The sequence below is a fragment of the Strongylocentrotus purpuratus genome, unplaced genomic scaffold (genome assembly GCF_000002235.5).
Source record: "Strongylocentrotus purpuratus isolate Spur 01 unplaced genomic scaffold, Spur_5.0 spur5_scaffold_1, whole genome shotgun sequence".
Lineage (NCBI taxonomy): Eukaryota > Metazoa > Echinodermata > Echinoidea > Camarodonta > Strongylocentrotidae > Strongylocentrotus > Strongylocentrotus purpuratus.
Window position 1 is genome coordinate 36196732 of NW_022145594.1, and position 72089 is coordinate 36268820.

Consider the following 72089-nt stretch of genomic DNA (forward strand, 5'->3'; position numbering starts at 1 on the left):
TATTTTAAGGTCATTGTTTATCAATGTAAAATCTGAGATGCATGGCCCTACGTGTTATCAGTGTCTGTGATATGGTGTAAAATTGAAGCCCTGAAAAAATTGCGCTTCAAAATGATCATGATGTGCCTCAAAAAAGTACAAATCTTTGAGTGACCGGTTTTACCATATCGGTATTCATTTTCCCCAATAGACTGTAGTGTTATAAAAAACGTTGAGAAAACGGTTTTAGAAATTTCAAATTCCAATCATAAATATCTTGATAATCAGAAGGGCGATCGGCTTGTAAAAGTCCTGGGATTCCTGACTGACCTAAGGGTTTAGAATTATGATTGCAGCATGAGCTAAATCCAGGATTTTGTTTCAGAATCTGAGACAAAGATACCCAATCCCTTTAAGGTCATCCCTTATTATGTTGTCTTTCCCGTAGGGATGAGTGGATTATTCACATTTCAGTAACTGGTAATGTATCTTGAATTTGGGTAATCAATTTAGAACTTGAGACATCTGTGCAAAATTTTGAAGAAAATTTTTTGGGCAAAGCTTCTCTTACTGAAGATACTGTGAACTGTTGTGAAGCAGAATTTTCCAGGTGCGTGAAATTTTGCAATTCCCCGACATTTATTTCATCAAAAAATGAAAATATTTGTTATTTGACTGTCGACTTATAGTTGTTTCTTCTATCACTAAAATTATTTAATGGTCATATCAAGATATTTCCATTTTTGGAGGAAATAAAATGGGGAAAAGATTATCCGCTTTACAGAGCTATTCAATGTTATTACATGTAGTGATTTGTCTGTAAATGTAACATGTTGCCACATGTATTCCATGTATATGATTATGTTAACAAATTAAATACCCTTGCAAACTATAGATTTCAGTCATGCCTTCCATTTTATTTGGTGTAAAACTCCAATCATTCTTTGCAAAAACATTTGATGTTGTTTATTTCTTTTCCATTCCTTAAAAGCTTTTTAACTTAACTCAACATGATGGCGATCTCTTTCTATTTTTCTTCTCTAGCCTTTTAATCTATCTCTCCTCCCTCTCTCTCTCTCTCTCTCATCTTTCTAATATCCATCAATCCACTGGCCTCTCCTCTCTTTCTTTCTCTCTGTCTCTCTCCTTTTTAACAGAACCAGGTACCAGTATTTAGAACAGGGTTCCCACCCTGGGAAAGTTGTTTACTGTTTTCTTTTTCTTTTCTTTCTGCAAAGTAATGGAAACTGTGAGGGAAGGTGGAGGCCGCCACCACAAACATGAAAATATATATATCACTGCTCTTTTTTGATAACGGTTCTTGGAAATTGGTTCTCATTTCTGTGGGAACCCTGTTAGTGTTGAAACACTTGTATCTCCATTACTACCCTATATTCTTCAACACCTGCACTCTGCAAGCCGATGACTTGCCAATGTTCAACATCATTCGCATCCCACAAACTACAAAGCATCCGAAAACAGAGCCTTCATCAAATGTACAAAACATGATCATGTTTATTAAATGATATACACTTGAGCATCAAGACAAGTACAAGTACCTATGTACACAATATACAGAGAAGATAACAATCATGAGTTGATGAAGCAGCCATTACAATGCTTACATGTACTTTGTTGTTTTGTTGAAAAAAGTGTCTTATCAGCCTTAAACTCAATGGTCCAAAAATGCCCAGAAAAGTCAATTACTAGAAGCAAAAGCATGATAAGTACCCCAGTTACATTGCCGAACCGACTCCAAACAGACTGTTCCTTGGTCAATTGTTGTGTAAATTATAACGTTTTGGGGTTATAATTTACATCGCTGTGATTGAGGTATATGTACAAGGTTCTATGACATATTAAACAAGTCGATAAGCAATGGGAACTGTGTGACTTATCCAAGGACTTGCGATCGTTCACAACTCATAAGCCTAGACTAATGAGCCATTCGGTGGGATCATGTCATTTGGGCTGATGAAGAGTATGAATAAACAAACATAAACAACTCAATGAACAAACATAAACAACTCACTGAACAAACATAAACAACTCAGAGACTTTTGGATTCTTCCAAAACACAACAATAATGATACAATAATAATAGTAACAATATTAATAAGATCAATTTTTGTTTACCTGTTCTTTCTGAGGGTACCCATTTTCACCTGGGTGGTAGTGCCGGACTGAGATGCGAACCCTCAACCCTTGGATTTAGAGTGGAGAGCATGAACCACTATACCACAACACCTCCACACAATTATACAACGCTGTTCAGGTATTCTATTCACAGCTTAAAGTGTGTACCTGTAGTCTCAAGCACCCTGTACAGCTATCAAATGGCAAGAAAATAACTCTTAAGTGTCGTGCGGGGCTCTACATCAATGATGGGCGCTTGGTCAGCATGGGCACGTCAATTTTTCAGCGTCATGCCCCCCAACCCCCTCCAAGTTTCTAAAACGTTTTTTGGGGACGGGGCATACATGTACAGACTCTACAAATGTCAATGCAGACCCCAGCCCTGCAAAAGAAAAAGGAGGTACGGAGCCCTGTCGTAATGAACATCAGTTTTCTACTTACATCCAGCGGTAACAACAACTAATTCATTTTAAAAATAAATACAAGAAAACATGCCTAGCAAGAAAATACAAAATAGACATAACTGTATTAGTCTTTTTTCAAGTACCTGTCATTAATGCCGTTGCTTTTTCTTGAATCATTATTTTTGTAAGACATAATAAAAATGTACACTGTAGCACCTAAACTTTACCACTATATTACAAGGAATTGCATTATTCAGTAAGAAGATGTGTGCCAATACTTGAAACTCATAACTTCTAAATGAAGTATAGAATACAAATTCAAATGCCATACGCATAATGACATAAAGAGCACAAACTCATTGTTATTTAACATTTGTTTTAAATCTGAAAGAATAACATTTTGTTCAGAACTCAAACTCCAACGTTTGAATATGCAGCATTTGTAACATGACACATAATGGCATATTACCGGTACCTTTAAAGGGAAAGTCTACCCTGATATCAAATTGGTTTTTATAGAAGCAGAAAAATGAGAGAAACGGGTCAGTGAATGTTTAGCAAAAATTGTTGAAAATTAGAAAGTCACGAGTTTTTTTTTAGGTGAGATCAATTAAACACAAATTGACAACTCTGTGACGTATCTTGTGAGCTCCCTTCCAATTTGACCTGTACTAAAAAACTTTCAAAACCTAATATTTCCCCTAAGAAAATTTTAAATCATACATTCACCCAGAATATAATTGCATGTTTTTATATGACCCCTGTTTGAAACAAATCTATTGTCATCAATAAGTAAGAAAATGAAAGTTTATGACATTTCTGTTTTGTTTAGACGGTATATCACGGAAATCAATGTCTTGTCAATCTGTTCCATAAAATAACTTTTAAAATCCCATTGAAAACTGAAAAAAACAGGGGAGCTAGACGCCTTCTGAATTTCTCGAACGTAAAATTGTCCATCTCTTTGCAAATCATCATCTGCCAATTGAAGATCAATTCAAGCTTCTCTTTTTCATCTCTGTAAACACTTACTTTCTTTGTTCAATTGAATGGAGATCATTACCATCAAACGTGTACACATACAACAGAAACAAATCCTAAGTTTATCACAGGCTAGATAAATACACATACCAATGGAACAGACGACTTTTCTCTTGTAACTCCTACAAATATTTCCAGACTTAGTTGCACGTTTATGATTTTGGCAAATATCTACAACCAATGTACATTTGCGTCACAAAAAGACTACTGCATACACAACATTCAATGTTGTTCACTTTTCTGAACAAGCAACACCATAAATGCCAATGATTGCAGTCACAGGATTGACACACGAACATTAAAACAAAAATGACAGGCATTCTAATGCCAATGGCCTTCTGCTTACCACAATAGTGTGTAGCAAAACAGTGAAACGGGCAGCACAACGAATTATAGTCATATACATGTAAACAATAATCTGTGAACACGGCATTGTCTGTATTCAGAAGTTTAAATGACACAGACACGTTGTGGAAGCTATATAAGTTGACGTGATTGAGCAGTAAATCATTCACTGGCAGTACATTCATTTTCCACTGACTATACATGAACAGTTTGCATCAAATTTTTTTTCTCAACTTTAACTCGTGTAAGACATTAATAAATCTAGGTAGTCGTAGTAAAATTAGCTGCATAGCATGTAAGGTAGTCTACATCATTTACAATACAAATACTGTATAATTCTAAGTGGAAGTCGTTGCATTTTCTGCAGGAATACTAAAACAAGCTGATTTAACCTGAAGTAATCAAGTTTAATAAGTAATCTTCAGTCCTTGGAAGCAGGCTAGGCCTGTGCATTTCATTTCGCCAACGATTAACTCTCAAACTGCCATGAAAGTTGGAAGAATTTTTTTATTGTACATGGGTCAGAGCATCGCCAACATAGAAGCCTGGATGTGCTATTAAACAGGAAACAAAATGAGTGGAGACTTAAACAAGACATTAATAATTGAAAACAAGAAAAAACGGTTTCTTGTCTTATTAAACCGTGAGTATTTTGACCGGGGCTCAACACTACAATGTAACAGGGGCCTGGTACATATGGGCACCCACAATCTATGGCTGGACCCGCCCCTCCCCCTATTTGGACATTTTTAAAAGGGCCCATCTACTCATTAAACGTTCAAACAGGAACCCCTACCAAAACAGTTAGTGCCAAGCCATGATTTGGAGCACCGCGGGATGTCACTTTAAACCAACATGGAAAGTATATTTTATAGTACAGTACAAAGTTTAACAAACTATTTACAATACACATAATACTGAAATAGGGAGTCATGAAACCATTAGGTCAAAAACTCTTTTCTTTTTAATAAACAGGACTTTTTTGAGTTTCCAAGACATACATTGCATTGATACCCCAATGCTGTTTTGTTGTGATTCATTCTGGGGCAATTCATCATGTTTTCATTCACTTTTTTGGCCCCAAATTTAGAAATCCCATACAGCCTTAACCATGTAAGCAGGGCACGATGCTAACAGGTGCCAGGGACATACGGCCATCCAATATCTGAAACGTGTGTTAATCTTATTACACATCATTCATTGCGATGTCCGAGAAGTTTTGACTTAAACCTGCATCTTCCTAGCGGGTGAAAACTTAGAATCCTTGTTTAATTCATTTTCAAATATTTCTCAACTAGAATGCTTCTAACTGAAGAAGTTAAAAAAGAAAAAAAAATTGTCTGTATTATATTAGTGTATTAAAACAAAACAGTGGTCTACAAATGGCCAAAAATGCAAATTGATATTTTGCAAGAATATGAAACTTTCAATTGAAAATTCACAAATACCATTGGGGAAATAGTAATAGTCAGAACTCTCCATATTAAGTAGTTACAGTGGTATCACATGAATAAATTCAAATACCGGTAAGGATAAATGCTACCAACAATGACAAATACCAGTCATCTGAACATAATAACGATCAAAACACAACCCAGGTGTAAATCTAGGTAAATAAAATGAAACGATGAAGACGTGTTCTTCATTTTTGCCTGTACTCTATTTGTTTTTGTTACTGATAATGTTGATCCTTTCGGCCACCCATAATCTTGTTGTTTTGACAACGGGCCCAATGGCACACAACAGGGCCACCTCCATGTACTGTACATGTATAAATACAGGTAACGGTCAAGCTAACTTCGGGGACCTGTTTCACAAAGCCTTTTTTCAATGACAAATGACAAATGACAAAAATCAGTGACAAATCTGTTGATAACCAATCAGATGCAAGGATTTCAGTAGCTTATAACAAAAACTGTCATTTGTCACTGATGACGAGTTTTGTGAAACACCCCCCAGCACTACGCCAAACTCGGCAATACAAGGTGATAAGGAGTCACACCTGGAAGTGGATACTACACAAACCGACCAATGAAATAGCCATAAATTTCATGTTTTATAGCATTTCACCCCCTAAAATTGTCAACCTAACCTTTCTAAGAATAGATTTTACACATGTTTATATATTTCCATCAATCATCCGTTTAGGGCCAGAAGGGTGTCAACTCTGTGTGAAATGATTCAAGTTAATGCCCTTCTGGTTCTAATCAGATAGAACGATCTTGAATTTCTCTGTTCTAAATACGTACTTCATGCACAAATATAGGCATGCGTTCGTGATCAATTCAGTTTTCTCGCACAATCTGGCCAAAATTCCTCCCAGTCCAAGTTGACCTAGGGACCAAGTTTGCCACGATCGGTGTACAATTTAGTGTGCTATGTGTCATTCTGATAGAGTGCCTTAACATGAGTTCAGAGCCAGAAGGGCGTTAACTCTGTGGTATAGTACATGAGCTACTGCCCTTGTGGCTCCAAACAGAGGTTTATGATCCCTGAGAGTCAAGCATGATGGTATGATCCAAAGAGCTGCTAACACCGCGATAAATCCTTAATGTGCAAAAAGATAATACGTTGTCTGGTGTGAACACATCCACAGTTCCTACAGGTTCACATATGATTTGACATGGTATTGTTCACACCACCCAATCCTGGATGCTCTAAAATGATTCATTGATGTTCACACATGACCTAGCCTGGAAAAGGCTTGTTCATACTCGAGAATACAACATATAGATGTTATCGATGTGCTGTGTTCACCACTGACGTGGCCTTGTGCCGTTCTCACTCATTGCTTCAAAGTGACGAAACATGGCTAGGGGATGTTCACACATGATCTTAAGAAGCCATGTGCTGTTCACACATGATATAACACCACTATGTGTTATTCACACATGAACTTACGAAGCCCACATGCTGTTCACACATGACATAGCACCACTATGTGCTGTTCATACATGATGAAGCGAAGCCATGTGCTGTTCACACTCCTCCTGGCTAATGAAGAGCCGATCGCACGGTGTGCACTCAAAGCTGCTGAGATGCCCCAGATGTTTGGCTTTCATATGAATCAACAAACTCACTCTTGTCCTGTAGCCCATCCCACAGACCTTACACGCAACAATCTCGTGGAAACGCGTCGATCTCCCCGCCCCTGCTTCGCCCGGTGGCGAGTTTGGAGGGTCATCTTGACCCACCGTGGCAGGACTAGGAGTGGCGGTGGCGGCTATGGTATCTTTGGTTTTAGAGGGGGGCAGGAGGATGCCAGCTTGGAGGCACTTCTCGCCTCCTTTCTTGGATTTGTTCACACACAGACGGCAGAGGACGGCGGCGGCGGGGTTTTCTTGGTTTGCTGACTGACTGCCTTCAGTCAGTGGGTCGATGAACTCCTGACCACATGCGCTGCACACTCGGATTAGGAAGCGCCCTGTTCACACAAACAAAAATAAGATATTAGGAATCAAGATATACAGTCAAACCTGCTTTCATGGCTACCTGTCACTAGTAGTCAACCAATTTGCTCCCCTGAAGATAGAAATGCATATTAAAGAACCTGTCTAAAAGGGCCACCTGTCTACAATGGCCACTTTTTGTGTTTCCATTAAGTGGCCTTAACAGAGAGGTCTGACTCTATATGTTCAAGTTCGTTTATTTACACTTATCATTAAAAATACAAGAACATATACAATTAAATACGGAATAGTCACACATAAAATATCATACATTCAACAACAAAAAACAAAAAAACATAACATTATGGGAGTGAAGGGATGAGCTAAAATGGAGTATGGTCCTTATGCTAGAGCCCATCCCTCATTATAATATAAATAAAAGGCAAATTAAATGTTGTACGATTGGAAGCATGAAAAAATGAGGGAAAACAGGGGGGGGGGGGGGGTAACGAGCCTGGTGAGTTATAGCACGTAAGATTCAATTAAATACATTTTATATTTTTGTTTAAAAGTTTGAAGACTTTTGCAATTTCTTATATTTATTGGAATGGAATTCCAAATTTTTGGACCATCAAAAGATATTGATTTTTTCATTAAAGTTGTTTTAATTTGTGGTAGGTGGAAATTAGATGCATTTCTAGTTTCATAATCATGAAAAGTCAAATTTAAATTAAAATGCTTTAGAAGTGCACATAGTAAAGATTCATTTCGACACAAGTACATAAAGACTGCAATATGATATTTACAGATATCAAATACATTAAGAAGCTTTAATTTATAAGATATAGGTTTCGAATGAGCTCTGTAGTGTGAATTTGAAATTACCCGATGCCGGATGGCTTTCTTTTGCATTTTGAGTACCCTATTCAGATTGGTTTGGCTTGTCATGGCCCATACTTCAGAACAGTAATATAAATAGCAGATCGGGATGTTATATAATAATGTGATAATCAGCCTACCTTCTGATACATTCTTCTGTTTGTTGACAGCTTCGGAGCCTTGATCGCCAGAATCTAAAAAGATGGAAAGATGAAGGGTTCACGTCAGTAGTACCAAGGAACCAAAGTGCTAACATCATATTCGCTCGTTGTCTAGGTTACTCGTTCCAAACAACAGAGCCTGCCCACGAGGTTCACCGCAAAATCATTCAAGCAACATCCTGGAGCATGGAAAATTCAGTGTTTGGGGCTGGTGTGATCAACATGCCATTGTTCAGCGCAAGATTGTTTTGAACCAGCAACCTTGACAATTGGCTAGTATGACGTCACACAACATAAACATTTTTTTTATTAAAAAAACAACTTTTATTGGATACATCTTAGACAGATAATATATGTAATAACCATTATGAGTTTCTATTTTGAATTGCTTTGGTACAATACAACTGACCTTAAAGCCTCACTGTACTACTTTTAGCTACTTGCTCCCTCTGTACAGAAAACTATGCCTAATCGGTGACCGTTGGTCCCCCATGATCCTCTTTTTCTTCTGTTAATTGAGAGCTGAGTTGATGATATAACCACCTGTCAGTGACCACGCTGTGTGGTCTAATCCCTCCTAGCCAAACTAGTACTGACGGGCTTTAACTGAACTTTGTTTCACTTACTGGTTGAAACCTTCACCATGTCCTTTTCCCTCCTTGGAGATTCCTTGGTTTGAGCACCCGAACTGTGTCTTCTCTTTTCACCTGAGCTTGTTCTGACCCTCTTGGGGGTGGCTTTAGTTCTCACTGTCTCACCCCTTCTTCCATCCACGTCGTCATCAAACTCCGCCCCATCCTCAAAGTCCAAATCAATCTTTTTATGGCGACTCCTCCGCGAGCGTCTGCTCCGACTCAGCTCATCGTCATCATCTTCATCATCGGACGAGTTAGAATCGACTTCGATGTCGACCTCCTCGGACAAAGCCTCTCTCCATTTGGTTCTCGCCCGCTCCCGGACACGACTCCTGCCATCGTCACCGTGGTCGTGGTCGTGTTCGACGCCTTCCTCGTCGTTGGAAGTGTCATCGGAATCACCGGAGTCGTCACTGGACTCGTCCTCCTTCCAATCCATCGCTTCTTTGGATTCATCGGTGCTTCCATCTCCGCCTTCCCCGTAGATGGAATACTTGATTGGTCGATGCTGCCTTTTCCTTCTTACGTAAGGAATGTTGCTGGGATCTGAAAGCAATGTAAAAATAAATCATATATCTATCTGTGAGATCTAATGTCTCTGTATGAGATACTTCATATCCTATATGATGTTGTGGGTGTCCTGTATGACATACATTGTTATGTACATGAAATACTCCTATGCACAAGATAAAGGGTCACACAGACTAGGTAGCTACTATGCGAGCACCTTCGTATGTGAGGTCCTATCATGAGTACTGTATTATACAAGATCCTGTGTTTCCTAAATAAGGTCCTGTTTGTCTTTTATGAGATCATGTGTCCTATGAAAGGTAGTAAGTGTCCAATACGAGTTCCAGTGTAATAAATGAGGTCCTATGTGTCCTATATGGTGTCTTATGTGGACTTACCCTGCACACTATCCCTGCACAAAATACAGAGCCACTCCGTTTCTGGCGGACTCTTCACGTCCACACAGCGGAAATGATACCACTCCACCGAGCAGTCTCTACCATCGCATGCTATCCTCTGGTATTATTAGATCCTGTGTTTCCCATATAAGGTCCTGTTTGTCTTATGTAAGGTCATGTGTCCTATACGAGTTCCAGTGTAATAAATAAGGTCCTATGTGTCCTATATGGTGTCTTATGTGGACTTACCTTGAACACTATCCCTGCACAAGATACAGAGCCACTCCGTCTCTGGTGGACTCTTCACGTCCACACAACGGAAATGATACCACTCCACCGAGCAGTCTCGACCATCACATGCTATCATCCGGTCCCAGGAGTTGGGCTGGCCACAGGGACATAGACCTGCTTCCTCTTGCTGTGGCTTCTTCATCCTCTTCCTCTTCAATTCTAGTTCTTTCTTCTTCCTTCGCTGTTCTTTCCTTCTCTCCTTCTTCTTTCTCAAGGTTTCAGCTGCTTCTGTTTAAAGAGAATGACTTTGGATTAGAGACTAACATTCTGGAAGAATCGGCATGAGGACATACTAAATGGAATTAAAATCAGGACTGAGGAGGCTAATATATGAATATCCTAATAGTCAAACTTGTCCATAAAGGCCACACGGAGGAAAAAGAAAAAGTGTCCCCTGTAGACAAGTGGCTTTTAAAGACAGGTTCTACAATACACATTCTTTTCTTAAAGCAGCTAAAATAATTTGCCACTATAGACAGGTGGTCTTTATAGAGAGGTGGCTACCAAGGCAGATTTGCCTGCATTCAAGTTGAATAGCCACATTTTGGTGCATAATGGTTGCTATGGTCAGCTTAACTAGATGTCCTATCAAGGACATCCTGGGAGAATAATATGAAAGGGCTTTTGGGCTTCTTAATTTTAGAGCAAACAATACAAAAAAACAATAGGAACTGGGGTGATTACATCCAAAGATAATGTTAAAAATGGAAACTTTCACCTTTTTTTTTGAAATTCTTACTTTTTCAATTGGAATTTTTGATGATAGTTTGTCTTCGTCGACACCAAAGGTAGGATCACATGAAAGGGGCTTCTGTCAAGATTGCCATCTTACCTTTTGAGCAAAAAGGACAGAACCACTCATCCTTTGGCACCTTAGTGACCCCTACACATGTAAAGTGGTACCACTCTATCTCACACTGTGGGTTGTCGCAAGCTATCATCGCATCGTAGGCGTTGGCACGGCCGCAAGGACACACCCCCAGTCGGCTGGACTTGTCCACGACGTTGAAGAAGCAGCCTTGTTCTGCAGCTGTGAGGGGAGACAAGAGAATGGCACATGGTGACAAGGAAGGTAATAAATTGTCTATAGTCCTATATCCTATCGGTTCCGTTTTCCATTGGCCCAATATCCTACCGATCCCGAGTCCTATTGATCCTTACGTCCCATTGCACGTCTGCCCTTGATTTATCTCATATTGATCTTATGCATCATTTGTCTTATGTCCAACTGGTGCTTTGTCCCATTAGCCTTAGTTCTAGTTGGTTTTGTGCCTCATTTTGCTACCATTTAATTTATATTCTATTGGCTTTATGTCCCCAATGACGTTATTGTCTATGACCCATTGGTTCTATGTCCATGTCCAATGTTCTACTAGCTTAATGTCTGATTGATATAATGCTCCAATGATCTTATGTTCGACTGATCATATGCCCCTATGCCAAACTGATTGTAAATTCCTTTGGTCCTATTTTCCATCGACCTTATATCCAATCAGTCCAGTCTTAAATCCAATTTGTCTTCAATTGCTACATCCCATTGGTCCTATGCCCTACAAGTCAGCTATATCCTATCATCACCAAAACCTGGAGGCCAGGTTCACTCAGAGCATTTTAAGAGTTAAGCCCTCCTTATAGGAAGAGACCATCAAAGGTGGAGGGGGGGGGGGCGGACCTAAAAGGGTAGGACTACAGGATATACACTATAGAAGTGGTCATGGTGCCCAGCGGAAATACACCGTCTCAAGCTTTGCCTGGTGACATAGCTGATAGAGATGCATATTTTACACTTCCACAAGGATACTTTTTGGTACCTTAACTGTTCTTCTTAATATATACTTTGGCTCCAGTACAAATCAAGGAAAAGTCAAATGCATCTCCCTCCTTGGCCAACCAAAAAAGAAAAACGCATGCCTTTAATTTACAATATTGAAGCCACGAGGCTGATCTAAATATCTGCAAAAGGGGATCCATTAGGATATCGTTATCCTGTGCAAATAAACACCACCCTAAATTCATTTTCTATTTTGTAATAACTATTATCAAGTGGTAATTTAGTAAAAGAAATGGTGTGTATCAATACTTGTGTAAAGTGAGAAAGTTCACAATATTGGTTAGATGTACACGAATGTGACCATGCATGACTTTGCGAGTCTTGTGCAACAATCAAATATACACTCAAGGCAATACAAAATACTTTGAAGGAGAAAAATAATTTGAATTGTACTTATTTATATATTTAAAGGAAATGAAATTGATGACATCATTAACCAGAGAAAGAAAGACTATTTCAGAAACCAACTTATAGTCTAGAAATAAGATTCAGATAGTAAGCTAAAAACATAGTGCGATGTGTTAAACAAACATGTAGACATAAACAAACTAATGAAAAGGACACGGAATAATTTTCAACAAGAAAATATTACTCATTTCTATGTAACATTCAAGATACTAAAATGGAAATGGGAAGCTTTGAAGCAAAAAATATGAAAGTCTGAAAAACAAAGCATGAATTATTAAAAACTTAAATTAAAAACATTTTGGCAAATTCTAAGGTGATTATTAAACTATGGATGTATCAAGATAAATAATGGCTTAATCAATTTTGTTGGTATAGTTCTACAAAATGCATTTCCCTATGATTATTAAACAGGCACAAATAGTGGAAGAAAGGTTCCAATGTCTGATACTGACATACAGGTACATTGAAACTGTACATGTATTTAGGAAATGTATGCATTGCTTTTGATACTACATGTATTTAGGAATAAGGTCTATTTTGGGAGACTAAATTTTAAATGATAAATGCTACCACTGTTCAACACAAATCACAGAAGCCATTGATACAAAGTGCTTATTTCTTCTTCTTTTTTTTCTTTAAACTGAGAATTCTCAGAGATGTATTTGATTCAAGATTCTGGCCCCTCCAAAAGTCATTGAATGAACTAAGGATAGACGCTTCATCTTCAAGGGATCAACATTAGATCCAGAATCTTTGTTATGCCTCAGTCACACCTTTGCTGCGTATTTATGGCAGGTTGTTTCAACATTTATTCCTATTTCCGGATATCAAGAAATTGAATTCTTGATATTAAGAAATCAAATTCTTGATATCAAGAATTACCTTTGCTTTACAACAGAAAATCACTTCTTGATATCATGAATTCATTTCTTGATATCAAGAAGTAGGAATAAATGTTAAAACGGCTTGCCATAAATACGCAGTAATACCCAAGCCAAGTACGCAAAGGTGTGACCAAGGCATTACAGGGATGAAATATGCATACAGGTCTATTGGGAACCCACCTGAGAAAGAATTCCTACGGGCCTGAACAGAACGCTTTTCTTGGCTTCCTTCTGTAAATAACACAATTGAAGGTTTTGCATCATTATTCAAGTCATTTTTTGCTTACTTTTTATCAGCAAATTGCTTTGTGCTTCATCACTAAGTATTGAAATGTAGCCACTTTGGAAGGTAAATGAATGAATGCAAAACACTTTTACTTTAAAATTTGTTACCGAGTCTGTTAAGTTATTTGAAGCTGCATGGAGGTATTCTAAACTCTATGGGTGGTATTCTTGTAAGGGGACTAACTGTAGTCCATGGTTTAATCCACCAACTAAGTATGGAATGCCAAGTGTCCATATGAATATGTTTTTGAATAATTTAATCTGTCACTAAATTAAAATAAAATGTAATAACATAATAAATAAACAACAATATGACTATGATATAATTATGTTATCAAGGTAATTTAGGGACATATCAAGTTATTCAAAAATATATTCATATGGACACTTGGCATTCGATACTTAGTCAGTAGATTAAACCATGGACTAAAGTTAGTCCGCTTTCAAGAATACCACCCAATGACTTCTGCCATCTAGATCTAAATTCATCTAAACATGCAATATATGGACAGAGGTCAGGGAAGGGGGAGGGAGAGTCGAAGAGAGGGAAATAAAGGATGCTGGGACTGAAGGGAGGGGGGGGGGGGAGGCATGAAAGCAAAAAAGTGAAGGATATACAATAATATGGGGTACACAGAAAGAGGGGAGAGGGGAGAGGGGAGAGAGGGGAGAGGAGAGAGAGAGGGGAGAGATGACAGAAGAGACGGGGATGAAAATAAGAGTGAGAGATGAAATAAGAAAGATATTGGAAAATGAGAGAAAGCAAAGAGAGAGGAAAAAGAAAAAGAGGTAAGGATACAGACAAAAAAGGGAGAGGGAGAGTTTCAATATTGCTGAGTGACTACAATAAATAGAGCACATTTATATTTATGTCTCTGTTTGTATCTCTAGACGTTGACTTATTGACCTCTACTCATTATACAAATGTAATTATACTGCCCAATATTTTAGTCTTCAATGTACATATAAGTACTACATAGAAAGCCTCTAGTACCATCATTGAAAAAAATGTGCTTCTAAATAGTTGAAAACTATTCCACTTCGGTGGTAAGCGCTTTATAAGCACCGTTTTTATTACTACTATTTTTTAAATGGGCTAACATATTACAAGATCTTAACCAAAAAGAAACGTCAAAGACTCTATAGTTTGTTCTAATTTTAATTTCCCCCAATGACCTTTGACCCGAACTAAGACCTGAACCTGACACTCAGAAAACAAATTATCCCCCCCCAAAAAATGTTTTCACTACACCCCACAACATACAGATGAAGACACACACACTCACACACACACACACACACGGACAAATTGTACAGGGAGAGAGAAAAACATCTTGTTATAACCAAGTGAAGGAGACATAAACCGTACATGTGTAGTCATAACAGCTCTGTAAACTGAGATAAGAAGCTAGAATAGAAGTGAAACCATTATGAAGAGAGATCCTTAGATTCAAATTACTACATTCACTCTCAAAATACAAGAACTTATCACCATGTCTGAATCTAAAATACTTATCTGTTTCTTTCACACAGAGAGTGAGAACGCATAGGGTATTTATGGTGTGCAGCTACATTCTGATAACCTTAACATTTCTTGAACTAACACAGAGATAGTGAATACATTTGTATGGTATTTTTGCGCACAGCTGACTTGTCATCTCCACTTGCATGCGACATATGTGAACGACCCATCGGGTGGTATTCTCGAAAACTTTAGTCCATGGTTTAATCCACCGACTAAGTATGGAATGCCAAGTATCCATATGAATATATTTTAGAATAACTTGATATGTCCCTAAATTACCTTGATAACATAATTATATCATAGTCATATTGTTGTATATTTATTATGTTATTACATTTTATTTTAATTTAGTGACAGATTAAATTATTCAAAAACATATTCATATGGACAGTTGGCATTCCATACTTAGTTGGTGGATTAAACCATGGACTACAGTTAGTCCGCTTTCGAGAATACCACCCATTATGACTGCAGTATATAAATGCTTGAAGTATCAAAACAGCTCATTTCATGAATTAAAGGGGGAAATCAATGTAAAAGAATTGAACTAAACTGCACTAATTACCGGCACGATAGAGGTCTTCATTAGTTTTGTTGATTCGCACAACGGCATCAATCTTCTCACATTTGATCTTGAGAAGTGTTGAACATGGGCTAGAGGGTGCTTTCCTCTTCAAGGAAGACAAAACTAAAAAAAAAGATTCAATCAGAAAAAATATAAGTTTATTAAATCTGGAAACAATGCACAGAAATATCTGTAGATAAATCTGGAATGTGTATCGAGCAGCCCAAAAGTTGATATACAGTCAAATCTGTCTACAGCGACCGCCCAAGGGAAACAAAAATGTGCTTGTTGTAGACAGATGGTCTTTGTAGACATGTTCCTCTAGTACATGTTTCAATGAGAAACCATTTTCAAGGGAAACAAAAATTGTGCTTGTTGTAGACAGGTGGTCACTAAAGCAGGTTTGACTGGGTACTACTAACTCAGTTAAACCCAACCATGGGTCTTGGATCACTTTAACAAAGGGAAATTAAACCTCATATCAACTTTCGTTGTAAAACCTTATTTGAGCGAAAGCCTGAATCTAGCGTCGGATTCAAGTTTGAGGGGAATACGGGCCATAGGATCTATCAAATATACAATTCTGTGCAACAGGTAAAAAATAATTCTACATCAAACTAGATGAGAACGAAAGTAATTGTACTTTGGTAGTTAATCGCTTATGAAAGTACCATTAAAAACAAAATACCTTTTAATGATGTAACACAGTACACAAACCATCAACATTAATGATATTTGTGCCTTAAATTCTCCTGACTTAAGCTCTCACCTTCTTTCGTATCTTCTCTTATTTCCACTTCCGATTCGACGACTTCAACTTGCGAGTCTGTCTCATCTTGGGAGGTGGTAATCAGAGTCTCACCAACATCTATCTCCTCTTCATCCCCTTCCGCTCTGGCTCCATCATCAGTAGCAACGGCTAGTGAGGGTTTTGTGGTTGCTTCTGAGGAGTCCTCTAGGGAGGTTAATGTACTGCTGAGGTCTTTCGTAACTGGTGTCTCTGAGGATATCTCTGAAGGTCTGCATCCATGAGGTTCTTCTGGTTTCTGGAGAGGTTCTCCCGATTTTTGAGAGGGGTGTTCTGGTTTCTCAGGGGGCTGTTCTGTTTTCTGAAGGGGCTGCTCTGTTTTTCTACATGGCTGTTCTGGCTGCTTCGCAGGAGACGAGACAGGGGCAACACGCTTGTCGATCGGCGGGGTGAGAATCTGGGACGTCTTCATGATCCGAAAGGTCGGCGATGAGAACGGACTTACACCTAGCGGTTTCGATGGTTGGGCAGCCACTTGCTTCACAAACACCTGCACACGTTGCATTGGAAGCTGTCCGGGTAGCCCCTTAGGCACAACTCTGGACACAGTTTGGGACACGGGCTGCACCACCACTGGCTCGTTTGGCGGGGTGGGGGGCAACACCGTGACAAGCCTGGAATGAGTTGGCGTACGCCTCCCATCCTGCGGGGTGTTAAGAATCTGTAAGACATTTGATGCGCCAGCGCTCTGTTGTGGGTGGACACCCTTGTTCGCAGAAGTTTGCACTCCCGGCTGTAGGGTAGCTACTTGTGCATGTAGGGTTGTACCTTGGGAACCTGCAGTGGTTCCTCCACTAGTCACAACACTGGGTAAAAGTCTCCTTTCCTTGGTCACCCCTGGCTTCTTCAAAGACACAGCTAATGCGATAAGCGGAGAGCTCCGCCCCTCCTTGAGTTTGTCCTTCTTGTCCTCACAGTGACCTTGTTGAGCGACGGGTGTGTTCTTGCCCCTCTGCTCTGTGAGCACAGATGCTTTCTTATCAGTCTTTCTGCTATGTAACACCTTGTGTCTCTTGTGAGATGACTTCTCCTTTTTGGGTGGCAAGGTCGGCTCTGGAGATGGAACGAAGCTGATTTCTGAACAAAGAGAGAACAAAGTTTAATCAGAAAACCTGGGGCCGTATTCAATTCACTAATAGGTACATGAAACCACCTTGGTTAAATAGAATGAAACAACCAAATAAGCATATGAATAAATGAGTAAACAAACAAATAGATTATTAATAAGGAAATACACACTTAACTAAATAAAATAACTACATGTCGAGGGTTCAGTTACACAAAGACGTAAACTCCATATTTCGCCAAAATGAGTATTTGATATCAAAATGTTCAGAACAATGTGGGCTTTCCAGGAAACACAAAGACTTAAATCCATCCAATTGCAGTCAATGGCTAGTGAAACATAGACCTAACTCCTTAAGGCCCAAGCGGACCTCTATCTTTAAACCACTTTTTCTCAAAATAGTCAAAATGGAGTTACGTCTTTGTGTCACTGACCCCCGGATGTAATACTATCATACTACTCTCAGACGGCCGTGCAATTGTATCATTACTTTAGCTTGGCTACCCTGACAAGACACTCATTCCTACCAGATGCTCAATTTTTTTTCACCTGGAAGCAAAGTGGCAATAGTAGATAAGATTAATGTCCTAAACTGAAATGATTATGAGCAGGGAATAATTTTCCTCAAATTTTTTGATTAGCAATTTCAGCTGATGGATAAATATTTGAAATGAAATTCTGTACATTTCTATGGAAGAAAACTGCTACACAAAAGATATTTTGTATAGCAGTCATGCAAAAATGCATAGCAAATTGCGAGGCGATACCAGGAAAATTATTCCCTGATGAGACCGAGATTTATTACATTGTACATGTGACTGGGGGAAAAAATGACATACTATCGTTAATGGCTGTATATCATTGTTGCCTGTGCTACATACCAACAACAAATCAGTGAAGAAAGAAAGTTACCTGGAAATGAAACTAAATACAGCAAAACAAAAAGAAAGAAGGACGCTTGATTACCTGGCAGTTCATCTTCATCATCTTCTTCTTGTATTTTCTCTTCTCTAAATATAACCTCCTTGAAGGCAAAGCTGAAATGTTCATCTGGGGAAAATAAACAAACAAAAAACTTGTCAAGTACCATACACTGTACCCTAGCTGCTAATTTTGCATTTTATTGGCTCCCATGAGAAACATACAATATTTTGTGAGGCAAACTATTAGATTTGTCCATAATTGAGCAGGGCTTGCCTTTTCTCGAGGTTTTAGTTAAAAATCAAAATAGTTAAAAAACGAAATTGCGAAAAAATATATTCAAGAAACTGGACTTCAATTGAAAAGAAAAAGTTACAGATGGGCACAAAATTACTACTAAAGAATAAATAAATCAATAAAAATGGAGTGAGAGACAAACAACAGTGCAGGTATCAAATCAAAGAATCACATCGGCTGGAAATTCATGAAGGAGATTTATCGTAAAACATGATTGAAACTTACTCCTTTTGTGTATGTACATCACTTTAAAGCTTGGTATTTTGTCCAACGAATAAGCGATATACATACGATTATTAGAGTCAAGAATTCAAAGTTTGAACCTAGTTGAATGTGATTCAATTCCAAATTCTCCTTCGCGCTTTTGGGCCACTAAGGCTAACATCGAAATAAATTGAACAAAGCAGTACAGAGTCTCCTTTTACTCATTTATAGAGACATCTATGGATGATCTTTTGATCCACACTTCTACGAAAGAATTGTATATAATCTTGAAAGTTTCTAAATTGGCATTGCCTGTGAAATTTATGAACACTACCCTTTTTTTTAAGGGGGGGGGGGGGGAGGGAGGGGATAAATTTTGACATTTTCTTTAACATTGGTTCATTTAATACATACTTCTATTTTCTCAACTATGGAGAAGTGATTATAAAAATAGCTGATGCCAATTTGAGGTGGTAAGACCGATTTATTTAGATGTTAAAAAAACAACTCTGAACTACTATGGGTTACAGAAATAAAATGTGAAGGATTAAAGATCACATACGTGGAAAACAATTATATGTCACGTCTTGGCCCAACTTCACGGAAACATCAGGCCAGGAATGGCGTATTCTTTTCCGCGTTCTCACTGCAGTCCCATCTATGCATAAATGTGTAAGTGAAAGAGATGAACATAGAAGAAAAAAATCACACAGATGATTTAAGGAGATGAGTTAGCGACCACGAGTGTTAAGAACGTAAACTGTACATAAGAATAAGAGTGGTGTAGCATGTCACACACAAAAACAAAGACAAACCTCCATCAATGAATTAATTAATAGCTCAAATCTAATAGTTTCCTTTCATCACTTGATTAAATTCTTTACATGAACACATCTACCAAGTTGGATGTTCCTCTACCATTAAATCTTTGACAGTAGTTGGATAAAATGCACTTCTATTTCAGTTAGGAGCATTTTTAAAAGAACCATATCAAGTCTTAAAGTGCTTTTTTTTTTTGGTAGAAATTTGTGTTTGGTCTTACCTTACAAGCAATGGCCACAATGTCCCCTTACACAGACAGACGTCATTGATTGTAAGTTATGACCAATCAAATTGTACCAATCACCCAAAAGTCTCTTACTGTGTATGTTTAGCAGTTCCATGTCAGCGTAATACATTCAAAATATGAGCTTGAATATTGCGTCTCTAATGAGATTTTGCAAGTTTAAAGCCCCACTGCACTACTTACAGCTACTTGCGCTCTCTATATAACAAACAGTGCCTAATCGGTGACCATCGGTCCTCCGTGATCCTCTTTTTCTTATGTTAAGTGATAGCTGATTTGATGAGAAAACCACCTGTCCAGTGACATTGCAAGGTGGTCTAATCCCTCCCGTAAACTAGTACAGATGGCCTTTAAGTCAAATAACACTGCACTTTCCAAACGATTTTCTTCTTGAATCATAAAATTCTTTTCCCCCCTCAAAATTGTCATTTGGCGAGTTAACCAAGTATCAAATTCTCCCATCATGTTTAGTTTAGGATGTGTCGTTCATGTCCCATTCACTGTCTCCTTCCCCACCAATTACTCATGTGGACGGGCTGAAAGAGCCAATTCTTTATTCTCCCAAACTCCCTACCTTATTAAAAAGATAGGTATATCTAGGAAATGTAGAATATTTACCCCCCAAAATCACGAAATTAAAAACAGCACTTATTGCTACCACTGCTGTAATGTATATTCAACTGCACCATCTTTCCGGTTCCTGTACCCAAGCATCATCAGTTGGTGATGCACTGTGGGTCATGACTGTTGAAATATCAAGATATTGTGAGCAGCAGATGGCAGTATATATAGATGTGAAGTACTGTCACTAGAATAACCTGCCTTTAAGAATTACAATGTTCAACTTCAGCAGCTGGATAAAATAATTTCCTTACTTGTGTGGACCACACTAGGAATGACACTGGAGTCCGACTGTGGAGTTTTGTGTGGAAGATTTGAAGCGCCGTTTCCTGGAATGTCTCCTGTAAAGTATTAACAAATTAAAAATCAATTATTTGTGAAAAATAATTTCTCTCTCTCTTTCTTTTAACAGTAGGGAAGCAAGGGTAGGAGTGCCATGATAAATTTAAGTGGACTCCTATGGTAGCTAGCATATGACAAACTATTTCTTGTATGGTAGTTGAGACAAGACAAACCAACTTAAAAAAAAAATATATAGTATTAATTAAAACAAAACCAATCACAACATATTTACATAAAAGGATAAAAATTATTACAGTGCAATTTTTTTAGGAGGTGAGATACACAAAAAAGGGGGGAAAAGAGAGAAAAAGAGCAAGGAATATCTTGAAACCATGTATACAGAACAAAGCCATAACAATGCAGCCACGGAGTTAGAAAATATTCGGCCTCCTGACAAGGCATGAACTAGCCAACTGCACAGGAGAACACCCCACCCAGCTCAAGTGTCCATTGAGAGGGAACAACAAACCAACATGTATGGTAGCTGAGAAAAGACAAACAACCTTGTATGGTAGCTGAGACAAGACAAACCAACCTGTTGGACTTGATCTTGCACGTGAATGGTCCTCTGTACTGCTTTCTTGGCTGGACTGGTCAACTAATACAAAAAATAACCAAAAACAAAAAATATGAATGAGAAATACCATCAACAACAGTCTCAATATAACTACAATGTCCAGAATTGGAGATACAAATAATATACTGGCACACACTACATGACTCTCCTGTGATCCTATTTTTGTAGAAAGGGTAGTTACATGTACCTGTAGTCCTGTACAGGTCTGTATAGTAGATATGGAAATCTAAACAAGCATTATCCTCCTGATTTAGGTTCTAAATAATAAGAAAATTACCCGCTACAATTCAATGCATTTTACTCTTCTAGTCAGAGTAAAAGATGGATCAGGGGCCTGTTTCATAAAACTTTTTATCTATAACAAATGCTAAATTTCGATGACAAATTTGCTCTCAGTCAATCACATGCCATGATTTCAGTAGCTTATAACAGCAGCTTGTAACTTGTTATTGATATCAAGTTTTATGAAACAGGGCCCAGTTTCAAATCGTAGACAATCACACTGCTTACCGGTATCTGATTAAGTTTCTATTATTTTTCTGCTTTTATACAAATAAACTTATTACAAAGGTTGGATTGCCAGCATTCTTTATATTTCATAATAATATATTGCATTGTTGCAAAATACTTTAAAAACAGTTAATATATCTGCACAAAAACAGAGGAAAAAAGAAAGGGTATCTGGGTAAATATTGAATGAAAATTGGGAAATGCTTTAAACAAGCACTATGAACATGACAGACAATGAAAGCCGACAAAATATACAGTTCCTCAGGTAGACAAAGGGACATCCCTTCACTGCTATTATGTAAAAATGTGTAGAACAGGTGTCACATGCATATTCACCTGGTCTACACATTTTTACATAATAGCAGTGAAGGGATGTTCCTTTGTCTACCTGAGGAACTGTATATTTTGTCCGCTTTCATTGTCTGTCATGTTCATAGTGAACATCGGGAGCCACATTCAGTATCTGGAAAAGGTCCATAAATTTTTTAGGGAACTGGGAGCTGTTTTTTCCAGGACCCATTTCCAAAATTATTGAAAAAATGTGTTCTTTTATTATTTGTTAACCATTACCTTTTATTTATTCATTAGTCTAACAGTACCCTACACTCAGTACTAGTTTGTGTTACAATTCAATAAGGATGTATTTATTCAACGTAGATCAACAACAGTCTCAATACAATTGCAATGTCCAGAATTGGAAATACAAATAATATCTCTTCCGGTATATCAGTCGATGGTTTAGTCTCTGTAGTCTATTTATCTTATCCCCTTCTCTAGTTGAGAAACTTCACTTACATGTACATCATGAAGTTCTAGGGGCGTTACCACTTGGGAATGAGTAATCTTAACATGCTTTGATTGGTCAATAGTTAACTGTCTACCAGGATTGGTATGGTATAGGGGGTGTGGTGGTGCTCAGTGCAAGTGACTGGGGTTTGGGCCTATGAGTCATAGTTCTTGGAATGTGATTCCTTGAAGTTAACTCTCTGGGGTGGTCATTAATGGTCAATATTTAGAATCAAAGATAGTAGGGTCAGCATCTAGGAATATTGGTTTAAAAATCTCTGGAGCCTGGTTACGGAAAAGCTCGGTTCTAAACATTCCCCCTTTTTTTATTGCCAAGATTCATTATGAATAATAAGTAAAAATGGGCAAAAAACATCAAGGCAAATATTAATGCAAAATTTAGCATCGATACAAAAATACACAACTTTCAAATGCATACCCAGCTGCTTTTAAGCATAAGCTAAGACTCGAATATGTTACTTTACAACAATAACATCACAATTTCTTCCATTTTTTAAACAAGCATGGAAAATGCCGTCCCATACTCCATGCAAGTATACACATTACACATACTGTACTCTATCTAATGAACTTGGATCACAGCTAAAATAAAAAATGCAATTTCGTAATGGTCACGCATGACAAATCATGTTAAATGTAAATAATGTACTGGTATACACTTTTAAACTACACATGCAGCATTATCTCCTCTCTACATATCTTTTCATGTGCAGGCAAATATATGTACTGAATGACTCCGTATACGGCAAACACAATCTCAAGTATTTTCAAAAAAATCAACTCAAGGGCATTTTCAATACAAAAAATGTATGTCCAATAAGCCAGTTCACGTTGCAGTCTGAGCATGGGCAGATAAAGGTCATTGCAGAACAAATTTTAAAATACATGGAGACGAAATACTCATGAAAGTTATGTAACATTATTCATTCATGCACATTCAGTGCACTCCATGGTACACAGGTGGAAGTATTCTTTGAAAAGGGGGAACAAAGGCTATAGCACCTCTTCATGTTTTGAAGATCTGTGGATATTCTGGGTCACACTATGAACATGACTGACAAAGAAAGCGGACAAAATATACAGTTCCTCAGGTAGACAAAGGAACACCCCCTTCACTGCTATTATGTAAAAATGTGTAGAACAGATGTCACATGCATATTCACCTTTTTAAATAATAGCAGTGAAGGGATGTTCCCTTGTCTACCTGGGGAACTGTATATTTTGTCCGCTTTCATTGTCCGTCATGTTCATAGTGTCATTGCAGTATTAGGTGCCACTCGTGAACTGGTCTATTGAAATCATGTTTGATTTACGTAAGACGTCATGATCATGTTCACATATAATTCAGTATGTGATGCTTGAGGCTACTGATAGTACCTCAGGTTGATTTTTTGAAAGCAAATGCTATCATGTTCTGTGTACATACATGTACTTGGTAGTAACAACACTGACATTATAAGCCACTTGAGGGAACAATTCAAAGGAAATTTTTTAGTATGATGGGGAGAAGAATAATATGGGGGAGAGGAGAATAATATGGGGAAGAGGAGATGGCTGTAATGAAATGAAAGCAGGATAACGAGTGAGATTAGCACATCATGTACAAGTACATTCTTCTCTATCTTGTAACGGTACATGTACAGTTACCGGACTACCGATAACTTCATTATTTATTATATTCATACCCTTGCAGATTTGATAGTTTTGTGTTTTACCTAACTCAAGAGTGAAAGATGGACTGATGGAATTAGGGCGTTTGTTGAATACTTCAGGGCGGCCTTTCACAAAACTTGACATCAGTGACAAATGACAGTTTTTGTTATAAGCCACTGATATCCTTGCTTCTGATTGCGTATCAGCAGATTTGTCACTGATTTTTGTCACTTGTCAATGAAAAAAGGCTTTGTGAAACAGGGCCCCTGGTTGTAAGCTTAAATAAAGGCCTATCACATTCTCCAGAAACATAAATCAGGACAAATCAACTTTTCACATACCGTAATTGACGGTGTATAAACCGCACCTTTTTCAAAGTCAGGGGGTGCGGTTTATACAAGGTACACCAAAGATTTATGCCCCTCCACCTGGCGCTATGCCTGGCAATGTCTCCCAGCTCAGTGATCGGTGTGTTGACTCACCACTAGGAAACTAGAACAACACTTAAATTTGTCTGTCATCTTGGTTTGAAAGTAATCTTTCTGATAGACCTCAATATGTAGTTGATAATAATAATTCCTACACACGGTGTACCACAAGGAAACCTATCCTAGGTCCTCTACTCTTTTTTAATTTACATTAATGATCTTACACATTCAGCTGCATCTCGCAGTTAAATGAAAGGCCTTGCCGCGTGGTTTTTTTAACACCAACCTGGCTTGCTGTTTTTTTTTTTTTTTTTAAAGGTCGAAAAAGAGGGGTGCGGTTAATACACGAGGGCGGTTTATACAACATTAATTACGGTACTTGTACCTGCACTATACAATGAATCTTCATATGACGTTTCTTTGTACAATTTTCAAACAAATTTTCTTCATTTTTAACAGACCATATATGTTAGCCCCATGTCAATTACACCAGCTTTATTTCTCTTTCTAATGAACATACATGTACATGTAAATTATCGAAATGTGAACCATGTTTCTTGCAAAATTTAATGACCCTCCTAACATGTGGTTAGGACCATGATCTAAACCAAGCATGTAAAAAAAAATATCTGTACAGACATGCATGGCAGAACTTTGCAACCAGCTCCCTTTTTCAAGGATTCAGGCTTAACCTTTCCCCATACCAGGGGTCACATAATTGCTTTGAGGTACCTGCAGCCTTTTCACACACAGCTAAAATTCATCGTATCTAGAGATGATTAGAATCACTCAAAAGTTTTAAACATGTTTATAGACAAAATTTCCCAGTGTGAACATCGTTTATACGATGTTGGGATAGATACGAAGTCGCGATCCATACGCCCCTAAAAGCAGGCTGCAGATACGAAGTTCGTATCTAGAGAGCTTGACATTTTGTGTGTGAAAGGAAATTCGTGTTTAAACGTGTTTAAACTGGATGGAGCGTGCGCTTTGATTGATATGACATGACCTTCAATGCGCAATAGCACTACTGCGCATTTTACGAGCAGTAGTTAATCACGAAACTATTAACGATCGCAACGAAATTTCTGTGTGTGAAAGGCTCGTAAAACTGTTGAGTTAAACACGATGATTCTAATCATCTCTGGATACGATGAATTTTAGCTGTGTGTGAAAAGGCTGCTAGAATGACCCAAACCTACTAGCTACGCCATAAAAACTGAAATATTACATCACCATTTTAAAGGGCCGAGGGGTGACCACTTTTTAAAAATTACGGTAGAGTAACACTTTGAACATGCTGGATCCAACATTATTAAGGTTGAATCCTGGGCTGCGTCTCACGAAACCGTCATAAGTATAAGTTGGGCGACATCCCATTGAAATGTGTATATTAAGTTTAACACACATTTCAATGGGATGTCGCTCAACTTGTACATGTACTTATGACGGTTTCGTGAGACGCAGCCCAGCATGTTAAAAGTATCAATCAGATGTTTTTTTTAAAGAGTGGTTACTCCTCAGCCCTTTTAAATGGTGATTTAACATTTCAGTTTTTAGAGTGTATGTTCACAAGGTCCTGTAGTTTCAAAACTGTAAAGGGCAATCCAACCTTTGTAATATTCTCATTTGCATGAAAGCAGCAAAATAAGAGATAAAGAATGGCACAAAGTTTGAAATAAACCAGACCAAAAATAAGAGACATTTTTGAAATATGAGATAATGTTTGTAATATACTCATTTGCTTGAAAGCAGCATATTAAGAGGTGCAGAATGGAGAAAGTTTGAAATTAACCGGACCAATATATATTGAATAAGAGAGTTACAAATATTTGAAATATGAGATCCCATACATGTACTCATTGCGAATCTCAAATTGGCAATTTGGTTAGTGGTTAATGGACAACTCTTCCGTTTGTCATGTACAAAAATATTATTCATTTTTGTAGTCCTTTGTTGAATACTTTGAGATGTAAGCTTTAATATGTCACTTTCTCAACACTCATAAATCGGGAAAAATAAAAATAATTCACATACTTGTAAAATTTACAAAACTTAGTATTAGGGTATGAATGATTTAGTTGTTATGTGTGTGCCTACATGTAATTGTACCTTGACAAGGGATTGTGGAACTCCCTGGCAGTTCAGAATTTTCTCAAGATCTAAATAAATTAGCTTTTCCTCCTTACAGTATTTTCCGCTCCTAATAACAATGTTTACATCTAAAAATTATAAATGTTTATTGTTAAATTACCAATTTGACAAAAAATGCCAATTTGTACACAAACATAGCAATAACATGTTTAACACTCGATTGTCAATTGAGAGACTGGGGGTGTGAGGGAAGGGATCGCTTAAACAAGTACGCCAGAATGCATACAGTGTGTTTACTATAAAGCATCTTTTCCGTTCACATAAATACATTCCCCTTTTGCAGCACAAACCAATGCAAGTCGCGTGCGTAACAGAGTGTCTGGAGTCAGTGAGACTATGCCGGGCAGCCCAGTGCACTTTGATCAAACAAACGAGGTACCAATATCTGAGTGTTGGAACATTCACGGAGAAAGCTACATGTAGTGTCTTTATTCAAAATATGGATGTCTGCCGGGGCATCTCTGCTACATGTGGCCCCTGGGGCAGGTTCAAAAGGAGTCCAAAAATGTGTTTGATCAAACGAACAGGGTACCGTGCATTTTGGGGCCCCCATATGCAGCAGAGGGGCTCTGGCAGCAACTATATAAATTTATATACACTATGTTCTAATACTCAGATATATACGTACCTCATTTGTTTGATCATAAATCCATTGTTCCCTTGCCCCTTTGCTATCCAAATGACACTTTTTGAACAATGCACTTGAGCAAAGTCTGCAGGACGCAGTAACCCACCTCAAAATGCAGCTGCACAACTTTGCCAATAAATAGAGAGCCAGAGGAAGGGGCAGGGGGAAGTAAGGGAAAAACCACAAAAAAGCCCCTATGTGTAACCTACTCGTACTGTTTGTCTCTGCATTATATGATAAAGAAGCATGCTCCACTTTAAAAAACTTCATCAATTATGCCCAGGGTAAAAAATATTTAAAGAATTTTTGGGGCTACTTTTCAAGCTTGCTTGCATGAAAATAACACTATTTAATTTGTTTGCGTTGAACTCTATGCACATTTTGGGGGGCACTTTTCTGTCTTTCGGGGGCTATTTTGGGCATTTCGGGTGCAAATTCGCCCTGAGCCCCCGCATATTTTGTCTATGCCACAGCGATTGTTTTTATGCAGATTACTGTCTTGAGTCTGAATGAGGTTTACTGTAATTATGCACATGCTAATGATGGGTACATACAATCTAAATATCATCATCTATTAAGCCCAGCACTCAATACACGATATGACTGCAATCCAATTCTCAACAAAAATGGCAATTATATTAGTTATAGAAAATCTAAACAATGGACGTTTTGCCAATTTAGGTTGTAAATTATGATTAAGAATACTCACAACCAAACTGTTGGTGCCTTTTAAGCCTTCTAGTCAGTATAGGTATTAGAAAGTAGACAATCGTACTACTGATCTGACGTCATTACGATTCTGAGCCGATTTAGCTTTTCCTCTTTGAAGGAAGCTTGAAATCCCCTAAAATTTAAATTTGATTAATCCCAAGACTATTCAGATCCTCGATCAGGAAGATTTTACATGTTTGAATGTTCATGTCAAATGCTACTGCTTTTTTCCATAACAGGATTGCAGTTGGATCGTGTAGTGTATGCTGGGCCTTTGGCAGGATTACATCACAGGCAAGCTGGCATCGGGGTTAGCATCAGGATGGCAATTTAATAGCCAAACTTACCATCATTTCTCTCAGGTACAACCTGCTCGGCATGTTTCTCACAAATGCCTAATTTCAAGAAAAAGTGTTGTCATAAAGGGTGCATTCACACTACCAAGCCTCTTGTCAGAATTGATAGGTGCATCATAGAACACGACAATTCTTCATTTGAAAGGGAAAACTTGTTCAACACGATTCCAATTCTCATCTGTAAAATACATATGTCTACGACTGCAATTAATGATTTAGGGTGTGGTAACGTTGTTAACAAATTATTTTCTGTTCGATTGAACTCTTTGTAAATTTTTATCATGTAAAAGTGCAATTTTCTTAGAGAATTTAAATTTTTTTTTTTTTTTACTAAAGCCTTTTTTTTACAGTTTACCAAAAAATAAATGATAATTAACAAAAAATGACAAAAATATGAGCTTGATTTTGAGTCTTACCTAGTAGGTCCCCCCAATCAGTCAGGTCTTGTAAACTTTCACAGATAACAGGACGGACATCAGGGCTAGCTCCTTCCGATGCTGATGAAGATTCCATCCCAATCCAACTCAATCATGCCCTTTGGCTTTGGCTAGAAAACAGTACAGTGTTATAAAAAATATAAAAAACTAGATTAAAAAAAGATTAATGTGATATAATATCAATATGACTAGCTGACAAATCTGAACTATGACGATGAAAAATAGGGGTGAGAAGGAGAAGAACAACAACAACAAGAAAAAGAAGAAACAGAAAAGGAACAAGAACAAGAAGAAGAAAAAACAAGAACAAGAAGAGGAACAAAACAAAAAATACTTGGCGTCAGTTCAGAACTGTGACCATACTTTGAACTTGCGACTCTGGCGTCGGTATGTACTTGTATTGTGCAGCCGTTTGCCTAACTCCAGGGAGCTCCGACGCCGACGCCAAAGTTGCTAACTGAAGACACGCGCGCGCCCGCACCTCACCATCGTCAGTACGGTACGCAATTGTATTGTGCTGCAGTTTCCTGTGAAACCAGTGAATAGGAAGTCTTCGATTTTAGGAATAATACCCCGAAAAAGATAAGAAAATTGACACGAAACAGGTAACAAACATATCGACTTATAAATCATGACCTTTATTTTGACATTTGATGAATATTTACTTCATTTAGGGTATTTTTTAGGAGGGTATCTCCACGCGGGAGTTACTGGGTCAAAGTTTGGCTAGACTTCTGAACTAACACCGCTAGGTTTACCAGTAAGGGGCGCTGGTCCGAGAATGAGGATCGTCCTCATAAACGAGGATATCCTCATAAACGAGGACAAAATGCGTCCTCATAAACAAAGATCGTCTGCATTTTCGCGGACATTTTTTTTTTATTGGCGCTCTGCAGGTTTTGGGTTACCGAACCGCTCGCTGGCAATGCTAAAAATGGATTCCCCAGGGGAAAATAACCCTAGGGCTAGTAGTTGACCGTCTACTTTTGTGGGTTGTCTGTCTTCCCAAGGATTTATTGCTCATAATGTGAAGGTCTCTGTACAAAGTCCATGTAAAATGCATCAAGAAAATCATCCCGGAATCCTTTTTTTGCATCGCCACTGTGCCGATCAAAAATATGAAACGTCTGCCTTGTTTTTGAGGATACAACTGTTCGCGTTTACAAAGACGATCCTTGTTTATGAAGACGATCCTTATTCTCGGACCAGGGCCCCTACTGTTTACTAGGTAATATTAATATCACATTTTGTGTTACATGTATCACCTAGCTCTTAGGCCAGGACAGGAACCAAGCCTAGGCCGATTCAATATCAACCTAACCCTAGCGTATCTGTCGCTTTACCACGAGCCCGAGCCTGGCCTGCTGAGCCAAGCTGTGACTCTGCCTCTGGCGCGCGGGCCACATGCATGGGCCATGGCCATGTATTGGAAGCTTCATTTCCTCGCGTTTAATTCACTCGCTTCACCTTTATTAAACCGTAATTTCCGAAGCCACACAAACAAAATCGAAGACACAAAGTACTCATAAAACTTGAGATTTATTTGAATGTTAATAATAATCTTACCATTTATCAATACTAGTCTGGAATCTGGATGAGATACGAGGATCTCCGATCTCCGATCTTCTGTTCATCATGGTTTGTACTTGCGCTGTACAGGCACGCTATGCGCAATTTTTATGCTGCACCTGCAATGTGTGTTCAGTTGGATCGTTACAGTACCGTACGTCGCTTTGTGTGTACTTCTTCCCGGATCCTTGCAATCATCTGAACACGCACAAGTACTCGCATTGTTTGTCTCGCGGGCACTAGATGGCGGTGATCACAATGGCATCACAACGGAGGACATACTGTGCATGATCGAATCTATTTGATGGCATTTGCCTCGAAATGAAAAGAAACATATCTAACTTTGATGATTATATTCTCTTTTTATTTTGTAATTACAAATGTCGGAAAGTCATTTGTAGGTCTAGATTTTAATGCAACCCTTTCAGTTTTATTCAAATGTCAGAATTTCATTAAAAGGTCTGGATAATGTACATGTGTATTCTTTTTCGATGTTAATGTTCCGTTTGTGAGGAGATTGAACTCTACTGTCAAAACATTCATTTCGGGCTGGTGAGCAATTTCTTCCCCATAATCAATTGAACATTTTTTTCGGATTCCTCTAAAAGGTAATACCTACGTATAATTGGATCAATCTTATCACTTTGAGTAAGAACAAGTTATGAATAATTATTAAAATCGTGTACATGCAAATACCCTACTTTATTTACTTGCACTTAGAGACTTCGGTGTTAAGCGCTTTATAATTAACGTTTTTATTATTAATGTTTTTTATTATTATTATAATTATTATTATTATTATTATTATGCAGGAAGTAGTCATGAATATTATGTGTTTGCATTTGCATTAAAAAAAAAGATATACAAACTTCACTTCTTGAGTAGCATGACTCATAAAAACTCTAATCGTTAAAAAAATGGTGACGCACCGGTTATTCATAAATTCACATATTTCAATGATGTGTAAATGGGATCTGCAGGGGTATACTTCTATGAGTTGCATGGTAAGTTCATATTAAAAAAAAAACAGAAATACAAAAACAAATAATAAAGATAATAATAAAGATAATGATAATATCGACAGCAACAACAATGATAATAATAATAACAATGATATTTGATAACAACAATGATATACAATAATGACAATAATAATTTAGACAAGTTCTTGAATATTAATTGAAATAGGTACTATGCAACGTACGTGCTTAGGTAAGAGAGGAGTAGAATATACAGAAAAGTCGCAGGAATAATATGAAACAATTAAATAAGTATGTTTTGATAACTAGCAGTTTCCTGAACTTGAGGCGGGTATGGTCGGTCGCTGAATAGCAATATGACATTATATAAACCAATCATTAATTACCGACTTTATGCGTGCAGAGGACTAATCCGGGCATGAATCAGTGCACCAGTGAGTCTATCCAACGTCCCCGGCAAATATTGCACGATTCCCAAGAGGTATTTCAACATCACAAAACTACTTGGCTAAAGTTAGATTAAGGAGTGTTCTCTGAGTAAAATGCAGAGTAATTGATTCGTGTAGTTTTCCAGGTGAAATGAAGGAGTGATATAAATGTAAAAATTATCGAATCAAGTAGTTGAAGAATTTGCTCCGAATGATATGCAAGACTCAATGTTTAGAGCTGAGGAGATATGACATTCTCAATCAATTATCTCGTTGAATACTTTGAGCAGGCGCGTACGCAGGATTTTTTCAAGGGGGGGAGGGGGGGGGGGGGGGTAAGAGGACACTTTTTTTTTTTTTTTGGTCGCGAAATTTGAAAATTTGACCAAAAAAAAAAATTCAAAAGGGGGGAGGGTTTTAGAGAAATTTAGGGGGGGGGGGGGGGGTTTACACACAAACAATTACCAAAGGGGGGGGGGGGTTTAACCCCCCCCCCCCTGTGTACGCGCCTGACTTTGAGAGGTAGTAGTGAGGGAGGAAAACAAAGATCATGTTGTTTTCCTCCATCTTGCAAAGCAGGATGAAGACAAAGAGAGCAGCTGATACCGGGCTGATACCAATTCCGGGAATTAAGATGGAGTCATTAGTGAATGTAGTGCACGGGGCTATTAAAGCTTATCTGCCATAGTTTACAGGAGGGATTAGACCGCCCTACACGGTCACTGAACAGGTGGTTATCTCATCAACTCAGCTCTCAGTTAACATAAGAAAAAGAGGATCATGGGGGACCAATGGTCACCGATTAGGCATTGTTTGTTATAGAGGGTGCAAGTAGCTACACGTAGTGCAGTGTGCCTTTAAGCTAAACACTTGTTGAAAAACAACATATAGGAGCAGTGACTATGTCCTTTCGAATTAGTTTTGAAATGAAGAAGGGTGAAACGAGGAAAATGCTACTAACTTTATCATCTTGTCTTACATTATTTTGTAGGATACTATAGAGTCCACAGTTTCGGGGCACTGCATGCTCAAAACCCCGTTTATATGATAACATTGGCTGATAACAATTTACAGATGAAGAATAAATAATAATGATGAGCTGTGGTAAAGTCTGATGGTGACTACTATTATCTCTCTCTCTTCCTCTCAATCTTTCCATTCTCTCTCCATCGCCCTTATTGTCTTCTCTCTCTCTCTCTCTAGCTCATACGTATACCCATTCCTCCATATTTCTGTTCGGGTATATCTCCCGTATTTCTGATCCGCTCACTTCAATTCCTCAACCCCCCTTTCCCCTTTCCTCCCAGTCTCTCTGTAATCATTAATATTTCTTATCTCTTTTTATCATCCTATGCTCCTTCTCTCTCACTCCCCCTATCATTCCTTTCTACAGGTACCTCTCTCTCTCTATTTTGCCCTACCCCCTCACCCTTCGTCATATCTCTCTTCATCAATATTGATCTCTCTCTCTCTCTCTATCTCTCTCACCCCGCTCCATCTCCTTTGTGCTCCCACTCTCTCTTTTCCCCTTTGCTCTGTCACTGGCTGTTATTTTCTGATGAGTTCCCCTTTTATTGATCTTCTCTCTCACTCAACTATTTTTTAAAATATTTTTTTTTAGCAACTGCCTTTTCTGCTTCTCTATATTTTTAGTTTTTTCTTGCTTCCTCCCTTTGAAGTTTATATTTGTGAGTCCATTTCTCTCATCTCTCCCTCTCCCTCCTTCCCTAACCCCCTCTTTCTCATCTCTCTCTCCCTCTATCTCTCTTTTCGTCTTCCCATGCCTCTCCTTAATTTCACATCAGGCAAAGAGATCAGAGATTCAGATGGTATATTTAAATCTTCCTTTTTTATTCATGTTTATTACAATTGACATCAATAGGCCAGTTCTGTCATGTACACCAAATGTATGCATCCTCCTGTTAAGAATAAATGTATCTCAATAGTCGGAATTCAAATTGTATACATTAGTTGCTGCTAGGTAGGACAAACATTATGACTTGCACAGTTGTGCAAATATAACCGAATATTGAGTGTCACATAAAGCTGAAGGGATAAAAGGATACTCGCTAACAAAAACACTATCATCAAACTACAACTAGCACATTATTTTGTCTCCTTTGTAAATCAAAGTGTTGAAATATCTAAGGCACTGCAAACTTCATTTCAGTAATTAATGATCATCCAAATATACATAGAAAGACCTGGTTTATAGTACAGTGAAACCTGTCTATAAAGACCACCCAAGGGAGACAAGAAATTGGTCTTTAATGGCAGGTGGTCTTTATGTCCAGGTTCCTTTATTACATGTTTAAATGAGAAAATTTTCAAGGGAAACAACAAATGTGGTCTTTGTAGACAGGTGGTTTTTCTATACAGGTGGTCACTAAGGCAGATTTGACTATACATCCTTTTGCATGACATATTTCAGAATAAACTCACAGATCTGAACGATTCGCATTGTCTATTATGACATTCAGAGTTGATTATAAAAATGACATCACTTAATCAGAAGAGGATGGTGATCAAAAGGCAATGTAACGGAATGCTCATAAGAGTACTTTACACGTATTTGTTTGTATCTTATAAGCCAATCAACAATGCTAACTTACTAAAATATATAACATATTTACAAAGCAAGTATGGCAAACATATACAAGCTCAAAATATACATGTATCATACCATTGCATAATCGTAATCATAATGATGCAAAGAAAAACCTGGAATGTTTATGATAAACATTATTGAAATCCAATAACTGAATACAACTAGAATAAACATGTATCGCATAATTATGGCAGCATATTTACATGAACACTGGAATGATGTAACAAAAAAACCTAGGAAATGTTTCCTCTACTGGATTTATTATATAGTACTGGTGAATGTAGTTAATATGTACAAACATGTATCTCACTATTATAGCAACATATTTACATTTACACTGGACTGCATATTGTAAAGAAAATCCTGGAAAATATTTCCTCAAATGGATTTTAAAATCTAGAACTGAATGTAGCTCTAAATTTACAAACAATTATACATGTCCAACAAAATATTACACTGATAACTCAGGCCTATGACATACACCCTTACCAGACAAAGCTAGTTCTCAACTATCATATTGAGTTCTGTCAAGTTCGTTGACAGGATAACAAGAGCAATATGGCTCTTAATATCTGGGTCATTTCTGGTTGCAAAGTCACAAGTTAATTTAGAAATTGACATATACAGTGATATTTTGATAAGATAATTTGAAATATTATGTATATTATCCTTATAACTCACTTTGTGAAAGTTAAGTGGTATTTCATACATTGCAGGCAAACCACCTAAAACAAAATGGTAAAAGTCAACAATACACATAGGTATACAAAGATGAAGAAGAACAAAGCAGCTGGACCAGATGGTGTGGTCACTGAAATGTTTGAAGCATTAGAGGAATATGGTGTTGATAGATTAACAGAAATTATCAACAAAATATATGATGACGGAACATTTCCAGATGAATTGGGCAGATCCATTTTCATTACTCTCCCAAAGAAACCGGGAGCCATGGATTGTAAGCAATATAGGACAATCAGCCTTATTTGCCATATCACTAAGATTATTTTGAGGATTCTGCTTTTGAGAGCAAGAAGTAAAATAACTCCCATGGTCAGAAGGGAACAAATTGGTTTTGTAAAGGATTACGGCACAAGAAATGCAATATTTGTGGTTAGAAATATAACGGAGAGAGCAGTCGAAATGCAAAAGGATGTGTACATGTTTTTTTATTGATTATTCAAAAGCTTTTGATAAAGTAAGACATTAAGAACTTTTTGAAGAGCTGAAAAAGCTTGATATATATAGGAAAGATCTAAGACTGCTACAAAGTCTATATTGGAATCAGTTTGCATGCATCGGGGTAGAAGGAGAGTGGAGTGAATATATCAACATCAGACGGGGAGTCAGGCAGGGTTGTGTTATGTCGCCAGACCTGTTCAATATGTATAGTGAAATCATTCTAAGAGAATTGGAAGATGAAAATGGGATACAAGTGGGTGGTCATTCAATCACAAATATTAGATATGCTGATGACACTGTTTTATTTTCTGAATCAGAGAAAGATCTCGAGAGACTACTGAATGTAGTTGTAAAAGAAAGTGAGAGAATGGGACTAGAGATCAACTATACCAAGACAAAGTGCCTAGTGGTATCCAAGAAGAGCAGTCCAAAATGTAACTTGAAACTAAAAGAACAGATTATTAAACAAGTCTCCTCATTTAACTACCTCGGCAGCATGATTACCAAGGATGACAGATGTGAGACAGAGATCAAGAGAAGGATAGTTCTCACTAAATCTGCATTTTCAAAGTTAGGCAAAATTCTGACAAATCTACCCAGTACTTATGTATGGTAGTGAAACATGGACTTTAGCCTCTGATACTAAAAAGCGTTTGGAAAGTTGCGAAATGAGGTTTCTAAGAAGAATGATGAAAATCCCCTGGACTGACAAAGTTAGTAATGAGGAAGTTCTTACACGAGCTGGAGTGCAAAGGGAAATGATACGTGAGATGTTGATTATAGGCAGTTGAAGTTCATGGGTCACATTATACGTAAAGAAGGCCTAGAGAATCTTGCTTTGACAGGGAAAATTGTGGGAAGAAGGAGTAGGGGAAGGAGGATACTTTGGATGGACAGTCTGCAGATATTGTTGGAAGAGAGAGGAGGGAAAGAACTGGGAGTGGCACTAATACAGAAGGCTAGGAGCCGAGGGTTGTGGAACAGCATGATCGCCAAAGTCAAATGATATGGCACTTAGAGAGAGATACTTGCTACATCACTACATAAATTGTCTAATGCACTCACATCCTTGACAAGGCATTAATCCACATTTGCCACTCTCCACCCAGGTATAAATGGGCACCCGATATTCCAAATCACTACATATTTGGCCGCTGCCTAGGACCAGGGTAATAATGTTTGAGCGCCACTGTCACGGCATAACGGCATGAATACTACATCTAAAGTCACCGTTATCATTATAACTACTAGTCCCTGGTGTTGTCATAGCAGAGTAAAATATGATCCCCTATTTAGAGTATTTTTCAAAAACATTTTCCACATAACATGACCCCTTTCTGCATAAAACAGGTACACAATGGTCTCTTGATACTACTCTGTTTTGGGCTTATTCTACATAGGCCTTTCACATGTTTTCGAACATTGTGACAATATTGTGTTCTCATTCTTGTAAAATGTATAAAATAATACCAGATAGCGGACTGTAGTGGACTGAATTCATTGAAGTGAAAAGGGGAAAAAACAGCCTTTTTACCAATATTTAAACCTTTGCAAACATCGCCAAATTTACCCCAAATTTCTTGCTATCGCAGTCCAAACCACCAGGCACCCGAGACACATGGACACCCAAAATCTAGGTCTGGTCCCCCCCCCCCCGAATTTTCCAAAAAAAGTTAGTGTGAAGCCCTGTAGCATGCATACACAAAGACAGTCAAGATGAAGTGTTACCCCGGGACACTGTCTTACTCTACCGATACCATATAACAACTAGACTTCATACTTTGATTGCTTCTCTGGAATTTTAGGATCATCCTGTGGAGCTCTTGACTGAGTACAAGGAGCTTGCCTCTTATAAGGCCTGGTCCGACTGTTGCTATACCGTCTCTGTGTCTGAGAGAATTGACATAGAATATCTGATGTATTGCCAACATCAAAGTCTCTACCAGTACTGCTTGTAAATTAAAATCTAAATTTCTAGACTTGGAAGGTTAATGATATCCAGAGACTGGATGGTTACACAACAGAGCAGAGCTGGAAGTCATGTGACTTGCCCGAGTGAGCCGAACCATCCAAGTCATTTGAGCTGTCCAAGTCGGCCGAGACATACGAGTCACTTGAGCCGTCCAAGTCGGCCGAGACATACGAGTCACTTGAGCTGTCCAAGTCGGCCGAGTTGTCAGAGTCATTTGAGCCGTCCGATTCATGTAAGCTGTAAAGGACACAGATATAAAAAAAAATAGTTACCGTATCTGTTTGAAAGATGAGAAATAAAATATCAACTACTATTGGTATTATTGAAAGTACCTGTCTCAAGAAACATTTTGATCTGTGAATGAAGAAGAAAATCAATAGAAGAGACTATAGCCTACAGTTTAACAAAAATATCAAGAAAACACAACAAACAAAAAGCAGAGAACACAACAAATCTTCAATACAATATATTAAAGGTTTAAAGTACTTTACAGTTGGGAATTTGATAAATAGTTTTTTTTACGATGGTCCCTGAAGAGTGACATGTTTTCCGGGAGCTCCCTTTTTCGCACGCTTAGCTACGTGGGACTAACGGGATAGATACCCATCAGCTCGCATCTTCCGACACTCAAACCAATCCCGCCCCTTCAGACTTTGAAGTATTTGTTCGGAAAGGAATATCTGACATTCGGTCAATGCTTTCTAATTTTGAGGAATTATAAGCTCTAGCCTTCCAAGATGCACGTACTACAGAGTTAGAGAAAAAGTTTACCCCACTTGAGAATAAGGCGAATGACTTAGAAGCCCGCATTTTGACCCATGAATCCCGTCTGCAGACAGCAGAGCTAGCTGAAAATAAACTGGAACGTTTTTTTCGTGGAGAAACAACTTTAGAATTGTCGGAGTACCTAATTACCCCAATGAGAATGCTATGGATGTCGCAATATAATTAGCGCATATGCTCCCCTGGAAACACCCACAGAGGCTTTAACACGTAAATCATCATGTTTTTAGCACATTTCCCCCACTAAAACACATGTATCTGTAGAACGGGTAATCGCCGCAAAAGAGGTGAACAGATTCTCAAAGTTCATTATTCTAGCTTCATGATCATGTATGTTTTACTAAGTAAAGTCACAAAACCAGTGATCATTTTTTTTTTCAAACTTGGGCATTCAATGGCAATTGTCTATAGAGAGAACAGAAATTTGACCCTAAATTTCCTACCCGCGTTGTTTATCCGGACATGACAGGATAAGTCGATGTCATGTGGCAGAGGGGTGAACGGTTTTGGAAAGAAGATGAAATTCCCTGTCCACTCATATAAGATCCATGGTAATTGGTTAGATATCCAGTGATCATTTTTTCTTCAAGGTTTTCATATAATAAGCAGAATTGTTACAAATGTCACCCGGTATGTGGCCACACGGCCTGTGTGGTATGCTAATTGTTAGGTCTGTTCCATGGCGCACTCACACACGGACCTTATGCGCGTTTAGGGCCAAAAGTTTTCATTATGAAGATATTCTCAAGAGATATTATGGTATGGAACCCACAAGTTGAGCGTTCCCATCGAGACGGCCCCCAAATGAAGGATCTTTCACGTCATCTTTTGGTAGAACCCTTACAAAAAAACCTAATGGTAAATGAATGGTGTTTAAATGGTAGCGTCAATGGTAAATGGTATTTTAATGGTGTCCCAATGGTGGATTCTGTATGGTGAATGGTGTTTCAATGGTGGTGTATGATGGTGAATGGTGTTTCAACGGTAGAGTCTGTATGGTGAATGGTGTTTCGATGGTGGAATTGTATGGTGAATGGTGTTTCAATGGTGGAATTGTATGGTCAACGGTGTTTCAATGGTGGAATTGTATGGTCAATGGTGTTACAATGGTGGAGTGTGTATGATGAATGGTGTTTCAATGGTAGAGTCTGTATGGTGAATGGTGTTTCAATGGTGGCATCTGATGGTGAATGGTGTTTCAATGGTAGAGTGTGTATGATGAATGGTGTTTCAATGGTGGAATTGTATGGTCAATGGTGTTTCAATGGTGGAATTGTATGGTCAATGGTGTTACAATGGTGGAGTGTGTATCATGAATGGTGTTTCAATGGTAGAGTCTGTATGGTGAATGGTGTTTCAATGGTGGCATCTGATGGTGAATGGTGTTTCAATGGTAGAGTCTGTATGGTGAATGGTGTTTCACTGGTAGTGACTTTGAGAAAACTAGGTGTCCCTTATATATTTGCTCTGTGATTTCCCTTTATTTTTCGCAAATTTTTCTTCATGATCAACGTTTTAAAGCTGACAAACTGCAAGGAATAATACCCTAGTCCTCAGGAACAATGATGGATCTTTAGTTTTTTCTTCAATTTGGAGTAATTTCGGATCTGATGTGTCTCTTTACCGTGAGTAACTGATGTTATGTGCCTGTGGTCCAACTCATATTACTCTGTGATGTACATTATTATACATGTGCTTACATGACGAGTTAAACAGCCTGTTATTGCTAATCAAAGCAGCCTATAAATCATTCTATTTTATTACAAAAATTAAAATATTACAGTATTAGGGGCACGCCTTTAGAAATTTTATCAAGTTATTTATCTGATTGTAAAAAATTAACAATTATTAATGAAGCTGAATCCTAAGTTAAAACAATAGGTTGCGAAAAATCCTAAGGATCTATTCTCAGCCCCCTTTTGTTTTAGATTTATATTAATGACATGCCATGTTTACAGTAACCCATAATTTGCGTTATATTTTATTTGCAGACGATACTAGTGTATTTTATAAAGGTCGTGATCATTTCGTAAATACTCAATTAATAAATTTGAGTATGTAAATGGAATCCAATGAGTTAATATTAAATACTAATAAAACTAATTATATTATGTTTGGAACTAAAACCAAAATTCCAATGGATTTAAATTTTGTTCTATTCAAATAAAAAGATAACTCGGGTGTCAAGTACAACATGTTTAGGAGTATTTGTAGATGAAAAACTATCTTGGAACCACCATATATATTGATGTTTGATTCAGATTGAATTTCTTACCTCAGACTGTTTTGAAAATTTGATATCAAGCCCTCATTTCTTCCCATTTTAATTATTGTAATATTGTTTGGGGTTTCACTTCTAAAAGAAATATTGAACAAATTTATAAATTACAGAAACGTGGGATTCGCCTTATTACACACTCTTTTTATCTATCTCACACTCTACCATTATTTCCTAAGATGTATGATTATTTTACTTTGAATTGTTCCATTCATAATTACAAAACTAGAAATGCTCAAAATATCCACCTCCCTTTCTGCCCCCTTTAAACTGCATATCAACTACTCAGAATTCATTTTTTTTTTTTTTACAATGGTCCAATTATTTGGAATAACATCCCAACTCATCTAAAAAATAGTAAGACCGTAAAACAGTTCAAACGATAAGTTAAACAACAACTACTGAACTCATAAATGATAATATTTTGTTGATGTTTCCTATCTTTTCTTCCTTATCTTGTTTTTAAAATTAAATTTTGATGTTTTTGTTATCTTTTTGTAAATTTGTTGATATTTTTCTTACAATGTATAATATGTTATGTATATTCTTGTTATTTGTTAAGGGCTCACTTTCAACAAGCCAATTTAGTGCTTTTTATGACCCTTACAAAAAAAAAAGTTTAATGGTATACCAATGGTATACCATTCGGAAGTACCACTGAAAATACCATATGCATACCATTTCAAACACCATTTAAATACCATTAAGATTACGCTCACAAAGTACCATTGGGTACCATTCATCTACCAGTGAAATACCATTCAACCTAATAATAATTTTTTAGACGCTCATTAGCATAATCACCAATGGTAGATGAATGGTACCATTTACACCATTGAAATTTGAATATGAAATATGCAAATTATGTACCATTAATCTACCATTCACCATTGGCATACCATTCACATACCATTCCCCATTGGCCTACCATTCACCACCCACCATTGGCCTACCATTGACAAATCATTTACCAGCCACCATTGGCCTACCATTGGAGAATGGTGAATGGTATATATGCCAATGGTGAATGGTATTGGCTTATATACCATTCACCATTCTCCAATGGTAGGCCAATGGTGTTCAGTGAGTGGTGTGCCAATGGTACACGAATGGTGGACAGTGAATGGTATACCAATGGAAAGACCAATGGTGCATGGTAAATGATTTGTCAATGGTAGGCCAATGGTGGGTGGTGAATGGTAGGCCAATGATGAATGGTATGTGAATAGTATGCCAATGGTGAATGGTAGATTAATGGTAAAAATTTGCATATTTCATATGTTTTTTGTATTTAAAAAAAAAATCACATTTACTGTACTGACCTTTCCGAACATGTGAGGGTCTGAAGAAATGAGTCCAAGTCATCTTGAGCTTGTTCATTGAACCTGAAATTTCCTTTCCTGATCTGAGGAAAACAACCCTGTAATATATAACAGCAACATTGCTTGTAATCCTTGTATCAGTTACAAGCAAGTGGATTTATTTCATTCTGGCATAATCTATTTCTTTGGGAATATACACTCAAGAGCTATAGTTACATCCCATAAACAAATGAAAATAATTAGAAGAAAAAAGTATGGAGAATTTAGAAAAGCTAGAGTAAGACATATTTTGCACAAGAGAATTACAGCAATTTCTAAAAGAAAATGATCCAATAGTTGAATACATAATGCAATTTCATGAAAACTGTAATATTAATAATAGTGATAGTTTTACTGTAGTAGTAGTATTCACTATGGCAGTAGTAATTGAATTAAATTATTGACATCAAGTAAAAAAAAAAAGAAAAAAAGAAACCTTTTAGACAAATCTTTTTATTTTTTCTCATACTGTTAGGGGATCGGAGAACAACAACAGAGAACAGAAGACCATTTCTTTTACGATTCAACCCTAAAAGGGCTTTAGTGGTTGGAAGCTGCCTCCTTTCCTGTATAAGTAATGTATTTGAGAGTAATTTACTTCCAAGATCTGTCCTGACTTAATAGCCTAGAACCTTGTGCATCTTTGATACTAAATTTATAGAATTTAACCATTGGTTGCTGTGCAGTATCAAGAATAATTGCACTGTAATTATCTATCGTGTTTCATGACAACTCATGTCAGCCTAATTACTCCTCATTTGTTTTGTTCCCTTTATTGTATTTTTTTTAAATGTTGGTTTGGCTATTTATTCTTTATATTTCGTGTGTGAACCTTTATGCATGTATACATGGACTTGAATGACTATTACGTGAATTTTCTGTGTTTACTTTGAATTTATCATATCTCAAATTAATTAACTTCTTCTGAACCTGCATGCATATTTATATTTACATTCCATATTTTTCCTGTATTTGTTCTGTAATTATCATTATATCCTGCCCGCTTGTTGCTACTAGGGCTAGATATCCCACCCCAAAATAAAAACAAAAACAAATTTCTCAAGGCATTTTTTACTTTTATTTTGTTGCACTATATAGACCTTATCAAACCTGCTTACCCATCACCACCACCACCACCTTCACCTCCAAAAAAAAAAGACAATAAATGTTTGGTTCATATTCGGATTGCATTAACCTCTTTGTACGCTACATGACGCGAAAACCTTCAAGGTCCCACAGTGTTTAAGGCCCCTATCCCCCTAAACAAAACACAATTTTAAAGTGCCCCCCCCTCTCCAGGCAGTAACTAAGCTCATGGTCCGGTCCAACCCTGTTATATAATTTGTAGGTCCATAAGCAAACTCAGTACTTAAATAATTGGCCTGCTTGGTCTTCTTAATGTCTCAGTGGCGTAGCCTGGATAAGATCAGTAGGTGGCAGGGTGGTGGGGCAAGATTTCCCACAAGGACAAATTACGATAGGATTATATGTGTGTTATCTTTTACTCTTTGTTCTTCCTCACCACAGGTAACGCAGTGGCGGATTCAGGGGGGGGGGGGCACAGGGGACACGTGCCCCCCCCCCGGCCAAAAAAAAAGAAAAAGAGAAAAAGGAGGGGGAAAGAAAAGGGAGAGGAAAAAGAAAAAAAGGGAAGAGAGAAAGAAGAAGAAAAGAGGGAGGAAAGAAAAGGGGAGAGGAGAAAAAGAAGGGGAAAGGGAAAGAGAGAGAAGAGAAAAGGCGGAAAAAGAAGGCAGAAAGACGGAGGAGAGAAAAGGGGGAAAAGGAGAATAATGAGAAAGGAAAAGAAAGAAATGGGGATGATATTATAAGAAGGTGTTTTTTTTACCGGGTAAGGGGCGGGGGGGGGGGGCATGCAATTTAGTGTCGAACATGACTAATACCAAAGATTTTATCTCCTTTATAACTTCTAACTTCTAACTTCTAACTTAGTCTTGAATTAATTTTCCGATATACCTATTCTACGTGCTCTTTCAGCATGCAGATTGTCCCCGCCATTAATCCTGCCACATAGTTGCTGGTTTCATTGTCATATTATTTTCTGTCATCCCTGTGGCCGCGAAGTTTCTATCCGTTTCGCAAGCACTTTTTTCCATCGCCTACATGTAATGCTTATTGCTTCTTGTGGGGGGGGGGGGGGGGGGGGGGGGGTAGTGAGCACATTTTTTTTTTTGATCCTCAAAAAAAATTTCAATTTGCACCCCCCCCCCTTGAGCGCCAGGGGGGGGGGGGGCCCAACCCCCCAAAAAGGTAAAAATCACGTGATTTTACATGATTTTTTTCTCAAGGGGGGGATCCGCCACTGCCCCCCCGTATACTGTTACTTGATTTAAAAAGACGTATTAAGTACTGCTTTTTATGGTCTCCATTGAACATCACTTACGGGGGTTCAAAATAGCAACATAAAAAAATTGCCTTGCCGCTTTGCGGCTCGTGGACGATGCTCCGTGTCGTCATTGGGTCAACCCCCCCCCCCTTAGCGAAAAGCCAGATCCCATCATCCGCCCCTGGATCCCTACTCTTTGAGGGGGTAGGAAAAAGCAATTTTACGTCATATTACTCCAGGAAGTGCCTGAAAATGCACCTAATGTGGTTCTAAAATTGCAAATGCTTCCTACTCAGGGAGGGGATCTGACCCCCTCCCAGACCCACCCCGCTTGGTCGCTCCGTTCCTTCGCCGCTGACGCCTCGCTCCATCGTTTTTCATATATTTTACGCCATGCGATTTTGTGCCCCCCTCCCTCCCGGTAAGAAATTCCTGGATCCGCCACTGGTGCGGGTGATGTCTCTAGATAATTATCAAAGATAAAATGTAAAATATACTTTAAAAAAAGACAAATATTCAGGGCCATGTGTCGCCCCCCCCACAGCGACACCACAGCCGTGGGGGTGTCCTCCATCCAATATATCCCTTTGTTATTAGTATTTTGTTTTTTGCTTAGGCCTATTTTATTTTTATGAATAGCGACCCTCATTCCGTATTAAGAATAGCGACCCTCATTTCGTATTATGAATAGTGACCCTTTACTCTTATTATGAATAGCGACCTTCATTTTGTATCATGAATAGCGGTCCTCATTTTGTATTATGAATAGCGACCCTCTTCTCCTATTAAGAGTAGTGACCCTCATTTCGAATTATGAATAGCGACTCTCATTTTGTATTATGAATAGTGACCCCGATTTCGTATTATGAATAGCGGTCCTTATGAGTAATAATAATATTTAATTTTTATATAGCGCTTAATACAAATGTCTCTAAGCGCTTTACAAATATACTATTACCCCGGTCATTGGATTCAGTGCTTGCCCGCACACACTGTGTGCACAATCTCCACTCCCTGGGAAGCATTCCAGCCGGGCGTTACTTGACGCTCACAAGCTGTTTGACCAACAATGACGGCCGCATCCTACCGGGTACCCATTTGACACCTGGGTGGAGAGTAGCAAGTGCAGGTTAATATCTTGCCAAAGGATATTAGTGCCGTGTCGGGATCTAACCCTCGACCTTCGCATTGCCAGTCAAGCGCCCTAAACCACTCGACCACGACACTCCTTAGTAATGACCCTCAATATGAATTATGAATAGTGACCCTCATCTCACATTATGAATAACGGTCCTTACGAACAGTGACCCTCTTCTCCTATTAGGAATAGCGGTCCTTCAGGTATGGAAGTTGTACGTTATGAATAGCGGTCCTTATGAATAGCGAGCAGACCCCAAATTAACATATATACATGTGCACCATGTGTTAATCAATACTGCTCTTTATTTCTTTCAGTGACCTTTCCATGACATATGTATAAGTCCACACGTACCTGTATAGATGCTACTTTTGCTTTCATTGTAGAGAAGATATCCTCATTGACACTATGAACAGGCTGGACAAAATGACTCAATGTGATTTTGCAAGAGACTTAAATTCCGATTTGATCTTGTGGTCTTTTTAAAATAAGATCATTAAAATACTAGTTTCAGTATTAAAGGTAAACATAACTCTAGATTTCATGTGCACAAGAATCCAAAGTCAGGATGTTTGTTGCTATCGTGCAGTTTTGAAAATTCAAGCCTTTATTAGAAAGTGGCTCTCAAAAAACTATGTGACATTTTTTCATAACAATCAATCTTGGATAGGGTTGGAAATTGATTATTGATCCAAACAATGTCATTCTTAAACACACTTGAATTTCAACGGAATCAGAACATGAGTAGTTTGCTTTTTTCCATGTTTCATGACTGTTATTACATGACAATTATTTAAGTGAATGGCCTTTTAAAAAGGGTGTTTGGAAGGGGAAAAAAAATCATATGTACATGTGCATATACACCATGCATATAACCATTACTGCTCTTTCTGTCTATCAATGACCCTCTCTATGACATTTACATTAGGACACACATACCTGTATGGATGATGCCATTGCTTTCAAAGTAGAGTTGAAATCCTCAGTGAGATCCCCTCCATAGAGTTCCAGGTCAGTAAGGTTTGGCATAGAACACATTGCCTCTGCAAGGTGTTGTGATGAGGCTGGTGTGGGACACAGGAGACCATCAAGCTCGAGAGACTGGACCTGCATTGTTTGTCGATATAGTTAAGCAGGTGATCTATACATGCATATATCTTTTAAAATCATTTCTCATCGTCTTCTTAAATTTTACATAACATTTATTAATTACATAGTTGTATTCTTAAAGGTAATACAAAGTTTTGGTAAGGGGTCATGAATTTGGTCCAAATGAACGTATTGGAAGCATATGCGATCATACAATATTCAGTGATCATCGTCGCGATCGAAATCGAGTCTTAAGTCATGAAATTATAAATAATAATCACTTTATGTTGTATAGCTCCCTCTCAAGGTCAAGATATTAATCAAGCTACAAAACTATGTTTGTTGACTAATATCGACCGATTAGCTATTCCCGTTCGCAAACTATATACCACAACTACATATTCTGAGATTTTCATGGTCGCAGCTACCATAGTACGGCCGTAGGAGCTATTTGAAATTTATCAAAATTTACCGGGAGCACCGGTAAATCTTTATATTCAATTTTTCTCAAAAGCAGAAGTGTTTTAGGGGCTAAAATTTATAGTGCTTTTAAAACATCTACAGGGGCATCCAAATATATCAAAATTGTAAAGAATCACTATCCACCCATTTTTCGAAATTTCCCAAAACTTTGTAATACCTTTAATAACATTCTCGAGAAAAAATATTGAAGAAAAAATTTCTTCAAATTTAATTCTTCTCTGTTGAGAAAAAGAACACACTAATGTTTCCACGGAAAGGATGATTTTCGTAATAGTGTTATTTTTTAATGTTTTAAATTCCATATGTATTCTTAATTCTGCTTGCAACCTGTTTGCATTGACAAGTGCTACTACTACTTACACTGAAATTAATAATACCCATAAATAGACATTTGCTATTAATGTATTAAATGTATTATCATAACTCTGGATTTCATGTGCTCAAGAATCCTAACTCAGGAGGTTTGTTGCTATGGTGCAGTTTGGAAATTCAAGCCTTTATTTAAAATTGGCTCTCAAAAAACAACTATGTGACATATTTTTCATATCAATCAAACTTGGAAAAGGTTGGATATTGATTAATGATCAAAACAATGTCATTCTTAAACATACTTGAATTTGAACTGAGTCAGGACATAAGTAGTTTGCTTTTATTTCATGTTTCATGACTGTTCCAATATCAACTGCTCAAAAAAGGGTGTTTGAAGAAGAAAAAAAATATCATATGTACATGTGCACCAAATAACTATTACTGCCCTTTCTGTTTATCAATGACCCTCTCCATGGCATTTACATTAGGACATGCATACCTGTAGGGATGATGCCTTTGCTTTCAAAGTATAGCAGAGCTCCTCATTGAGATCCCCTCCTAAGAGTGTCAGGTAAGTCAGGTTTGGCATAGAACACAGAGCCTCTGCAAAGTGATGTGATGAGGCTGGTGTGGGACACTTGATGCGTGCAAGCTGGAAATTCTGGACCTGCATTGTGTGTCAATATAGTTATGCACCTCATCTATACACGCATATATTTTATTAAATATTTTCTCATCGTCTTCTTAAATCTAACACAAATTTTATTAATAACATAGTTGTCCTCATAATAATATTCTTGAGAAAAATGATTGATACATTTTATTTTCAAATTCAAATCTTCTCTATTGAGAAAAGATGATTTTGTAATAGTGTTATTTGTGTATGTTTTAAATTCCATATGTATTCCTTATAGGGCTTGCAACCTGTTTGCATTGATAAGTCCTACTCCTACTAACACTGAAATCAACCATACCCATAAATATACATCTGCTATTAATGTATTAAAGGTTATTCATAACTCTAGATTTCATGTGCACAAGAATCCTAAGTCGGGAAATTCAAGCCTTAATTGAAATTGGCTCTCAGAAAAAAATATATGACATATTTTTCATATCAATAAAAGTTTTTAAAAAGATCAGATACTGATTATTTATCAAAAAAATGTAAATCTAGAACACACTTGAATTTCATCTGACTCGTACATGTGTAGTTTTCTTTTATTCCATGTTTCATGACTGTTCCAATATACCAAGTGAATGGCCTATAAACAAGTGTGTTTAAAAAAAAATCATGTCCACCATATAACAATTACTGCTCTGTCTGTCTATCAATGACCCTCTACAAGACTTTTACATTATGACACATACCTGTATGGATGATGCATTTGCTTTCAAAGTATAGCACAGATCCTCAGTGAGATCCTCTCCAGAGAGTGACAAGTTAGTCAGGTTTGGCATAGAACACAGAGCCTCTGCAAGGTGATGTGATGAGGCTGGTGTGGGACAATGGATGCGTTCAATCTGGAGAGTCTGGACCTGCATTGTTTGTCAATATATAGTTAAGCAGCTCATCTATACATGCCTATATTTCATTAAATATTTTCTCATCGTCTTCTTAAATCTAACACAAATTTTATTAATTACATAGTTGTATTCATAATAACATTCTTGAGAAAAATGATTAATAGATTTTATTTTCCAATACAAATCTTCTCTATTGAGAAAAGAACACACTAAACTTTCTATGGAAAGGATAATTTGTGTAATAGTGTTATTTTTAAATGTTTTAAATTCCATATGTATTCTTTATAGGGCTTGCAAACTTTCTGCTTTGATAAGTCCTACTCCTAACACTGAAAGTAATAGTACCCATAAATATACATTTGCTATTAATGTATTAAATGTATTCCTAACTCTGGATTTAATGTGCCCAAGAATCCTATGTCAGGGTGTTTGTTGCTATGGTGCAGTTTGGAAAATTCAAGCCTTTATGAAAAATTGGCTCTCAAAAAAAACTATATGATATATTTTGCTTATCAATCAAACTCGGAAAAGGTTGGATATTGATTATTTATCAAATCAACCTCAATCTAGAACACACTTGAATTTCATCTGACTCAGTACATGTGCACCATATAACTATTACTGCTCTTTCTGTCTACTAATGACCCTCTCCATGGCATTGAAATTAGGACACACATACCTGTATGGATGATGCCTTTGCTGTCAATGTAGAGTAGAAATCCTCATTGAAATCCCCTGCATAGAGTGTCAGGTCAGTCAGGTTTGGCATAGAAGACACTGCTTCTGCAAGGTGATGTGATGAGGCTGGTGTGGGACACTCGATATGATCAAGCTTGAGAGTCTGGATCTGCAGAGTTTGTGATTATAGTTAAGCAGCTCATCTATACATGCATATATTTTATTAAATATTTTCTCATCGTATTCTTACATTTAACACAAATTCTATTGATATATGTATCATCTTTATTAAGCGTAATAAACAGAGAAGTATAAACATTTGAAACCAGGTCCATGACACAGTGTAGTATATAATATACAATTGTGTCACTGGCAGGGTATACAAGACGTATAGTCGTATACACCCCCTACAATATAGGAAACATATAAAGCATATACAGAAAATAGCAAACGAAATAATAGAAAGAAAAATACGAAGTTAAGATTTCTCAACGAAAATAAGCAATACTATATGTACATATATACATATACATACACATACTTACACACGCATATATATATATACACAACACATATATGTACATACATACATCTTTGGCTATCTTAAATACCGATATAAAAAGTAACAAGGGAAACGCTCTTGGCGATCTCGTCTGCATTACGCAATTCGATATGATGACATATTGAAGTTGGGACATTATTTATAGGCAGGCTGGCCCATTAGCAGGCCCCCTGAAATGAAAGCCTCTGAAAATAATCAGCTTTTTGAAGTGAATATTGACTAAGAATCATCAGAAAAATTATTTACTATGATTTGTACCAAGATTGATAACTTTCATGAAATATGAACAAATAACAAAAATTGATTGATCAATTCTCATATTAAGTTGTGAAAACCTAATCCAAGTCTACTGACCTAACATAACCTTTGACCATGACGTTGTGACCTGGAATTTCTCATATAAATCAAACTAGGCAAAGGTTAGATATTGTTTATTGGACATAAATAATGTCAACAACTTATAAGCACTTGAGGTTCAACTGAATTAATACATGTGTCGTTTGCTTTCATTTTAATTTCACGACTATTCAAATATACCAAGTGAATGACCTTTTAAAAAGGGTGTTTGGAAGAAAAAAAACATATATACATGTGCACCATATAACCATTACTGCTCTTTCTGTCTATCAATGACTCTCCATGACATTAACATTAGTACACACATACCTCAATGGATGATGCCTTTTCTTTCAATGTAGAGTAGAACTCCTGAGTGAGATCCCTTTCAAGTTTCAGATTAGTCAGCTTTGGCATAGAGCAGAGTGCTTCTGCAAGGTGACGTGATGAGGCTGGTGTGGGACACTGGACATGATTAAGCGTGAGAGTCCGGATCTGCAGTGTTTGTGAGTATAGTTAAGCAGCATGTCTATACATGCATATGTTTTATTTTCTAACTTCTGACTGTATTCTTACATTTCACACAAATTCCATTAATTACATAATTGTATTCAAGATAACATTCTCAAAAAATTATTAATTAGATTTCATTTTCAAATTCAATTATTGTCTATTCAGAAAAAAACACACTGAAGTTTCTATGGAGAGGATGATTTAGAAAGAGTTATTTAACGAAAATTCTATATGTGATCTGTATAGGGCTTGCAATCTGTTTGCATTTATAAGTCATATTCCTACTATTAGTGAAATTAATAATACCCAGAAATATGTATTTGCTATTAATGCATTAAAGGTATTCTTAACTCTCGATTTCGTCTGCATAAGACCCCCTAAATCAGGAGGTTTGTTGCTATGGTACAGTTTGGTAAGTTCAAGCCTACATTGAAATTGGCTCCTCAAAACAATCCAAGAAATATTTTTCATATCAACCAAACTAGGGAAAGGTTGGATATTGTTTATTGTTCGAAAAAGATGTCAAACTTATACACACTTAAATTTCAAAGTAATCAGTACATGTGTAGTGTGCTTTCATTTCATTATTCATGGCTATTCCAATATAACAAGTTAATGGCCTTTAAAAAAAGATTGTTTGGAAAATGCAACTTATATACATGTCACCATGGCATATAACCATTACTGATCTTTCTGTCTACCAATGACCGTCTCCATGAAGTTACATTATGACACACATACCTTTATGGATGGTGCGTTTGCTTTCCATGTAGAGTAGAACTCCTCACGTAAATCCCCTCCATCGAGTGTCAAGTCAGTCAAGTGTGGCATAGAACACAGTGCCTCTGATAGGTGATGTGACGATGCTGGTGTGCGACACTGGTGATTAGTCAGGTTGAGAGTCTGGACCTGCATTTATGGTGAATATAGTTAACCAGTACGTCTTGAATAGATATATCTTATTTACTAATTTCTTACTGTCTTCTTACATTTTACACAAATTCAAATAATTACATACTTGTATTCAAGATAACATTCTAAACAAAAGATGAAATAGTTTTTATTTTCAAATTCAATTCTTGTCTATTCAGAAAAAAGAACACATTAAATTGTCTATCGACAGGATAATATAGAACGATTGTTTTAAATTCTATATGTACTCTTTATAGGGATTGCAATCTGTTTGCATTTATAAGTCATATTCCTACTTACTGTAAGGAGGTCGTTGGTGGCGGGCTTTAGAACCGTGACCTTCACCCCGTTCCCACCCCGCTTATAGGTAAGCAAGGCTTAGTTTTTATGTGTGTTTAAATTGTTATATTTGATAATATTGTTACTATGTTTTGTTCATATCCTGGTTTTAACGAATTAGTATTATTATAAGGCTTAAAAATATGTTCAAAGAACATGATATTTGTTAACAGAAAGGTGTAATTTAAGGCGATATTGTTGTTACGTAATGCTCAGAGGGTGTGACTTCTCAATGTACAAGTAGATTACAAGTAGAGGAAATGGATGCGTAGGCTATGCCTGTACGGGTACGTGTAGAATGCATTTGTGTGTACGGTCAATTGGGCCTTGGAGTGTGACTATTGTAGTCGGGAACTTGGGCGCTAATGACTATGTGTTAGGTTTTGGTGTAGAGAAACCTGATTAACGAAGAATTATGATCTTTTAAGTTTGATTAATTATGTTAGGAATTTGTATTTGATCCAGCTTATACACTTTGGGCATTTGCATTGTCTTAAATAAGTTAAAGTTATTGTTATTAACGATTCAAATGTTTTAGTGTAGTGAACACTGTTTACCTTTTGTTGTCATAATGCTGAAAGATGTGTCGTTGTTTATTCTTGTAATTGATAACTGTTTATCATTACTTGACCCCGTTCCCACCCCGCTTATAGCGGTGTGTCCTTTACAGAATAAAGAGCACCAACTCTACTCCTCAGGCTGCCATTGTCATCTGTATTGTCCGAGGTCTACCCCCACTCATTCCGGCTACCCGTCACAATCTACCACCCCCTTACATTACACTGAAATTTACAATACCCAGAAATATGCATTTGCTATTAATGCATTAACGGTTCTTATAACTCTTGATTTTATGTGCACAAGACGCCCTAAATACTAAGAGTGATTGTTTTAAATTCTATATGTATTCTTTAGAGGGATTGCAATCTGTTTGCATTTATAAGTCATATTCCTACTTACACTGAAATTAATAATACCCAGAAATATGCATTTGCTATTAATGCATTAAAGGTACTCATAACTCTCGATTTCATCTGCATAAGACCCCCTAAATCAGGAGGTTTGTTGGTATGGTACAGTTTGGTAAGTTCAAGCCTACATTGAAATTGGCTCCTCAAAACAATCCAAGAAAAATTTTTCATATCAATCAAACTAGGGAAAGGTTGGATATTGTTTATTGTTCGAAAAAGATGTCAAACTTATACACACTTAAATTTCAACGTAATCAGTACATGCGTAGTTTGCTTTCATTTCCTTATTCATGGCTATTCCAATATACCAAGTAAAAGGCCTTTAAAAAAGGTTGTTTGGAATATACAACTTATATACATTTGCACCATGGCATTTAACCATAACTGCTCTTTCTTGTCTACCAATGACCGTCTCCATGCAGTTAGATTAGTACATACATACCTTTATGGATGATGCCTTTGCTTTCAATGTAGAGTAAAACTCCTCACGTAAATCTCCTCCATCGAGTCTCAAGTTAGTCAAGTTTGGCATAGAACACAGTGCCTCTAATAGGTGATGTGACGAGGGTGTGCGAAACTTGTGATTAGTCAGCTTGAGAGTCTGGACCTGCATTCATGGTGAATATAGTTAATCAGCACGACATGAATAGATATATTTTATTTACTAATTTCTCATTGTATTCCTACAATTTCCTCAAATTCCATTATTTACATACTTGCTTTCAAGATAACATTCTTAACAAATGATGAAATGATTTTTATTTCCAAATTCAATTCTCGTCTATTCAGAAGAAAAAAAAAGAACATTAAAGTGACCCTCAAGAGGATAATTTACTAAGAGTTATTTCTTTTGATTCTTTATGTATTCTTTAGAAGGGTTGCAACCTGTTTGTATTTACAAGTCATATTCCTACTAACACTGAAATGAATAATACCCAGAAATATGCATTTGCTCTTAATGCATTAAAGATACTCATAACTCTCGATTTCATATGCACAAGACGCCCTAAATCAGGAGGTTTGTTGCTATGGTACAGTTTGGTAAGTTCAAGCCTACATTAAAAGTGGTTCTTTAAAACACTCTATGAAATGTTTTTTATGTCAACCAAACTAGGAGAAAATTGGATATTGTTTATTGGTCAAAAAAATGTCAAATTCATACACACTTAAATTTCAAAGTAATCAGTACATGTGTAGTCTGCTTTCATTTCATTATTCATGGCTATTCCAATATACCAAGTAAATGGCCTTTAAAAAGAGTGCTTGGAAAATGCAACTTATATATATGTGAACCATGGCATATAACCATTACTGACTTTCTGTCTTCCAATGACCGTCACCATGCAGTTACATTAGTACACATATACCTTCATGGATGATGCGTTTGCTTTCCATGTAGAGTAGAACTCCTCACGTAAATCCCCTCCATCGAGTGTCAAGTCAGTCAAGTGTGGCATAGAATACAGTGCCTCTGATAGGTGATGTGACGACGCTGGTGTGCGACATTGGTGATTAGTCAGGTTGAGAGTCTGGACCTGCATTCATGGTGAATATAGTTAACCAGTACGTCTTAAATAGATATATCTCATTGACTAATTTCTCAATGTCTTCTTACATTTTACACAAATTCCATTAATTACATACTTGCATTCAAGATAACATTCTAAACAAATGATGAATTAGTTTTTATTTTCAAATTCAATTCTTGTCTTTTCAGAAAAAAAGAACACATTAAAGTGTCTATCGACAGGATAATAAAGAACGGTTGTTTTAAATCATATATGTACTCTTTAGAGGGATTGCAATCTGTTTGCATTTTTAAGTCATATTCCTACTTACACTGAAATTAACAATACCCAGAAATATGCATTTGCTATTAATGCATTAAAGGTTCTTATAACTCTCGATTTTATGTACACAAGACGCCCTAAATACTTAGAGTGATTGTTTTAAATTTTATATATATTCTTTAGAGGGATTGCAATCTGTTTGCATGTATAAGTTATATTCCTACTTACACTGAAATTAAAAATACCGAGAAATATGCATTTACTATTAATGCATTAAAGGTACTCATAACTCTCGATTTCATGTGCACAAGACCCCCTAAATCAGGAGGTTTCTTGCTATGGTACAGTTTGGTAAGTTCAAGCCTACATTAAAATTGGCTCCTCAAAACACTCTATGATTTTTTTTTCACATCAATCAAACTAGGAAAAGCTTGTATTTTGTTTATTGGTCAAAATAATTTCAAGCTTATACACACTTAAATTTCAACGTAATCAGTACATGTGTAGTTTTCTTTCATTTCGTTTTTAATGCCTACTCCAATTTACCAAGTAATGGCCTTTAACAAGCGTGTTATAAAAATACAACTTATAAACATGTGCACCATAAGTCATATAACCATTACTGCTCTTTCTGTCTACTAATGACCGTCTCCATGCAGTTACATTAGTACACACATACCTTTATGGATGATGCCTTTGCTTTCAATGTAGAGTAGAACTCCTCACATAAATCTCCTCCATCAAGTCTCAAGTCAGTCAGGTTTGGCATAGAACACAGTGCCTCTGATAGGTGATGTGATGAGGCTGGTGTGGGACACTTGTGATCATCAAGCTTGAGTGTCTCGACCTGCATTCATGGCGGATATAGTTAACCAGTACGTCTTGAATAGATATATCTCATTTACTAATTTCTCACTGTATTCTTACATTTTACACAAATTCCATTAATTGCATATTTGCATTCAAGATAACATTCTAAACAAAGGATGAAATAGTGTTTTTTTTCAAATTAAATTCTTGTCTATTCAGAAAAAAAGTACACATTAAAGTGTCTATCGACAGGATAATAAAGAACGATTGTTTTAAATTATATATGTACTCTTTAGAGGGATTGCAATCTGTTTGCATTTATAAGTCATATTCCTACTTACACTGAAATTAACAATACCCAGAAATATGCATTTGCTCTTAATGCATTAAAGGTTCTCATAACTCTCGATTTTATATGCACAAGACGCCCTAAAAACTAAGAGTGATTGTTTTAAATTCTATATGTATTCTTTAGAGGGATTGCATTCTGTTTGCATTTATAAGTCATAATCCTACTTACACTGAAATTAACAATATCCAGAAATAAGCATTTGCTCTTAATGCATTAAAGGTACTCATAACTCTCGATTTCATCTGCACAAGACCCCCTAACTCAGGAGGTTTGTTGCTTTGGTACAGTTTGGTAAGTTGAAGCCTACATTGAAATTGGCTCCTTAAATCAATCCACGAAATATTTTTCATATCAATCAAACTAGGAAAAGGTTGAATATTGTTTATTGTTCGACAAAAATGTGAAACTAAGACACACTTAAATGTCAACGTAATCAGTACATGCGTAGTTTGCTTTCATTTCATTATTCATGGCTATTCCAATATACAAAATAAATGGCCTTTAAAAAAGAGTGTTTGTAAAATGCAACATATTTACATGTGCACCATGGTATATAACCATTACTGTTCCTTCTGTCTACCAATGACCGTCTCCATGCAGTTACATTAGTACACACATACCTTGATGGATGATGCGTTTGCTTTCCATGTAGAGTAGAACTCCTCACGTAAATCCCCTTCATAGAGTCTCAAGTAAGTCAAGTGTGGCATAGAACATAGTGTCTCTGATAGGTGATATGATGAGGCTGGTGTGGGACACTTGTGATCATCAAGCTTGAGGGTCTCGACCTGCATTCATGGCGGATATAGTTAACCAGTACGTCTTGAATAGATATATCTCATTTACTAATTTCTCACTGTATTCTTACATTTTACACAAATTCCATTAATTGCATATTTGCATTCAAGATAACATTCTAAACAAAGGATGAAATAGTGTTTTTTTTCAAATTAAATTCTTGTCTATTCAGAAAAAAAGTACACATTAAGTGTCTATCGACAGGATAATAAAGAACGATTGTTTTAAATTATATATGTACTCTTTAGAGGGATTGCAATCTGTTTGCATTTATAAGTCATATTCCTACTTACACTGAAATTAACAATACCCAGAAATATGCATTTGCTCTTAATGCATTAAAGGTTCTCATAACTCTCGATTTTATATGCACAAGACGCCCTAAAAACTAAGAGTGATTGTTTTAAATTCTATATGTATTCTTTAGAGGGATTGCATTCTGTTTGCATTTATAAGTCATAATCCTACTTACACTGAAATTAACAATATCCAGAAATATGCATTTGCTCTTAATGCATTAAAGGTACTCATAACTCTCGATTTCATCTGCACAAGACCCCCTAACTCAGGAGGTTTGTTGCTTTGGTACAGTTTGGTAAGTTTAAGCCTACATTGAAATTGGCTCCTTAAATCAATCCACGAAATATTTTTCATATCAATCAAACTAGGAAAAGGTTGGATATTGTTTATTGTTCGACAAAAATGTGAAACTAAGACACACTTAAATGTCAACGTAATCAGTACATGCGTAGTTTGCTTTCATTTCATTATTCATGGCTATTCCAATATACAAAATAAATGGCCTTTAAAAAAGAGTGTTTGTAAAATGCAACATATTTACATGTGCACCATGGTATATAACCATTACTGTTCCTTCTGTCTACCAATGACCGTCTCCATGCAGTTACATTAGTACACACATACCTTGATGGATGATGCGTTTGCTTTCCATGTAGAGTAGAACTCCTCACGTAAATCCCCTCCATAGAGTCTCAAGTAAGTCAAGTGTGGCATAGAACATAGTGTCTCTGATAGGTGATATGATGAGGCTGGTGTGGGACACTTGTGATCATAAAGCTTGAGGGTCTCGACCTGCATTCATGGCGGATATAGTTAACCAGTACGTCTTGAATAGATATATCTCATTTACTAATTTCTCACTGTATTCTTACATTTTACACAAATTCCATTAATTGCATATTTGCATTCAAGATAACATTCTAAACAAATGATGAAAATGTTTTTTTTTTTTCAAATTCAATTCTTGTCTATTCAGAAAAAAAGTACACATTAAAGTGTCTATCGACAGGATAATAAAGAACGATTGTTTTAAATTATATATGTACTCTTTAGAGGGATTGCAATTTGTTTGCATTTATAAGTCATATTCCTACTTACACTGAAATTAACAATACCCAGAAATATGCATTTGCTCTTAATGCATTAAAGGTTCTCATAACTCTCGATTTTATATGCACAAGACGCCCTAAAAACTAAGAGTGATTGTTTTAAATTCTATATGTATTCTTTAGAGGGATTGCATTCTGTTTGCATTTATAAGTCATAATCCTACTTACACTGAAATTAACAATATCCAGAAATATGCATTTGCTCTTAATGCATTAAAGGTACTCATAACTCTCGATTTCATCTGCACAAGACCCCCTAACTCAGGAGGTTTGTTGCTTTGGTACAGTTTGGTAAATTTAAGCCTACATTGAAATTGGCTCCTCAAATCAATCCACGAAATATTTTTCATATCAATCAAACTAGGAAAAGGTTGGATATTGTTTTTTGGTCGAAAATATGTCAAACTTATACACACTTAAATTGCAACGTAATCAGTACATGTGTAGTTTGCTTTTATTTCATTATTCATGGCTATTCCAATATACCAAGTAAATGGCCTTTAAAAAGAGTGCTTGGAAAATGCAACTTATATATATGTGAACCATGGCATATAACCATTACTGATCTTTCTGTCTTCCAATGACCGTCACCATGCAGTTACATTAGTACACACATACCTTCATGGATGATGCGTTTGCTTTCCATGTAGAGTAGAACTCCTCACGTAAATCCCCTCCATCGAGTGTCAAGTCAGTCAAGTGTGGCATAGAATACAGTGCCTCTGATAGGTGATGTGACGACGCTGGTGTGCGACATTGGTGATTAGTCAGGTTGAGAGTCTGGACCTGCATTCATGGCGGATATAGTTAACCAGTACGTCTTGAATAGATATATCTCATTTACTAATTTCTCACTGTATTCTTACATTTTACACAAATTCCATTAATTGCATATTTGCATTCAAGATAACATTCTAAACAAATGATGAAATAGTTTTTATTTTCAAATTCAATTCTTGTCTTTTCAGAAAAAAAGAACACATTAAAGTGTCTATCGACAGGATAATAAAGAACGGTTGTTTTAAATCATATATGTACTCTTTAGAGGGATTTCAATCTGTTTGCATTTTTAAGTCATATTCCTACTTACACTGAAATTAACAATACCCAGAAATATGCATTTGCTATTAATGCATTAAAGGTTCTTATAACTCTCGATTTTATGTACACAAGACGCCCTAAATACTTAGAGTGATTGTTTTAAATTCTATATATATTCTTTAGAGGGATTGCAATCTGTTTGCATGTATAAGTTATATTCCTACTTACACTGAAATTAAAAATACCAAGAAATATGCATTTACTATTAATGCATTAAAGGTACTCATAACTCTCGATTTCATGTGCACAAGACCCCCTAAATCAGGAGGTTTCTTGCTATGGTACAGTTTGGTAAGTTCAAGCCTACATTAAAATTGGCTCCTCAAAACACTCTATGATTTTTTTTTCACATCAATCAAACTAGGAAAAGCTTGTATTTTGTTTATTGGTCAAAACAATTTCAAACTTATACACACTTAAATTTCAACGTAATCAGTACATGTGTAGTTTTCTTTCATTTCGTTTTTAATGCCTACTCCAATTTACCAAGTAATGGCCTTTAAAAAGCTTGTTATAAAAATACAACTTATAAACGTGTGCACCATAAGTCATATAACCATTACTGCTCTTTCTGTCTACTAATGACCGTCTCCATGCAGTTACATTAGTACACACATACCTTTATGGATGATGCCTTTGCTTTCAATGTAGAGTAGAACTCCTCACATAAATCTCCTCCATCAAGTCTCAAGTCAGTCAGGTTTGGCATAGAACACAGTGCCTCTGATAGGTGATGTGATGAGGCTGGTGTGGGACACTTGTGATCACCAAGCTTGAGTGTCTCGACCTGCATTCATGGCGGATATAGTTAACCAGTACGTCTTGAATAGATATATCTCATTTACTAATTTCTCACTGTATTCTTACATTTTACACAAATTCCATTAATTGCATATTTGCATTCAAGATAACATTCTAAACAAATGATGAAATAGTGTTTTTTTCCAAATTAAATTCTTGTCTATTCAGAAAAAAAGTACACATTAAAGTGTCTATCGACAGGATAATAAAGAACGATTGTTTTAAATTATATATGTACTCTTTAGAGGGATTGCAATCTGTTTGCATTTATAAGTCATATTCCTACTTACACTGAAATTAACAATACCCAGAAATATGCATTTGCTATTAATGCATTAAAGGTTCATATAACTCTCGATTTTATGTGCACAAGACGCCCTAAAAACTAAGAGTGATTGTTTTAAATTCTATATGTATTCTTTAGAGGGATTGCATTCTGTTTGCATTTATAAGTCATAATCCTACTTACACTGAAATTAACAATATCCAGAAATAAGCATTTGCTCTTAATGCATTAAAGGTAGTCATAACTCTCGATTTCATCTGCACAAGACCCCCTAACTCAGGAGGTTTGTTGCTTTGGTACAGTTTGGTAAGTTGAAGCCTACATTGAAATTGGCTCCTCAAAACAATCCACGAAATATTTTTCATATCAATCAAACTAGGAAAAGGTTGGATTTTGTTTTTTGGTCGAAAATATGTCAAACTTATACACACTTAAATTGCAACGTAATCAGTACATGTGTAGTTTGCTTTTATTTCATTATTCATGGTTATTCCAATATACAAAGTAAATGGCCTTTAAAAAGAGTGTTTGGAAAATGCAACTTATGTGCATGTGCACCATGGCATATAACAATTACTGCTCTTTCTGTCTTCCAATGACCGTCTCCATGCAGTTACATTAGTACACGCCATACCTTTATTGATGATGCCTTTGCTTTCAATGTAGAGTAGAACTCCTCACGTAAATCCCCTCCATCGAGTGTCAAGTCAGTCAAGTGTGGCAAAGAACACAGTGCCTCTGATAGGTGTTGTGACGAGGCTGGTGTGGGACACTGGTGATTAGTCAGGTCGAGAGTCTGGACCTGCATTCATGGTGGATATAGTTAACCAGTACGTCTTGAATAGATATATCTCATTTACTAATTTCTCACTGTATTCTTACATTTTACACAAATTCCATTAATTGCATATTTGCATTCAAGATAACATTCTAAACAAATGATGAAATAGTGTTTTTTTTTTCAAATTAAATTCTTGTCTATTCAGAAAAAAAGTACACATTAAAGTGTCTATCGACAGGATAATAAAGAACGATTGTTTTAAATTATATATGTACTCTTTAGAGGGATTGCAATCTGTTTGCATTTATAAGTCATATTCCTACTTACACTGAAATTAACAATACCCAGAAATATGCATTTGCTATTAATGCATTAAAGGTTCATATAACTCTCGATTTTATGTGCACAAGACGCCCTAAAAACTAAGAGTGATTGTTTTAAATTCTATATGTATTCTTTAGAGGGATTGCATTCTGTTTGCATTTATAAGTCATAATCCTACTTACACTGAAATTAACAATATCCAGAAATAAGCATTTGCTCTTAATGCATTAAAGGTAGTCATAACTCTCGATTTCATCTGCACAAGACCCCCTAACTCAGGAGGTTTGTTGCTTTGGTACAGTTTGGTAAGTTGAAGCCTACATTGAAATTGGCTCCTCAAAACAATCCACGAAATATTTTTCATATCAATCAAACTAGGAAAAGGTTGGATTTTGTTTTTTGGTCGAAAATATGTCAAACTTATACACACTTAAATTGCAACGTAATCAGTACATGTGTAGTTTGCTTTTATTTCATTATTCATGGTTATTCCAATATACAAAGTAAATGGCCTTTAAAAAGAGTGTTTGGAAAATGCAACTTATGTGCATGTGCACCATGGCATATAACAATTACTGCTCTTTCTGTCTTCCAATGACCGTCTCCATGCAGTTACATTAGTACACGCCATACCTTTATTGATGATGCCTTTGCTTTCAATGTAGAGTAGAACTCCTCACGTAAATCCCCTCCATCGAGTGTCAAGTCAGTCAAGTGTGGCAAAGAACACAGTGCCTCTGATAGGTGTTGTGACGAGGCTGGTGTGGGACACTGGTGATTAGTCAGGTCGAGAGTCTGGACCTGCATTCATGGTGGATATAGTTAACCAGTACGTCTTGAATATATATATCTCATTTACTAATTTCTCACTGTATTCTTACATTTTACACAAATTCCATTAATTGCATATTTGCATTCAAGATAACATTCTAAACAAATGATGAAATAGTGTTTTTTTTTCAAATTCAATTCTTGTCTATTCAGAAAAAAAGTACACATTGAAGTGTCTATCGACAGGATAATAAAGAACGATTGTTTTAAATTATATATGTACTCTTTAGAGGGATTGCAATCTGTTTGCATTTATAAGTCATATTCCTACTTACACTGAAATTAACAATACCCAGAAATATGCATTTGCTATTAATGCATTAAAGGTTCATATAACTCTCGATTTTATGTACACAAGATGCCCTAAATACTAAGAGTGATTGTTTTACATTATATATATATTCTTTGGAGGGATTTTAATCTGTTTGCATTTTTAAGTCATATTCCTACTTACACTGAAATTAACAATACCCAGAAATATGCATTTGCTATTAATGCATTAAAGGTACTCATAACTCTCGATTTCATCTGCACAAGACCCCCTAACTCAGGAGGTTTGTTGCTTTGGTACAGTTTGGTAAATTTAAGCCTACATTGAAATTGGCTCCTCAAATCAATCCACGAAATATTTTTCATATCAATCAAACTAGGAAAAGGTTGGATATTGTTTTTTGGTCGAAAATATGTCAAACTTATACACACTTAAATTGCAACGTAATCAGTACATGTGTAGTTTGCTTTTATTTCATTATTCATGGCTATTCCAATATACCAAGTAAATGGCCTTTAAAAAGAGTGCTTGGAAAATGCAACTTATATATATGTGAACCATGGCATATAACCATTACTGATCTTTCTGTCTTCCAATGACCGTCACCATGCAGTTACATTAGTACACACATACCTTCATGGATGATGCGTTTGCTTTCCATGTAGAGTAGAACTCCTCACGTAAATCCCCTCCATCGAGTGTCAAGTCAGTCAAGTGTGGCATAGAATACAGTGCCTCTGATAGGTGATGTGACGACGCTGGTGTGCGACATTGGTGATTAGTCAGGTTGAGAGTCTGGACCTGCATTCATGGCGGATATAGTTAACCAGTACGTCTTGAATAGATATATCTCATTTACTAATTTCTCACTGTATTCTTACATTTTACACAAATTCCATTAATTGCATATTTGCATTCAAGATAACATTCTAAACAAATGATGAAATAGTTTTTATTTTCAAATTCAATTCTTGTCTTTTCAGAAAAAAAGAACACATTAAAGTGTCTATCGACAGGATAATAAAGAACGGTTGTTTTAAATCATATATGTACTCTTTAGAGGGATTTCAATCTGTTTGCATTTTTAAGTCATATTCCTACTTACACTGAAATTAACAATACCCAGAAATATGCATTTGCTATTAATGCATTAAAGGTTCTTATAACTCTCGATTTTATGTACACAAGACGCCCTAAATACTTAGAGTGATTGTTTTAAATTCTATATATATTCTTTAGAGGGATTGCAATCTGTTTGCATGTATAAGTTATATTCCTACTTACACTGAAATTAAAAATACCAAGAAATATGCATTTACTATTAATGCATTAAAGGTACTCATAACTCTCGATTTCATGTGCACAAGACCCCCTAAATCAGGAGGTTTCTTGCTATGGTACAGTTTGGTAAGTTCAAGCCTACATTAAAATTGGCTCCTCAAAACACTCTATGATTTTTTTTTTCACATCAATCAAACTAGGAAAAGCTTGTATTTTGTTTATTGGTCAAAACAATTTCAAACTTATACACACTTAAATTTCAACGTAATCAGTACATGTGTAGTTTTCTTTCATTTCGTTTTTAATGCCTACTCCAATTTACCAAGTAATGGCCTTTAAAAAGCTTGTTATAAAAATACAACTTATAAACGTGTGCACCATAAGTCATATAACCATTACTGCTCTTTCTGTCTACTAATGACCGTCTCCATGCAGTTACATTAGTACACACATACCTTTATGGATGATGCCTTTGCTTTCAATGTAGAGTAGAACTCCTTACATAAATCTCCTCCATCAAGTCTCAAGTCAGTCAGGTTTGGCATAGAACACAGTGCCTCTGATAGGTGATGTGATGAGGCTGGTGTGGGACACTTGTGATCACCAAGCTTGAGTGTCTCGACCTGCATTCATGGCGGATATAGTTAACCAGTACGTCTTGAATAGATATATCTCATTTACTAATTTCTCACTGTATTCTTACATTTTACACAAATTCCATTAATTGCATATTTGCATTCAAGATAACATTCTAAACAAATGATGAAATAGTGTTTTTTTTCAAATTAAATTCTTGTCTATTCAGAAAAAAAGTACACATTAAAGTGTCTATCGACAGGATAATAAAGAACGATTGTTTTAAATTATATATGTACTCTTTAGAGGGATTGCAATCTGTTTGCATTTATAAGTCATATTCCTACTTACACTGAAATTAACAATACCCAGAAATATGCATTTGCTATTAATGCATTAAAGGTTCATATAACTCTCGATTTTATGTGCACAAGACGCCCTAAAAACTAAGAGTGATTGTTTTAAATTCTATATGTATTCTTTAGAGGGATTGCATTCTGTTTGCATTTATAAGTCATAATCCTACTTACACTGAAATTAACAATATCCAGAAATAAGCATTTGCTCTTAATGCATTAAAGGTACTCATAACTCTCGACTTCATCTGCACAAGACCCCCTAACTCAGGAGGTTTGTTGCTTTGGTACAGTTTGGTAAGTTGAAGCCTACATTGAAATTGGCTCCTCAAAACAATCCACGAAATATTTTTCATATCAATCAAACTAGGAAAAGGTTGGATTTTGTTTTTTGGTCGAAAATATGTCAAACTTATACACACTTAAATTGCAACGTAATCAGTACATGTGTAGTTTGCTTTTATTTCATTATTCATGGTTATTCCAATATACAAAGTAAATGGCCTTTAAAAAGAGTGTTTGGAAAATGCAACTTATGTGCATGTGCACCATGGCATATAACAATTACTGCTCTTTCTGTCTTCCAATGACCGTCTCCATGCAGTTACATTAGTACACGCCATACCTTTATTGATGATGCCTTTGCTTTCAATGTAGAGTAGAACTCCTCACGTAAATCCCCTCCATCGAGTGTCAAGTCAGTCAAGTGTGGCAAAGAACACAGTGCCTCTGATAGGTGTTGTGATGAGGCTGGTGTGGGACACTGGTGATTAGTCAGGTCGAGAGTCTGGACCTGCATTCATGGTGGATATAGTTAACCAGTACGTCTTGAATAGATATATCTCATTTACTAATTTCTCACTGTATTCTTACATTTTACACAAATTCCATTAATTGCATATATGCATTCAAGATAACATTCTAAACAAATGATGAAATAGTGTTTTTTTTTCAAATTCAATTCTTGTCTATTCAGAAAAAAAGTACACATTGAAGTGTCTATCGACAGGATAATAAAGAACGATTGTTTTAAATTATATATGTACTCTTTAGAGGGATTGCAATCTGTTTGCATTTATAAGTCATATTCCTACTTACACTGAAATTAACAATACCCAGAAATATGCATTTGCTTTTAATGCATTAAAGGTACTCATAACTCTCGATTTCATCTGCACAAGACCCCCTAACTCAGGAGGTATGTTGCTTTGGTACAGTTTGGTAAATTTAAGCCTACATTGAAATTGGCTCCTCAAATCAATCCACGAAATATTTTTCATATCAATCAAACTAGGAAAAGGTTGGATATTGTTTATTGTTCGACAAAAATGTCAAACTAAGACACACTTAAATTTCAACGTAATCAGTACATGCGTAGTTTGCTTTCATTTCATTATTCATGGCTATTCCAATATACAAAATAAATGGCCTTTAAAAAAGAGTGTTTGTAAAATGCAACATATTTACATGTGCACCATGGTATATAACCATTACTGTTTCTTCTGTCTACCAATGACCGTCTCCATGCAGTTACATTAGTACACACATACCTTGATGGATGATGCGTTTGCTTTCCATGTAGAGTAGAACTCCTCACGTAAATCCCCTCCATAGAGTGTCAAGTAAGTCAAGTGTGGCATAGAACATAGTGTCTCTGATAGGTGATGTGATGAGGCTGGTGTGGGACACTTGTGATCATAAAGCTTGAGGGTCTCGACCTGCATTCATGGCGGATATAGTTAACCAGTACGTCTTGAATAGATATATCTCATTTACTAATTTCTCACTGTATTCTTACATTTTACACAAATTCCATTAATTGCATATTTGCATTCAAGATAACATTCTAAACAAATGATGAAATAGTGTTTTTTTTCAAATTCAATTCTTGTCTATTCAGAAAAAAAGTACACATTAAAGTGTCTATCGACAGGATAATAAAGAACGATTGTTTTAAATTATATATGTACTCTTTAGAGGGATTGCAATCTGTTTGCATTTATAAGTCATATCCCTACTTACACTGAAATTAACAATATCCAGAAATATGCATTTGCTCTTAATGCATTAAAGGTACTCATAACTCTCGATTTCATCTGCACAAGACCCCCTAACTCAGGAGGTTTGTTGCTTTGGTACAGTTTGGTAAGTTTAAGCCTACATTGAAATTGGCTCCTCAAAACAATCCACGAAATATTTTTCATATCAATCAAACTAGGAAAAGGTTGGATATATTGTTTTTTGGTCGAAAATATGTCAAACTTATACACACTTAAATTGCAACGTAATCAGTACATGTGTAGTTTGCTTTTATTTCATTATTCATGGTTATTCCAATATACAAAGTAAATGGCCTTTAAAAAGAGTGTTTGGAAAATGCAACTTATGTACATGTGCACCATGGCATATAACAATTACTGCTCTTTCTGTCTTCCAATGACCGTCTCCATGCAGTTACATTAGTACACGCCATACCTTTATTGATGATGCCTTTGCTTTCAATGTAGAGTAGAACTCCTCACGTAAATCCCCTCCATCGAGTGTCAAGTCAGTCAAGTGTGGCATAGAACACAGTGCCTCTGATAGGTGTTGTGACGAGGCTGGTGTGGGACACTGGTGATTAGTCAGGTCGAGAGTCGGGACCTGCATTCATGGTGGATATAGTTAACCAGTACGTCTTGAATAGATATATCTCATTTACTAATTTCTCACTGTATTCTTACATTTTACACAAATTCCATTAATTGCATATTTGCATTCAAGATAACATTCTAAACAAATGATGAAATAGTGTTTTTTTTCAAATTCAATTCTTGTCTATTCAGAAAAAAAGTACACATTAAAGTGTCTATCGACAGGATAATAAAGAACGATTGTTTTAAATTATATATGTACTCTTTAGAGGGATTGCAATCTGTTTGCATTTATAAGTCATATTCCTACTTACACTGAAATTAACAATACCAAGAAATATGCATTTGCTATTAATGCATTAAAGGTTCATATAACTCTCGATTTTATGTACACAAGATGCCCTAAATACTAAGAGTGATTGTTTTACATTATATATATATTCTTTGGAGGGATTTTAATCTGTTTGCATTTTTAAGTCATATTCCTACTTACACTGAAATTAACAATACCCAGAAATATGCATTTGCTATTAATGCATTAAAGGTACTCATAACTCTCGATTTCATCTGCACAAGACCCCCTAACTCAGGAGGTTTGTTGCTTTGGTACAGTTTGGTAAATTTAAGCCTACATTGAAATTGGCTCCTCAAATCAATCCACGAAATATTTTTCATATCAATCAAACTAGGAAAAGGTTGGATATTGTTTTTTGGTCGAAAATATGTCAAACTTATACACACTTAAATTGCAACGTAATCAGTACATGTGTAGTTTGCTTTTATTTCATTATTCATGGCTATTCCAATATACCAAGTAAATGGCCTTTAAAAAGAGTGCTTGGAAAATGCAACTTATATATATGTGAACCATGGCATATAACCATTACTGATCTTTCTGTCTTCCAATGACCGTCACCATGCAGTTACATTAGTACACACATACCTTCATGGATGATGCGTTTGCTTTCCATGTAGAGTAGAACTCCTCACGTAAATCCCCTCCATCGAGTGTCAAGTCAGTCAAGTGTGGCATAGAATACAGTGTCTCTGATAGGTGATGTGATGAGGCTGGTGTGGGACACTTGTGATCATAAAGCTTGAGGGTCTCGACCTGCATTCATGGCGGATATAGTTAACCAGTACGTCTTGAATAGATATATCTCATTTACTAATTTCTCACTGTATTCTTACATTTTACACAAATTCCATTAATTGCATATTTGCATTCAAGATAACATTCTAAACAAATGATGAAATAGTGTTTTTTTTCAAATTCAATTCTTGTCTATTCAGAAAAAAAGTACACATTAAAGTGTCTATCGACAGGATAATAAAGAACGATTGTTTTAAATTATATATGTACTCTTTAGAGGGATTGCAATCTGTTTGCATTTATAAGTCATATCCCTACTTACACTGAAATTAACAATATCCAGAAATATGCATTTGCTCTTAATGCATTAAAGGTACTCATAACTCTCGATTTCATCTGCACAAGACCCCCTAACTCAGGAGGTTTGTTGCTTTGGTACAGTTTGGTAAGTTTAAGCCTACATTGAAATTGGCTCCTCAAAACAATCCACGAAATATTTTTCATATCAATCAAACTAGGAAAAGGTTGGATATATTGTTTTTTGGTCGAAAATATGTCAAACTTATACACACTTAAATTGCAACGTAATCAGTACATGTGTAGTTTGCTTTTATTTCATTATTCATGGTTATTCCAATATACAAAGTAAATGGCCTTTAAAAAGAGTGTTTGGAAAATGCAACTTATGTACATGTGCACCATGGCATATAACAATTACTGCTCTTTCTGTCTTCCAATGACCGTCTCCATGCAGTTACATTAGTACACGCCATACCTTTATTGATGATGCCTTTGCTTTCAATGTAGAGTAGAACTCCTCACGTAAATCCCCTCCATCGAGTGTCAAGTCAGTCAAGTGTGGCATAGAACACAGTGCCTCTGATAGGTGTTGTGACGAGGCTGGTGTGGGACACTGGTGATTAGTCAGGTCGAGAGTCTGGACCTGCATTCATGGTGGATATAGTTAACCAGTACGTCTTGAATAGATATATCTCATTTACTAATTTCTCACTGTATTCTTACATTTTACACAAATTCCATTAATTGCATATTTGCTTTCAAGATAACATTCTAAACAAACGATGAAATAGTGTTTTTTTTCAAATTCAATTCTTGTCTATTCAGAAAAAAAGTACACATTAAAGTGTCTATCGACAGGATAATAAAGAACGATTGTTTTAAATTATATATGTACTCTTTAGAGGGATTGCAATCTGTTTGCATTTATAAGTCATATTCCTACTTACACTGAAATTAACAATACCAAGAAATATGCATTTGCTATTAATGCATTAAAGGTTCATATAACTCTCGATTTTATGTACACAAGATGCCCTAAATACTAAGAGTGATTGTTTTACATTATATATATATTCTTTGGAGGGATTTTAATCTGTTTGCATTTTTAAGTCATATTCCTACTTACACTGAAATTAACAATACCCAGAAATATGCATTTGCTATTAATGCATTAAAGGTACTCATAACTCTCGATTTCATCTGCACAAGACCCCCTAACTCAGGAGGTTTGTTGCTTTGGTACAGTTTGGTAAATTTAAGCCTACATTGAAATTGGCTCCTCAAATCAATCCACGAAATATTTTTCATATCAATCAAACTAGGAAAAGGTTGGATATTGTTTTTTGGTCGAAAATATGTCAAACTTATACACACTTAAATTGCAACGTAATCAGTACATGTGTAGTTTGCTTTTATTTCATTATTCATGGCTATTCCAATATACCAAGTAAATGGCCTTTAAAAAGAGTGCTTGGAAAATGCAACTTATATATATGTGAACCATGGCATATAACCATTACTGATCTTTCTGTCTTCCAATGACCGTCACCATGCAGTTACATTAGTACACACATACCTTCATGGATGATGCGTTTGCTTTCCATGTAGAGTAGAACTCCTCACGTAAATCCCCTCCATCGAGTGTCAAGTCAGTCAAGTGTGGCATAGAATACAGTGCCTCTGATAGGTGATGTGACGACGCTGGTGTGCGACATTGGTGATTAGTCAGGTTGAGAGTCTGGACCTGCATTCATGGCGGATATAGTTAACCAGTACGTCTTGAATAGATATATCTCATTTACTAATTTCTCACTGTATTCTTACATTTTACACAAATTCCATTAATTGCATATTTGCATTCAAGATAACATTCTAAACAAATGATGAAATAGTTTTTATTTTCAAATTCAATTCTTGTCTTTTCAAAAAAAAAGAACACATTAAAGTGTCTATCGACAGGATAATAAAGAACGGTTGTTTTAAATCATATATGTACTCTTTAGAGGGATTTCAATCTGTTTGCATGTATAAGTTATATTCCTACTTACACTGAAATTAAAAATACCAAGAAATATGCATTTACTATTAATGCATTAAAGGTACTCATAACTCTCGATTTCATGTGCACAAGACCCCCTAAATCAGGAGGTTTCTTGCTATGGTACAGTTTGGTAAGTTCAAGCCTACATTAAAATTGGCTCCTCAAAACACTCTATGATTTTTTTTTTACATCAATCAAACTAGGAAAAGCTTGTATTTTGTTTATTGGTCAAAACAATGTCAAACTTATACACAATTAAATTTCAACGTAATCAGTACATGTGTAGTTTTCTTTCATTTCGTTTTTAATGCCTACTCCAATTTACCAAGTAATGGCCTTTAAAAAGCGTGTTATAAAAATACAACTTATAAACATGTGCACCATAAGTCATATAACCATTACTGCTCTTTCTGTCTACTAATGACCGTCTCCATGCAGTTACATTAGTACACACATACCTTTATGGATGATGCCTTTGCTTTCAATGTAGAGTAGAACTCCTCACATAAATCTCCTCCATCAAGTCTCAAGTCAGTCAGGTTTGGCATAGAACACAGTGCCTCTGATAGGTGATGTGATGAGGCTGGTGTGGGACACTTGTGATCATCAAGCTTGAGTGTCTCGACCTGCATTCATGGCGGATATAG

At 36.4% G+C, this 72089-nt stretch overlaps 3 protein-coding genes across 7 annotated transcripts; all 3 read right to left on the reverse strand.

The window, feature by feature from the left end:
• Window positions 1-5793: 5793 nt before the first annotated feature.
• On the reverse strand, window positions 5794-30903 carry LOC100892388 (remodeling and spacing factor 1). 5 transcript variants are annotated; one of them, XM_011677502.2, is made up of 15 exons: window positions 30819-30903; window positions 29232-29362; window positions 28807-28854; window positions 21527-21589; window positions 20904-20990; window positions 19525-19620; window positions 18507-18590; window positions 16436-17551; window positions 15667-15789; window positions 13472-13522; window positions 11001-11198; window positions 10127-10396; window positions 8961-9515; window positions 8314-8367; window positions 5796-7329 (listed from the first exon to the last, which is right to left on the reverse strand). In XM_011677502.2, the coding sequence occupies exons 2-15, from the start codon at window positions 29326-29328 to the stop codon at window positions 6854-6856; spliced, it is 3318 nt and encodes a 1105-aa protein (XP_011675804.2). In that variant the 5' UTR covers window positions 29329-29362; window positions 30819-30903; the 3' UTR covers window positions 5796-6853. The 5 variants fall into 5 exon arrangements, with proteins under 5 accessions (XP_011675808.2, XP_011675804.2, XP_030834014.1 ...); XM_011677506.2 differs by lacking the exon at window positions 19525-19620 and having other exon boundaries at window positions 5794-7329; XM_011677505.2 differs by lacking the exon at window positions 13472-13522 and having other exon boundaries at window positions 5797-7329.
• A 6084-nt stretch (window positions 30904-36987) lies between these two features.
• LOC105443869 (NACHT, LRR and PYD domains-containing protein 12-like) lies at window positions 36988-51434 on the reverse strand. The gene is made up of 7 exons (XM_030978741.1): window positions 51204-51434; window positions 49977-50144; window positions 49142-49309; window positions 48273-48440; window positions 46832-46999; window positions 42372-42469; window positions 36988-38225 (listed from the first exon to the last, which is right to left on the reverse strand). The coding sequence occupies exons 1-7, from the start codon at window positions 51288-51290 to the stop codon at window positions 38030-38032; spliced, it is 1053 nt and encodes a 350-aa protein (XP_030834601.1). The 5' UTR covers window positions 51291-51434; the 3' UTR covers window positions 36988-38029.
• A 378-nt stretch (window positions 51435-51812) lies between these two features.
• On the reverse strand, window positions 51813-58456 carry LOC115921344. The gene is made up of 5 exons (XM_030978742.1): window positions 58283-58456; window positions 57181-57348; window positions 56078-56245; window positions 54051-54215; window positions 51813-52295 (listed from the first exon to the last, which is right to left on the reverse strand). The coding sequence occupies exons 1-5, from the start codon at window positions 58454-58456 to the stop codon at window positions 52113-52115; spliced, it is 858 nt and encodes a 285-aa protein (XP_030834602.1). The 3' UTR covers window positions 51813-52112.
• Window positions 58457-72089: the final 13633 nt, after the last annotated feature.

Bases quoted from the DNA above. Each gene is read 5' to 3' on its own strand.
- LOC115921344 (XM_030978742.1), bottom strand. From the start codon at position 58,456: ATGCAGGTCGAGACCCTCAAGCTTTATGATCACAAGTGTCCCACACCA. The intron at 56,246-57,180 runs GTATGTGTGTAC...CCATGAATGCAG, and splicing joins CAAACGCATCATCCATCAAG to GTCGAGACACTCAAGCTTGA. The intron at 54,216-56,077 runs GTATGTGTGTAC...CCATGAATGCAG, and splicing joins CAAAGGCATCATCCATAAAG to GTCCAGACTCTCAAGCTGAC.
- LOC105443869 (XM_030978741.1), bottom strand. From the start codon at position 51,290: ATGCCAAAGCTGACTAATCTGAAACTTGAAAGGGATCTCACTCAGGAG. The intron at 50,145-51,203 runs GTATGTGTGTAC...CAAACTCTGCAG, and splicing joins AAAAGGCATCATCCATTGAG to ATCCAGACTCTCAAGCTTGA. The intron at 42,470-46,831 runs GTATGTGTGTCC...TATATATTACAG, and splicing joins CAATGGCATCATCCATACAG to GGTTGTTTTCCTCAGATCAG.
- LOC100892388 (XM_011677502.2), bottom strand. From the start codon at position 29,328: ATGGAATCTTCATCAGCATCGGAAGGAGCTAGCCCTGATGTCCGTCCT. The intron at 19,621-20,903 runs GTAAGGAAATTA...ATTTATGCATAG, and splicing joins TCCTAGTGTGGTCCACACAA to ATGGGACTGCAGTGAGAACG. The intron at 17,552-18,506 runs GTAATCAAGCGT...CTCTTTGTTCAG, and splicing joins TGATGAAGATGAACTGCCAG to AAATCAGCTTCGTTCCATCT.